This window comes from Pan paniscus, chromosome 13, assembly GCF_029289425.2.
Source record: "Pan paniscus chromosome 13, NHGRI_mPanPan1-v2.0_pri, whole genome shotgun sequence".
NCBI classification, from domain to species: Eukaryota; Metazoa; Chordata; class Mammalia; order Primates; family Hominidae; genus Pan; species Pan paniscus.
This window is the reverse complement of record NC_073262.2, coordinates 43143729-43215817: the sequence shown is the minus strand read 5'-3', so window position 1 is coordinate 43215817 and position 72089 is coordinate 43143729. Positions and strand designations below refer to the sequence as shown.

At 37.9% G+C, this 72089-nt stretch overlaps 1 protein-coding gene and 1 non-coding gene across 2 annotated transcripts; both read right to left on the bottom strand.

Moving 5' to 3' along the window:
* Positions 1-27847: 27847 nt before the first annotated feature.
* Positions 27848-41820, bottom strand: ANKRD30BL (ankyrin repeat domain 30B like). The gene is given in 8 exon segments (XM_055108556.1): positions 27848-28333; positions 31037-31101; positions 34789-34895; positions 37111-37192; positions 37194-37276; positions 37439-37553; positions 41607-41730; positions 41733-41820. Coding segments are annotated over 8 exon segments (762 nt in total). The 3' UTR covers positions 27848-28235.
* On the bottom strand, positions 32368-32474 carry LOC117978374 (U6 spliceosomal RNA). Its single transcript, XR_008624659.1, has one exon. It is a non-coding gene; the product is annotated as a U6 spliceosomal RNA (small nuclear RNA).
* Positions 41821-72089: the final 30269 nt, after the last annotated feature.

Genomic DNA, 72089 nt, shown 5'->3' with positions numbered 1-72089 from the left:
CGGGGCAGGTTCCCCCATATTTATTGTCATAATAGACTAAGGGTTTCTGTATTGTGACTTTGGTAATTTTTACAAATGGTTTTTGCCTGGTACTGTTGAAGTTAGGCTGAATTTTGAACCAGTAGATTTGTTGTTTACCTTATGTGGTTTTGGGTTCATTTGTTCTATATGTATAATGCATATCCTTTTGGGGGTAATTTGGCTTTATTTCTGCTTTTTTATTTTTACATCTGGGACTGGAGAAATTGCTAGAATTTCAATAAGGTTGATTTGAAATCAGGCAATAGAAAATCCCAGAAAAGACTGAAGGTTGTATGTACTGGATAATGCCTTTAGGTGAGACTTATACATAAAACACAATTCAGTAAAATTTATATAATCATTACAAGTTTGTTAAATTTGAGAACAAAATGCCTATGACATATTAGGCACTTGTCTTAGTTTGTCTTTGACATCCCTATCTTGGAGAAGCTGATATTACATGAAAGGATATTACTAATATAATATAATAAGAAGTGGAACAAATACTTATGTGCTAGAAACATTCTCCTTAATAACCCTTAAATATGTTTTATTCTGGCTCAATTCTGTTTTTTTTTTTTTTAATTGACAGAGTTTTGCTCTTGTTGCCCAGGCTTGAGTGCAATGGCATGACCTCGGCTCACTGCAACCTTCACCTCTTGGGTTGAAACTATTCTCCTGCCTCAGCTTCCCAAGTAGCTGGGATTACAGCATCTACCACCACACCCGGCTAATTTTTTGTATTTTTAGTAGAGGTGGGGTTTCACTATATTGGCCAGGCTGTTCTCAAACTCCTGATCTCAGGTGATCTGCCCACCTCGGCCTCCCAAACTCCTGGGATTACAGGCGTGAGCCACCACACCCAGCTGGCTCAATTCTTTTGGCACAAATATTTTTTGTCCCACAGGCTTCTTCCCACCAAATTTAAGCCATGATGTTTTCAAGTTTGTATTTTTAGTTTTATTTGCTTGTTTTGTTTTTTAGTTTTTTGAAAAGGGGAGTGTGGGCTTACCTCTGTGAAATGAGATCAGTCTATTTGTAGTTTTACCTAGTAAGCTTCATAGTTGACATCATTATATTGAGTTTCCCTAGGCCACCCTGAGCTTCAGAGCTGACCATCCTATCTCATTCCTCTTGGTTTTTCAGGCTCTGATATTAAGTCCCTCCCACTTCAAATTTGAGCTTTCATAATGCCTCAGTTCGAAAGAAGCAGAAGAAAGTGTTGCCATATTTATCTGGGTGAGGATCAAGACTTTACATCCATCATTCATAGTACAAAGCAACACTTTTAATAATGTGGACATGTTTCACTCAATTTAAATATAAGCAGTTTTAGCAACATGCCAATATAGTCAAAATAAATAACTATCAAGTTAACCAAAATGTTGTGCTTTAGATTTTCCCAGCACAAAGATCAATATGTATGCATTGGTGGATGTTAGGGTTTTTTTGGTGTAGGTTTTTGTTTGTTTCTTTGTTTTTATTTTTTACAGATTTTCATCCTACTTTACACTGATGTAAATCTAACTACCCAAGGCTTACCAGAAGCTTTATTTTACATTATTTCTACCAAAAATTCATATCCTCAAATATTAAAAGTGGCATTCTGTATTACCATTTTTCAAGTAATGTAGTCTGCGTTTATTAGTACATTTCAATATATGTTTTTTACATGGGGTAAGGTTATAAAAATGCAGTTGATTTTCTAGGTAACAACGGAATCTGTTTTCTCAAACAGTAGCATGAGAATTCTTGACATAACACCTTCAGAGGTACTGAAAACAACTATATAATTTTGCTGAAATTTGGATTTTTTCATAATTTCTTCAGAGGCTGAGTCATGGCAACATATGACAGCTGAATTTATTCTTCTTGTCTAAATGTTGTGGAGCCACATCCACCTGTGTAAATAACACTAACTGGGTAAAATATTTTTTATACTAAGCCAGAAATCATTATACCTGGTGGTTTTATTTTAAATATATGAACAGTATTCTATAACATTCAAATAAGTAATAGAAATTTAATTCTATATATATGGAAAGAAAATTTATACAGGCACACTGAGAATAAATTGGAATCTGGAACTGAACGCTGATTAGCATGGCCTATAAAATCATAAGCAAGTTAATTACTTCTAAGATAAAATGAGGGTACAGGCATTGGATGAGGATGCTCCTATTCCAAATAGGAGAATTGGACAAAACAAAGGGGCTAAAGTCCCCATGCAAGTCTGGAATCCAGCAGGGTAGTCATTGAATTTTAAAGCTCCAAAATAATCTCCTTTGACTCTGTGTCTCACATTCAGGTCACACTGGTGCAAGAAGTAGGCTCCCATGGTCTTGGGCAGTTCTGCCCCTGTGCCTTTGCAGGGTACAGCCCCATTCCAAGCTGCTTTCATGGGCTGGCATTGAATATCTGCAGCTTTTCCAGATGTGCAGTGCAAGCTGTTGGTTAATCTGCCATTCTGGGATCTGGAGAACAGTGGCTCTCTTCTCACAGTTCCACTAGGCAGTGCCCCATTGGGGACTGTGTGTGAAGGCTCTGACCTCACATTTCTTTTCTGCACTGCCCTAACAGAGGTGCTCCATGAGGGCTCCACCCCTGCAGCAAACTTCTGCCTGTATATCCAGGCTTTTCCTTACATCTTCTGAAATCTAGGTGGAGGTTCCCAAACCCCAATTCTTGACTTCTGTGCACTCACAGGCTCAATGCCACATGGAAGCCAACAAAGCTTGGGGCTTGTACCTACAGAAGCAATGGTCTGAACTGTACCTTGGCCCCATTTAGCCACAGATATAGTGGCTGGGACACAGGGCACCAAGTATCAAGGCTGCACAAAGCAGCAAGGCCTGGACCCCACACACAAAGCCATTTTTTCCTCTTAGGCCTCCTGGTCTGTGATGGGAAAGGCTTCTGTGAAGGTCTCTGACATGCCCTGGAGAGATTTTCCCCATTGTCTTGGTGATTAACATTAGGCTCCCTGTCGCTTATGCAAATTTTTGCAGCTGGCTTGAATTTTTCCCCAAATAATGGGTTTTTCTTTTCTATAGCATTATCATGCTGCAAATTTTTCCAAACTTTTATGCTCTGCTTCCCTTTTAAATGTAAGTTTCAATTTCAGATCATCTAAATTCAAAGATCTACAGCTCTTTAGGGCAGGGGGAAAATGCTGCCAGTCTCTGCTTAAGCATAGCAAGAGTGACTTTTGCTCTAGTTCCTAACAGGTTTCTCATCTCCATCTCCAGACCCAAAGTCGCTTTTACATTGCTGGGTATCTTTATAGCAGTACCCAACTCTACCAGTACGAATTTACTGTATTAGTCCATTCTCACACTGCAATAAAAATCTTCCCAAGACTGGGTAACTTATAAAGCAAAAAGGTTAAATTGACTCACAGTTACTCATAGCTGGGGAGGCCTCAGGAAACTTACAATCATGGCAAAAGGCAAAGGAGAAGCAAACTGGACCTTCTTACATGACAGCAGGAGAAAGAACATGTGTGTGTGTGCAGAAAAAACTACCATTTATAAAACCATCAGAATTCATGAGAATTTACTCAGTATCACAAGAACAGCATGGGGGAAAACACCCCCCATGACCCAATCACTTCCCACCAGGTGTCTCCCTTAACACCTGGGGATTACAATTCAAGATGAGATGGGGGTACACAAAGCCTAACCATATCTATCATAAAGACATAGTCCCAATTCCCTGATGTCCCTGCTTCCTGACCCCTGTGTGAGACAGGCTATGTGTGTCCCAGAATGGCCTGTTTCTCTTGATTTGAGGGCAGTGTATTAAGCACCTTTCAGCAGAATTCACCTTCTCTTTATGAATTAAGTCCTAGGCACAATTCACAATGCCAGCTCTCAATAAATTTGTTACTGTAATTTTTTTTCAGAAATGATATCGGAGCAGAAACACAAAGCAAAAGAAACCAAAAGATAGGTAATGCTGAATGTTTGGAGAGTATATTTATGAAGGAGCTATGCTTCACAAAAGCATCTTTGCTATGATTCAAGGGAGAAATCGTTAAACACCAACCCCATCATATCCACATAAATCCAGCAATCTAGAGACTGTTGGTCTTTTTTCTTTTCTGCATTATGTTTCTGCTCTCAGTAAAGCAAGGTTTTAATTGTAATATTGAAGCATTGGAAATTTAACACTAAGATACTTTCAAAACTAAGTGCTTTTTTTGTTTGTTTTTTTGTTTTTGTTTTTTTTGACAGAGTCTCACTCTGTCACCCAGGCTAGAGTGCAGTGGTGTGATCTCAGCTTGCTGCAATCTCTGCCTCCCAGGTTCATACCATTCTCCTGCCTCAGCCTCCTGAGTAGCTGGGACTACAGGTGAACGCCACCACACCTGGCTAATTTTTTTTTTTTTTGTACTTTTAGTAGAGATGGGGTTTCAACATGTTAGCCAGGATGGTCTCGATCTCCTGGCCCCGTGATCTGCCTGCATTGGCCTCCCACAGTGCTGGGATTACAGACTTGAGCCACCGCGCCCGGACAAAACTAAGTTTTAATTATAATAGGGAAACTAATGCAAGGCCAGAAATTATTTGTTCACAGAATGCTAATTTTCCCCACACAAAATATGCAGAGCTATGTTTCATTAATATGCAGAGCTATGTTTTATTACCAAAACACACTATTCCAAATGCGCAAAAGGAAAAAAGATATTTGTACTCTGTGCTAAAACAGATTCATTTGTGGTATTTAAATGACAAAACTGGAATTGTTTCAACCCGGAAATCATTGGTTAACATTTCCATGGTTAAAGGTTTGCTCAAGCAAATCTTAAAACACAGGTATGTATTTCAGAAGATCAACCAAATTCAAGAGTTTGGATCCCATTTTGGGTACCTTATAAGTAGAAATTTCAAAATCTTCCTCAAAAACATCTGCATTTGTTTTCCAGATTCTTGCAACCCAAAACAAAACTTCACAGAAACTCTCCACAAGAGTTGGTAGACAGCTAAACCTTCTCCAAATTGAGTTATGGACAATAAGGTCTTGATTATAGCAGAACTGGAAGGTCTATTTACAAGCCTGCACACAGTGCTATGTAAGTTGGCTGCTGGGGCACATTGATTGGCAGGGAAAGGCCAGGGAGGCAGTTGAATTCCTGGCATTTTTCAAAGCTTTGTTTCCTAGTTTCATTATTCCTAGAATTTTGAAGCTTATTAAGACATTCCCTATCCTATGTCATACTCTAGAGCGCTCTAGTCAGAATCCTGATAGAATAAACTCTTTTTTTGTTTTTTAAAGTGTACATTTCAATGATTTTTAATAATTTTTTTATACTTTAAGTTCTAGGGTACATGTGCACGACGGGCATGTTTGTTACATATGTATACATAGGCCATGTTGGTGTGCTGCACCTGTTAAGTCGTCATTTATATTAGGTATATCTCCTATTGGTATCCCTACCCCCTTCCCCCACCCCACAACAGGGCCTGGTGTGTGATGTTCCCCTTCCTGTGTCCAAGTGTTCTCATTGTTCAATTCCCACCTATGAGTGAGAACATACAGTGTTTGCTTTTTTGTTCTTGCAATAGTTTGCTGAGAACGATGGTTTCCAGCTTCATCTGTGTCCCTACAAAGGACATGAACTCATCCTTTTTCATGGCTGCATAGCATTCCATGGTGTATATGTGCCACATTTTCTTAATCCAGTCTATCATAGATGGACATTTTTGTTGGTTCCAAGTCTTTGCTATTGTGTAATAGTGCCCCAGTAAACATACGTGTGCATGTGCCTTTATAGCAGCATGATTTATAGTCCTTTGGGTATATACCCAGTAATGGGATGGCTGGGTCAAATGGTATTTCTAGTTCTAGATCCTTGAGGAATCACCACACTCTCTTCCACAATGGTTGAACTAGTTTACAGTCCCACTAACAGTGTAAGAGTTCCTATTTATCCACATCCTCTCCAGCACCTGTTGTTTCCTGATTTTTAATGACCGCCATTCTAACTGGTGTGAGATGGTATCTCATTTTGGTTTTGATTCACATTTCTCTGATGGCCAGTGATGATGAGCATTTTTTCATGTGTCTGTTGGCTGCATAAATGTCTTCTTTTGAAAAGTGTCTGTTCATATCGTTTGCCCACTTTGTGATGGGGTTGTTTGTTTTTTTCTTGTAAATTTGTTTGAGTCATTTGTAGATTCTGCATATTAGCCCTTTGTCAGATGAGTAGATTGCAAAAATCTTCTCCCATTCTGTAGGTTGCCTGTTCACTCTGATGGTAGTTTCTTTTGCTGTGCAGAAGCTCCTTAGTTTAATTAGATCCCATTTGTCAATTTTGGCTTTTGTTGCCATTGCTTTTGGTATTTTAGACATGAAGTCCTCGCCCATGCCTATATCCTGAATGGTACTGCCTAGGTTTTCTTCTAGGGTTTTTATGGTTTTAGGTCTAATATTTACATCTTTAATCCATCTTGAATTAATTTTTGTATAAGGTGTAAGAAAGTGATTCAGTTTCAGCTTTCTACATATGGCTAGCCAGTTTTCCCAGCACCATTTATTAAATAGGGAATCCTTTCCCCATTTCTTGTTGTTGTCAGGTTTTTCAAAGATCAGATGGTTGTAGATGTGTGGTATTATTTCTGAGGGCTCTTTTCTGTTCCATTGGTCTATATCTCTGTTTTGGTACCAGTACCATGCTCTTTCGGTTACTGTAGACTTGTAGTATAGTTTGAACTCAGGTAGCGTGATGCCTCCAGCTTTGTTCTTTTGGCTTAGGATTGTCTTGGAAATGTGGGCTCTTTTTTGGTTCCATATGAACTTTAAAGTAGTTTTTTCCCAATTCTGTGAAGAATGTCATTGGTAGCTTGATGGGGATGGCATTGAATCTACAAATTACCTTGGGCAATATGGCCATTTTCACAATATTGATTCTTCCTATCCATGAGCATGGAATGTTCTTCCATTTGTTTTATCCTCTTTTATTTCATTGCGCAGTGGTTTGTAGTTCTCCTTTAAGAGGTCCTTCACATCCCTTGTAGGTTGGATTCCTAGGTATTTTATTCTCTTTGAAGCAATTGTGAATGGGAGTTCACTCATGATTTGGCTCTCTGTTTGTCTGTTGTTGGTGTACAAGAATGCTTGTGATTTTTGCACATTGATTTTGTCTCCTGCGACTTTGCTGAAGTTGCTTATCAGCTTAAGAAGATTTTGGGCTGAGACGATGGGGTTTTTTAAATATACAATCATGTCATCTTCAAACAGGGACAATTCGACTTCCTCTTTTCCTAATTGAATAATTTTTATTTCTTTCTCCTGCCTGATTGCCCTGGCCAGAACTTCCAACACTATGTTGAATAGGAATGGTGAGAGAGGGCATCCCTGTCTTGTGCCAGATTTCAAAGGGAATGCTTCCAGTTTTTGCTCATTCAGTATGATATTGGCTGTGTGTTTGTCATAAATAGCTCTTATTATTGTGAGATACGTCCCATCAATACCTAATTTATTGAGAGTTTTTAGCATGAAGGGTTGTTGAATTTTGTCAAAGGCCTTCTCTGCATCTATTGAGATAATCATGTGGTTTTTGTCATTGTTTCTGTTTATATCCTGGATTACATTTATTGATTTGCATATGTTGAACCAGCCTTGGATCCCAGGGATGAAGCCCACTTGATCATTTTGGATAAGCTTTTTGAGGTGATGCTGGATTCGGTTTGCCAGTATTTTATTGAGGATTTTTTCATCGATGTTCATCAGGGATATTGGTTTAAAATTCTCTTTTTTTTGTTGTGTCTCTGCCAGGCTTTGGTATCAGGATGATGCTGGCCTCATAAAATGAGTTAGGAAGGATTCCCTCTTTTTCTATTGATTGGAATAGTTTCAGAAGGAATGGTATCAGCTCTTCTTTGTACTTCTGGTAGAATTCAGCTGTGAATCCATCTGGTCCTGGAGTTTTTTTGGTTTATGTCCAATCAAAAATTTTTATCCAGAATATATGGAGATTTGTAGGAGATTTTTATATATTCTGGATATAAATTTTTGATTGGACATAAACATTGCAGATATCTTCTCCCACTTTAACTTGTCTTTTCTTTCTCTTAATGGTGAATTCATTAATACCAATTTCTTAATTTTAATGTAGTTCAAGTTATCAGACTTTTTCTGTGTAGTTAATGCTTGTTTAGTCTTGCTTAAGAAATTTTTGTCTACCCCATTGTCATAAAGGTATTCTTCTATGTTACAGAAGCTTTTCTTTTTGAATTTTTAACCTTTCAGATTGAGCTTTATAACCCACCTACGATTGACTTTTGTTTGTGAAGTAAGATAAGGGCTAAATTCTTTTATTCCCCCATTTTGATATCCAAATTATCTACCAGCATTTATTGAGAAGATTATTATTTCCTCACTGCACTGCATTTTCACCTTTGTCATAAATCAGGTGATGGTATAAGTATGAGTTTGTTTTTGGTTTCTCTATTTGTATGTCCTGCTAATACCATATTATTTTAATTGTAATAAAGTTGGAAACATCTGATGGTATACATTCTTGAGCTCTATTCTTCTTCAGAACTTTCTTGGTTCTTCTTGTCCTTTTAAATTTTCAAAAAAAAATTTTAATTAGCTTGTCAATTTTCAAATTACCTGATAGGATTTTGAGTAGGATTGCATTCAACCATAATTTAATGAGTAGAAATGACTTATTCACAATATAAAATCTTTCTATTCACAAACATTGTGTGTCTTTTTTATGTATACAACATTTATATCTGTTTTAAAAATTTTACTTTAAGTTCTGGGATACATGTGCAGAATGTACAGGTTTGTTACATAGGTATACATGTGCTGTGGTGGTTCACTCCATCTATCAACCTGTAATCTAAGTTTTAAGCCCCACATGCATGAGGTATTTGTCCTAATGCTCTCCCTCCTCTTCCCCTCCAACCCCAACAGGTCTCTGTGTGTGAGGTTCCCCTTCATGTGTCCATGTGTTCTCATTATTCAACTCCCATTTATGAGTGAGAACATGCACTGTTTGGTTTTCTGTTCCTGTGTTAGTTTGCTGAGAATGATGGCTTCTAGTTTCATCCATGTCCCTGCAAAGAACATGAACTCATGCTTTTTTATGGCTGCATAATATTCCATGGTGTACTCTAATTTGTACATGTACAAATTAGAACTCAGGATTAAGAAACACTGAAAACCACACAATTACATGGAAATTGAACAACCTGCCCCTGGGTAAGTAACGAAATTAAGGCAGAAATAACAAAGTTATTTGAAACCAGTGAGAACAAAGAGACAACATACCAGAATCTCTGAGACACAGCTGAAGTAGTGTTAAGAGGGAAATTTATAGCACTAAATGCCCACAACAGAAAGCTGGAAAGATCTAAAATCGACTCCCTAATATCACAATTAAAAAACCTAGAGAAGAGTAAACAAATTCAGAAGCTACCAGAAGACAAGCAATAACTAAGATCAGAGTCAAACTGAAAGAGATAGAGACATGAAAAACCCTTCGAAATATCAGTGAATCCAGGAGATTAATAAAATAAATGGACCACTAGCTAGACTAACAGAGGAAAAAGAGAAGAATCAAGTAGACATAATAAAAAATAATAAAGGGGGCTGGGTGCAGTGGCTCATGCCTGTTATCCCAGCACTTTGGGAGGCCGAGGCAGGTGGATCATGAGGTCAGGAGTTTGAGACCAGCCTGGCCAATATGGTGAAACCCCATCTCTACTAAAAGTACAAAAATTTGCTGGGTGTGGTGGTGTGTGCCTGTAGTCCTAGCTACTGGGGAGACTGAGGCAGAAGAATTGCTTGAACTCCGGAGGTGGAGGTTGCAGTGAGCCAAGATTACACCACTGCACTCCAGCTTGGGTGACAGAGTGAGACTCCATCTCAAAAAAAAAAAAGAATGATAAAGAAGGTATCACTATTGATCCCACAGAAATACAAATTACCCTCAGAGAATACTATAAATGCCTCTCTGCAAATAAACTTGAAAATCTAGAAAATATGGATACATTCCTGGCACATACCCCCTCCCGCAACAAAATCAGGAAGAAGTAGAATCCCTGAATAGACCCATAACAAGTTCTGAAATTGAAGCAGTAATTAATAGCCTACCAACCAAAAAAAGCCCAGGACCAGATGGATTCATAGCTGAATTATACTAGAGATATAAAGAAGAGCTGGTACCATTCCTTCTGAAACTATTCCAAACAATGGTAAAAGAGGGACTCCTCCCTAACTCAATCTCTACCAAAACCTGGCAGAGACTCAACAAATACAGAAAATTTCAGGCCAATATCCCTTACGAACATTGATGTGAAAATCCTCAATAAAAGACTGGCAAAGTGAATCCAGCAGCACATACAAAAGCTTATCCACCATGTGCAACACTTTTTTTAAAGGCATGCTTCAATAAGGAAACACTTCCATTTAGTCAGGAGACTATCTCTTTGAGTCTAACATAGATTACAGCCTTGACATGAATAAGATTCTTCTTTCATGTACTCAATAAATGTTTACTTACAGCCTATTTTATGCTGGGTAGTATTATGGGAACTGGAGAGAGAAGGTCTGTCTTTATTGAGCTTGCAGTACAGTGACAGAGATAGAACATAAATGCGTAAACAGTTGCACACTAAAGTGATGGATGTAATAAGCCCTATGAAGAAATATATTAGCCAAGTGTGGTGGTGCTCACCTGTGGTCCCAGCTACTTGGGAGGCTGAGACAGGAGGTCTGTTTGAGCCCCAGAGTTTGAGGCTGCAGTGATCCATGATTGTGCCACTGCACCCCAGCCTTGGTGACAGATTGCAGCCCTGTCTAAATAAAAAGCATAATAACACAAAGAAAATAAGGTGGGGTAATCACATTCAGGGTGTCAGCGACTGCAACTTTAGATAGGGAGCTCTGGAACAATCTTTTTGAGGAGATGACACTTGAGCAGGTCAGAATGGTATGACAGAGTAAGTTAAGCGAATGTCTAGAGGGCAGAGAGAAGAGACACTGTGCAGAGTCTGAATACAGACAGCACTTGATGAGCTCAAAGATCACTACAAAGTCTAGTCAGGATGCAGGCACTGGGAGGGGGAAAGGAGAATGCACAGTCTGAGGAGCAGATAAACACAGACCATAGTAAAGAGCTTGGATTTCTTTGTTAATTGTGATAGGTAACCACTGGAGGATTCGGAGCTGGGAATGAAATGGTATACGATATGTTCTTACAGGAATAGTCCAGCTTTGTGGGAGAATAGATTACAGATTACCATAAATAGAATGATAATAAATGTAAAGGCAGCTTAGGAATGATTATATCTGTCCAGGGGTTGATACTGGTGGTGGTAGAACTGTGAGGTCCAGTATGATAGCCACCAGCTGCATTTAGATTTTTACATTTAAATTAATTAAAATACCATAAAATTTATTCCTACCAGGGACTTGGGAGGAAAGGGAGAATGAGGAGTTGTTGCTTAATGAGTACAGAGTTTCAGTTTGGGGTGAAAAAAAATTTTGGAAATACATAGTTTTGATGATCGCACAACATTCTGAATGTAATTAATGCCTCTGACTTTTATGTTTAAAATGGCAAAGCTTATTATATGTGCTTTACCACAATAAAACATTATAAAATTAATCACAGAACCAAAACTCTGAAACCATTTCTTAAAATTGTATAAATTTAAGGAGTGCAAGTGCAATTTTGTTACATGGGTATATTGGGTAGGAGTGAAGTCTGAGCTTTTAGTGTGTTTGCCACTGGAACAATGTACATTGTATCCACTAAGTAATTTCTCATCACCCTTCCCCCTCCCACCCCTCACCCTTCTGAGTCTACAGTGTCTTATCATTTTACACTCTTTGTTCATGTGTACACATTATTTATTTCCCATTTTTAAGTAAGAACATGCAGTATTTGATTTTATGTTTCTGAATTGCAAAACTATAAAACTCTTAGAATAAAAAATAACAATAAATCTTTATGGCCTTTGATTTGGCAGTAGTTTCTTAGATATGGCACTAAAAGCGCAGTGATAAAAGAAAATGTACTGGGCTTCATCAAAATTAGAAACATTTGTGTTTCAAAGGACGTAACAAAGAAAATAAAACAACAACCAGAAAAGTGGAGAAAATGTTTGCAACTTATATATTTGATTAGAAATCTGTATCCAAAATGCACAAATAACTTTTACAACTCAACAACAAAAAGAAAAAATACATAAAAATAGGCAAAATATTTAAATAGACATTTTTGTGAAGAAGATATAAGAGCGTCCAATAAGTGCTTGAAGAAAAGCCTAACATCACAAGCCATCAAGAAAATGCAAAATCAAAACCACAAGCAGATATGACTTAACACGCACTAGTGTACCCACAATAAAAAATGACAAATGGTTGGGCACGGTGGCTCACGCCTGTAATCCCAGTACTTTGGGAGGCTGAGGTGGGTGGATCACGAGGTCAGGAGATCAAGACCATCCTGGCTAACATGGTGAAACCCCATCTCTACTAAAAAATACAAAAAATTAGCCGGGCGTGGTGGCAGGCGTCCGTAGTCCCAGCTTCTCGGGAGGCTGAGGCAGGAGGATGGCGTGAACCCGTTAGGTGGAGCTTGCAGTGAGCTGAGAGTGCACCACTGCACTCCAGCCTGGTGAGGCCATAGAGAAATTAGATCTTTCATACATCGCTGGTGGGAAAGTAAAATAGTGCACACATTGGAAAACTGTGAGGTGATTGCTGAAAAGGTTATGCATAGGTACCTTATGACCCAGCAATTCCATTCCTAGGTACATACCTGAAAGAAAAGAAAACTTATGAATGAAATATACAAAAGTTTGTACCTAAATATTATAGAGGCATTATCATAATTCTGAATAATACATACTAAATCGAAGGGATATTAAAAGTAATATTGATGAAATAAAGTTGTTAGAAATATAAAATTTTTACCAGCGATTGATTGAGCTGATTCAAATTACTTCTTACAGTCTTCAATTCCATATTTTGTATATTCGGAGAGTGAGTTCAAGTTGCTTCACTTCTAACTTTTTCTTTCGTTGCTCTTCGATTTTTCCTAATTCTTCCCTAATTTTTTCATTTAATATATTGGCATTTCTTCTCTTCTCTTCTTCTTGGTTTAAAGTCAATCTACCATTAAATATACTTATCTTAAAATTCATTTTGTTAGAAAATAGAATTCACTTGGAGATCTACTTCTTCCCATATTGGTTTATTATTCCAATAAAATTCCTATATTCTTGAATATGTTTTTTCTTTCTAGTTCTGAGGTATTTAATTTATTACTGAACTCTCTTCCAAATGATACACATACTTGAAAAATAATGAGAAAGAACATCTTCTAGTTAGAAAGATTCTGTTACTAGTAACTTCAACAACAGTTATGGAAAAGAATACTGGAAGTTATCCAGTAAAATTATAAGTTGAAAATTACTATTTTAAAAATATAACAGTCAAAATTACTCTTCAATAAGGACAGATCATTTAGAGTTAACTAATTAAAATGACGTTACTTTTTATAAACAAGTTTACATATTCATTAGACATAAATATTCATCTTTATAAAATAAGGCAAGTATCCTTTAAAATAATTATAATATTAAAATCTGAGACTAGGCTGAAAAATCTAATATCTGTTATCCCATATATGTTTTGTTTCTTTTTTTAGTAATACTTTAAATGTATCTTGTTGATTATTATATATTTTATCAACAAATTTTAAATCTCTTTTAGAATAACACAGACTATATTTAATTAAAATATAAAAATAATAAGTATTTTTAACATAGAACTCTGAATTAATTTTATTTATGTAGGAGAGAGAGAGATGTTGAATATACTAGTCATAAATTACTCTATATTTTTCTTTATACTCCATGCATATTAAGATTACAAGTGTATAATTAAAGGAAAATGATTATTGGGGTAGAGGAATGGCCGTTTCACTCTCTCTTTGTTGAACTATAAATAAATATAAATTTTCTTGAGAACAATTTAGAAATAATGAACAAAGAACTTCTTAAAAACTTCCTATAATTTAACCAAATATTTTTATAGTGAAGAATTTATTCCAAGTCAATAATTAGAATGATAGAAAAAGATTTACATGCAGTTATGCCTTGCAGCACTTATTATAACACAAAAAAATAAAATATAAAAAATTAATTTGTTAAGTAAATAATTGGGTTTCCAAATAATGGCCTTCTATGCAGCCATTAAAATTGTGATTTAAATAAATATGCATTTAATTATCAGATGTATGCATTTAATTAAGAACTTGTATTATTTAAATGAATTTGACACTCTACAAGACAGAGATTTCTTTCTCCAGTTAAACCTCAGAAGGTATGTCAGCTAGTACAAAAAGTATCCTATATACTAGTATGTCATACCTCACAGTGCAGAGCTCTTGTTCTCTTTTAACTTTTTGATTCTCTATGATTTTATTTCTTTTGCTTCTGTTAGTTCCTTTTGTAGTACACGAAGCTTATTTTTCATTTGTTTCATTTTTGCTGTAAGTTGTTCACAGGGATATTTTTTCTTTTTTTTTTCTTTTTTTTGACGGAGTCTCGCTCTGTTGCGTAGGCTGGAGTGCAGTGGCGCGATCTCCACTCACTGCAAGCTCCGCCTCCCGAGTTCATGCCATTCTCCTGACTCAGCTTCCCGAGTAGCTGGGACTACTGTCACCTGCCACTACGCCCAGCTAATTTTTTTTTTTGTATTTTTAGTAAAGACGGGGATTCACTGTGTTAGCCAGGATGGTCTTGATCTCCTGACCTCATGATCTGCCCGCCTTGGCCTCCCAAAGTGATGAGATTACAGGTGTGAGCCATGGCGCCTGGCCCACAGGGATATTTTTTAAGTTCCCTTGCTCTTTCATAAGAAAGGACTGCATCCAAGATTTTTGATAGGCTAGTTGAATCTGTCTCAAGGAGGAGATAGAAATAAAATATATTAGTACTTTTGGGATATAAAGAACTGCATATTTTAAAAATCACTAATTCATACACTGATCAAATATATATTGATTGCCTGCCACGTGGAAGGCATTATACTAAGCTCTGCAGATTAAACAGAAAAAAACAAAAACCTCTGCCTTTGTTTAACTTAAAATGTGCTAAAAGACAAAGCCCCAGAAAAGTGACAGTTATAAATTCAGATAGATACTGTAAGAAAACAGATTGCTAAGATTTAGATCTATACTAGGCTCATGGAAAATTCCCCCGAGGAATGTATAGCTACACTGAGGAATGAAGAATGAAAAGGAAGCAGTTGAGCGAACAGGGAAGGAAAGCATTTTAGCCAGTCTGTGGCATGTGCTGAAACTCTAGTGTAGTCTTCCTCTAGCCAAGGGAGAGCAACAGGTATGATTTTTCTTCTTAGCTAAAATAACTAAAATCAAAACACACAAAATACATTAAACAATTTTTCAGACACTGGACATTAGGCAAAGAAGATAATAATCCCTGAAAAACAGAAAATAAAAAAAGGAAAGAAAGCAAACCTTATGAATGTTTCAGCTTCCTGTCTTGGCAGAGACTCCGAGACATGACACAGGAAGAAAAAACTGAGGTGGGATCTACCAGACTCTCTTGGTTACATTGATGAAGCTTAGAGTCTGGTAAAACCAAAGCAGGCAGATATTACAGAACAAACACTGAGGAGGAGAGAGAGATACAGAAGCAACGGCAAGAAACCCCCTGTCAGTATTTAGCAAAATTTTGAAAATTGCATGTGAGCTAGAAAACTACCTAAGAACAAATAGGGTGGGGGTGGGGGGTGGCTTATAAAATTAGAGGAAATCACACCTGGTGTTCACACAGTGCCAATAAGAGTGTCTGTTTTTATAGATTTGCCTGGGAAAACTCAGACTTCACAGGAAAATGAATACTCAGAAAGGCCTTGCCCCAGGTATGGGGAGTTAGCTCATACCATAAAAAGAAAAATGAAAAGGATCAAGCTGTTTATAAGTAACTCAACTCTATTCTACTATAAAAATCAAGAAGATAAATAAAGCAATAGAAGATACTTTTAAAAACCAAATTGCACTTGTAGAGATACAAATTACAATGCTGGAAATGAAAGCTGCACTGAGTAGATATGAGCATAGATTAATTCGCCATCATGAAAGAAAAGATTCACAAATTTGAGACACTAGTGAACTATGAGCAAACTTCCAGCAGGTAGTATAGAAGTCCCCAAAGAGGTAAGAGGAGAGGCAGAATCAAAAATTTGAGGAAAAATTGGCTAAATATGTTCTAAATTTAACAAAAGCCATAATCCCTCAGATCTAAGCTGGGATCTGGTTGATAGAAAAGAAATGAAAATATGATTGTAATTTCTTATACCATCTATGATATGACATAATATTACTTGAAGGTGGATTGTGATGAGGTAAATTCATACATTATAAATCCTAAAGCAACTGCTAAGACAGCAAAGAGTTATACCTAATACCAAATAAACTTATACCAAAAAAGATATGACTAAATCATAAAGAAATGTAAAACTAGATTAATAACTAAAAATGTTATGCATATACAGATATGTAACTAAATCATAAAAATTACTAAACTAGTCTGAAGGAAGCAGAAAAAGGAAAAAAGCAAAGCAAAGAAGATCTGAGACTAATAGAAATCAAACAGTGTGATGACAGACAACTCTAATCATATCAATAATTACATTATAAATTAAACTGGTCTAAAAACCTCTGCTCAAAGGCAGATTATCAGAATGGATAAAAGAGCAAGTCTTATCTGTATAATGAGTATAAGAAATAAACTTTAAATATAAAGACAAAAATTGGTTAAAAGATTAAACAAGATATACCACACTAACACTTTACAAAAGAAGGCTGAGGAAGAGTGGTTGTATTAATACCAAAGTACATTTCATAGCAAAAAATATTACCAGCAATAAACAAGGTCACTTTATAGTGACAAATGGTTCAATTAATCAAGAAAACATAACAGTCCTAAATATTTATGAACATAATAACGTAAATGCTTCAAAATACATGATACAAAAATTGATAGAACTGCAAAAGAAATAGACAAATTCCCAAGTATAGCCTAAAATTTCTAAACCCCTTACTCAAGTGGTATAATAAGGAGGCAGAAAATTCTGGAAAAATGTTGGCATGTGTACTCACCAGTCTAGACATTTTCCCACTACCTCTGTATGTATGCTGCTTTAGTTACAAAAAGTTAGGTAGGATCTTGGGAGATTTCTTCTTGGATACCAGAATTATCAACCACATCAACAGTATACCTAACAACTAAAATAATTCTTTTGAGCAGATTACCACTGAAGAACTTGTAAGTTAAATCCAGTAGCCTTTTGAGTAATTTTACTGCTTGAAATTCTCACATTTAAAAGAAATTTGCAACATCACTTTCTCAGACTCCTCTCCTACGTTTCTTTAACCACTGCTCAGTCTCCTTTACCAAGTCCTTTGACTCTTGTGAAATGTTGATATTCCCAGGGTTTTGTCAATGGCTTTCTTTTTATTCTACATCTTCTGCCTCATGGATAAGCTCATTGAGATCTATGGCTTTTCCTAATAATTATAATAAAAGTATTCTAAGCCTGCATCTTCAACCAGAGTTCTATCTCCAGCTAGAAATGCATATAATCCAATTACCTACTGAAAGTATCCCTCATGAATGTTTCATTGAACTCAATATGTAAAGAAACTGTTGGTCTGTCCCATGACTGTTTGCACTTCTCTGTTAACCTGACAAATACCTACTCCTTCCCCATGAGCATTGTAAATGCTTGTGCACAATCTGAAAACTTATGAATGACCTGAGATTTTATCTGTCCCCTAGCTTTTTAAACTCAATTATCACTAAGCCATATTAACTGCACCTCTTTTCTGCCTTTGCTTTATCTTTCCAGTGCCACTGGAAATACAAACTTATTTATTTTATATTTATATTTCCTCGTTAAATGTGGCCCCTTAACTGATGGCTTTCACAGGGAAAAAGAAACCCTACAAATTACTGTTCCTATTTTTTAAGTTAAAAAAATTAATCAAAATACAATAATGCCAAAGAAGGACCTACATGTTTAAATGTGTAAATTGAGCTTCTGAACTTGATTCATTTTACCCTTGATGGATCAAACTTTCATAATAGATTGATACTAGGCCACAGATTGGTTACAAAAAAAAAAAGACTATCACATGAACTAGTACAAAAGCTTAATCTTTCAATCTTTTTACGTGATTATCCTCCATCTATCTTCTATATGAAGGGCCAGACACTATAGGCCACAGGCCAAATTCAGCTTTCTAAATGGTTTTATATACAAAATTTTATTGGAGTACAATCATGCCTCTTTGTCAATACATTATCTATGACTCCTTTCACTCTACAATGGCAGAGTTGAATAGCTGTAATAGAGACCACATGGCCCAACATATTCACTATCTGGCACTTTACAGGAAAAGTTTGCCAATCTCTGCTTTATACCATGACCAGAATGCCCTGATACTCAAATCTAATCTTGTGACTCCCCTGCTCAAACTTTTCCACTGAATTCCTGCAGAAAACATTGCTGGCTTCCTATGCATAGTCATTATTTATTCTTTATTGCTGCAGAAACACATGTTCACTTAGATATTTATTATTCCATTACCCCCATCCAATATTAAAAGAAAAATCAGTATTGTAAGCTAATCACAGTAATTACATTTGCTTTCCTAGTGATTGGTATAGAAATTAGCATGTGGTATAATCCAGCCAATAAAATGTTACAGGAAGATTACTGAAAGCTTCCAAGTTTTCTTCTTATTTAAAAAAAAAATGTGAACAAAAGCAACCCTCCCAGCCTTCAGATATTGTCTTGAGATAGCATGATGATTGGAGCTGTTGCTAATTAGCCAACCAAGAAAGGAGACATGAACAAAACACTGCCAATAGCACAACTAATAATGGGGGGTGGGGAGTGAGATCCTATAACATCCCTGTACCACCAAAACATTAGTTCATCTAATATTTACAGCCAGAACTATTTTGGGAATTTTTCCAGGGCTTACAGAATAAGATCTACTCATTTCTACACTATGAAAATGTGTTGCCTAAGCTTGCCTTATCTAGACATTCAAGCCATTCCCGACTACTCCCATACCACACTATTTCCATTAGGGAACCCAAAGTGCCAATAAACTCTACAAAGTTCACTCAAGCATCTTACCATTTGTACTTGCTTTTGTAGCTGTTTTTTTATAGGACATGTGATCATCTTAGATGTTCCTTCTTCCAAAACTTCAATTTTATTAGATGTTACTCCTGCCACTCATTCAGTCTTTACAGATGTTTCTTTTTCCTCCCATGTGGTCTTTGTAGGTCTTTCTCGTGGCCATGCAAATTTCTCAGATGTTTCGTTCACAGGCCTTGTAATTTTCCTAGGTGTTTCTCCTGCTGACTGTTCAATCTTTCCACATATTGCTTTCCCCAAACATTGAACTTCGTCAGATGTTCCCTCCACCAAGGGTGCAGCTTCATGTTGGAAATAACTTTTTGGTGACACAAAGAAGAGTTAGCACTCCAGCCACAGGTTAACACTCCAGCAAGGCAAATTTACTTCTATAGAAGGCTGAGTCTTGCGGATGGAGCAATGGCAAGAGCACACTGGATAAGGGAGGGGAAAGGGTCCTTCTTCCTAACGCAGCTAGTCCCTACTTTTGTATCTTTCCCCTATTGGCTAGGGTTGGACCACACACTCTAAGCTAATTTTGACTGGCTACTTCAAAGAGAACAGGGGTGCAAGCCAGAGTGGCGGGGTGGGTAGTTTCTGCAGGAAGGATGGTTACAGAGCAGGCGACTAAGGATGACTAAGGACAGAGCAGGTGACTAAGAATGACTAAGGACAGAGTAGGTGATAGGGACTAGGAGGGGGTCGTTTACTGAAACTAGGGGCAAGGAGGCATAAATAATGAGGAAGTTAAACTTTAAAATGGAGAACAAAGAACAGAGAAGCTGAACATATTGACATATTGGTTCTTTGAAGAGGAACTCAGAACTCACTGTACTTAACAATCTTGCCTCTCTTGAATTTTAAAGGACGTTAACAGGCTAAAACCTTTGAAGAGGAATTCACTGTATTCTACAATTCCCTCTTTCAATTTTTATAGCCCTTCCTCTTCAAACCTTTTTAACATGTCTTGGCTTTTTTTTTTTTTCCAACTTGATCCTCTAAAAAGAAAAGCCTATCTGAATAAGGTGGAGGACAGCTAAGGGAGGTTTTAGAAAGTGTTGTTTCTATAAGCCTTTGCACTAGCCCATGGATGCATGGTATGACACAACACCCAACAAGAATGGGTACAGCCGTTACTGCTGTAAGAGAAGTAAGAATTGAGGCTATGATTTCTTTCCATTTACTGAAACACCTTTCTAGCCATCTGAAGAAAGGGTTATTGACCCCAGAATTTTTAGCTAATTCATTGGATAAAGTGGTAAATCCTTGTAGGGCCCTTGTTATGCTCCCATTGGGGGCAGTGTTGTTTGCCCCCAATGGATAAAGATATGTCACTGAGTTTTAATCATAACACAAACACCACCTTTTTCAGCTAATATCATACCCAGGGCCATTCTGTTTTCCCAGGCCATCTGGCTAGTTGGCCTCAATTGTTCTGCTATTCCTTTGACAACATCCCTGGTGGAATTAATAAACCACTGTTGATTATTGTAGATGTAATTCATCAAATCTACATTTTTATTGTCATCCACCAAAATATCGATTCAAATCCTGTAGCTATTTGATCTTAGGCTGAAATGTATCTGGTACTCCTCATGGGATTCCAATAGCATCTAAATAAATGGGGGAGTCAAAAGACCTGTAAGGGACTTCCCTTGCTTTACGATGTTGTGTTTTCCCTTTTTCTGGTTGATGAAATGCCAGAGTGAAAAGTATAGCCAACTGGACTAGAGCATGAGGGCTGCTCCAGTTACTTGGCAGAGTGTCCAGTAAAGGTCCACCACAATACCACCATACATCTGCTCAGGGGTGTATAAGGGATGACTGATTGGTAAGCTCTTGGAAAGTCTTAAGCTTACTGCATCCTTTTAGGTCTCCAAACAATGCTAAGTTTCCTCCTTTTTGTGAGAGACATGAAGTGAACTTAGTGTCAGGAGACGGAAGCTGGATGGCCCTTGGAGGCTGACCTGCAGGGTGTTGAACTTTGGGATATAGCAGAGAGGGAGATTGACATGACTTGTCACCCCAGACTGTGGAACCCTGGAAAAGAGCTACCATACAGCCCATGCCTGGTTGACTGAAGGACCATCCTAGTGGAAAGGGGACAATCTGGGCCTCTGGTGTGCTGTGTGCACAAGCGTAACAATTGCTTTTGTTTAAAGTGCGAACGCAGTATTTGACGCATTCCAACCAGGCATTCACATCTTGATATCCTGTCTCAGTTGCCAAAGTTTGTTTTAGGTCTTTAACTTCTACAATAACTACCTTGGTCTTCTCATTAGATGGAGGAGGAACAACAGTTTCATTGTGAGAGTTTTTGGAAGAAGACTTAGGGGAAGCTGTAGGCAGTAGGGGAGCAATGAAGCATATTCCAAAAGATCCAATAGGGTCTGTTTCTGAAAACTCAGCCCCCATATCATAAAACCAGCTTAAAGAAGGGAATTGGCTTGGAGAAGGGGAAGAATTTTGAGGGTTTGAAATAATAACCTGTATTGGATTGCAGTAGTTTACCTGAAAGTTAGGGGGAGCTATATCTTTAGTAAAATGAATGTATGGTTTTAGGAATTACAACTACTGGTTGGGGCAGTCCATCCTTGCTCTCACTTGCAAGCAGTTGGACCACCTATGTCATAAATGCTGTGTGTCAAGGGGGCAAGACTCCCAGTTGACACTGGGGTCTTCATTGAAACTTTCGCAGACTAAATGATCCAAATTCACTAATGTCCAGTCTGAGGAGAACCAGGAAGTACAGAGGTACCTTTCTGAAGTGGAGAGCTGTCTTCAACTTGACAAGTCTCCACAAGGTATAACAAGGCATGCATCAAATGTAATAGTTTGAGGCAAAATGGGTTCCATTGTCTGAGTCAATGTTTTCTATTAGCCTAAACCTGGGCACTATATTTTCAATTAAGGCCTTAACTACATTATTGGCCATCACATTTGAAAAGGGAATAGCTTTGACCCAGTGAGTAAGGTGATCTACTGTCACTAGTAAATATTTTAGATGACCTATTGGAGGCATCTCTGTGTAATCAATCAGGATACTTTAAGTCTGGACTCCTTCTCCCAAGGGGTAATCTTTTTATAGTTTGTTTATTAGTTTTCTTACATACTAAGCAACTGTCTGTAACCTGTTTGGCCAGAGTATAAATTCCTATACACCCCAAAACTTTCAGAACTGTGTCACACATGGCTTGGGACCCCCAGTGGTTCCCTTGATGCAGCTGGGACAAGTTTTCCCTCATAAAGGGTTTGAACAACATTTCCCTCTCGTCTGACAATATTCATTTTTATTCTGAATTCTCTTTAGCACCTATTTTTATTAGTTTCTCTTTTCAGTGGAAGAGAAAATGGAGATTATGGTAGGAGGAGGAAGGTAAAGAGTTCAGTGAAAAATAGATGTTTTAAAAGAAATGGCAGCCTGTTTGCCTATGTAATCTGCTAGGCTATTTCCCGGACTATCAAAAGAAAGACTTTTCTGGTGTCTGGGGACATGGACAATCACTATTTCTTCTGGCAACTGAAGGTTATTCAATACTTAGGTGATTAGATCCTTATGAACAAGATCTTGACGTTTACTATTAATGAGACCTCGTTCAGTCCAAATTTTTCCAAATGTACGAGCCACTCCAAAGGCATACTTAGAATTGGTATAGATGGCTACTTCCTGGTTCTGCAAGTACTTTAAGGCTCAGCTGAGTGCAAACAGCTCACAAGTTTGGGCAGACCAATTCTTAGGCAATTTTCCTGCCTCAATTTCTTCAAGAGTTTCCCTATCAATTACTGAATACCCATTGCATCTTTTTGCCTCAATCACCTGGGAGGAACCATCTATAAATAAGTGTCGTCCCATCCTGAAGGGAGTTTCTCTTAAGTCTGGTCAGACCTTTGTATGGTAATCAGTTAAATCTAAACATGTGTGCTATCTCTTTAGACTTGGATCCCCTATTAGGAAAACTGCTGGGTTAAGGGAATTATCAGTGGTTAATGTTAAATCATCTTTTTCTAACAGAATAGTCTCATACTTTAAGATTCTTGAGTCAGTAAGCCACCTCCCTGCTTTCTGGTTTAAGATAGTTCTAACTTGATGGGGCGTTATTACTGTCAATTTTCCTCCAAAGGTTAACTTCCTGCTTTCTTTGACCATTAGTGCTGTAGCCACAATGGATTGGATGTATTGAGGCCACTCACAAGTAACTGGATCTAAGACTTTTGACAGGAAGGCCACCATGGGCTGCCGATGGCTTCCGTGTTCTTAAGTGAGCACTCCTAAAGCTACCCCATTATCCACGTTGACAAAAAGGTGGAATGGCTTTTCTAGGGAAGGTAAGGCTAAGACAGGGCTGTTATAAGCCTTTTTTTCAGCTCTTCAACCTGATCGACTTCCTCAGAAGTCCACAGGAAATGGTCAGTATTCCCCTGGGCAAGTTTTGGATATAGAATTTTACTGTTTAGTGCATGTGAGTTAATCCATAAGCAGCAGTATCCAACTAATCCTAAAAATTTCCTGAGTTCTTGTTTAAGTTTGAGGCAAGGGTAGGGACACGATTCCCTCAACTTGTTCAGGCCCTATTCTTCACTTCTCTGCACTTATCAAGTGGTCTAAATATTTAATTTCAGGTTCTACATACTGAAGCTTTCCCTTTGAGACTCATAACCCCTCGAACTGCAGATGGTTGAGAATATGTGTAGAGAAACCAGCTACCTTCTCTATATCTTCACCAGATATAAGAATATCATCAACGTATTGGAGCAGGCATATTTGTTTGGGATGATAACTTTTTCTAATACTTGTTCTAAAATTTGACTTAAAAGGTTAGGGGAGTTTGTGAACCCTTGGTGTAAGACTATCCATTGATATTGTTGTTTCTACCCTGAATGGGTATCCACCCACTCAAAAGCAAATATATCTGGCCTATCTTCAGCCAGGAGACATACCCAAAAAGCATCCTTCAAATCTATTACAGTAAACCATTGATTATTATATGGAATCTTGCTGAGAATGGTGTAAGGATCGAGGACAATGGGGTGGGTAGTTTGGACTATTTGGTTAATAGCCCTAAGGTCCCGTACCAGCCGATATGACCCATCTAATTTCTTGGCTGGCAATATTGGGCTGTTATAAGGGGACATAGAGGGCCCAAGAAGCCCATCTTTAATAAGACCTTCAATTATAGGTTTCAACCCTATCCTGCCCTCTAGGGGAATGGGGTATTGTTTCCTCCTTACTACTTCCCTGGGGTTTTTTAGCTTGATGTGCTTAGAGGGACTCAGAGTTTCCCTCAGTTTCCTTCTTTGGATCAGACATTAGGATTAATATATTTTTCATCTGCAGTGGTAAGTAGCTTTAATGAGGTGAGGAATCCTCTTGGGCTGAGTCGCAGGCATATGCCTAACTTCAACATTAAATCCCTGCCTAGTAAATTAGTCCCTGCTTTAGGGATTAACAAAAACTGAATATGAGCTGATTGAGCCTGGTATCTGACTTCTGTGTTTTCTAAAATTTTTGCTTTAAATCCTTCTCCCTTTACCCCACAAACCAAAAGTTCCTCTGAAGAGCAGGCAATATTAGATGGGGGGGGAAACAAACAGAGCACCGAGCCACTCCTGAATTGACTAAAAAGGTTATAAACTCATGCTTAGGTCCCACTTCTAGACTTATGAAGGGCTCCTGGTGGGACTCAAGATAAAAGAGACAGAACCCCTGACACCATTATTCTTCCTCAAAAGCCATGAGTGGAAGGCCTTCTTTTTCCTTTTCTAATTTGGGACATTCTCTCTTGAAGTGGCCTGTTCTTCCACATTTGTAGTGCCTACCTTGCCCTTCCCCACTCTCAGTTCTGGGATTCTTTGATTTTACTCCCCCATACTATTTAGATGGCCTGGTAGACGAGAGCCTTGATCCTCCCAATGGAGGCTTGGGTCCTTTAAAGGAGGGTTTGGAACCTTTATAGTTTCTGGCCCACTGGAAGCTTTGTTTAGGGGTGCATGGGTTTGGAGCCATCTGTTGGAAGGTGAATAACATAAGTTTTGTCTTTTGTTTTTGCTTTTCTTCGTCTGTCTTCATAGATACTTTTTGAGTCTCTCTGAGGTTCACTTGAGGTCATTTCACTTGAGGTTCACTTCTCACTGAAGTTCACTTGAGGTCAGTTTTCCCAATCTTCTAATTTTTGTAACTTTTTTGAAATATCTGGACAATGTTGGCCAGGCGCAGTGGCTCATTCCTGTAATCCCAGCACTTTGAGAGGCCGAGGTGGGTGGATCACGAGGTCAGGAGATTGAGACCATCCTGGTTAACACGGAGAAACCCCATCTCTACTAAAAATACAAAAAAATTGCTGGGTGTGGTGGTGGGCGCCTGTAGTTCCAGCTACTCGGGAGGCTAAGGCAGGAGAATGGAGTTAACCTGGGAGGCGGAGCTTGCAGTGAATCAAGATCGCACCATTGCACTCCAGCCTGTGTGACAGAGAGAGACTCCATCTCAAAAAAATAAAAAGAAATATCTGGACAACTTTTAGTGACAAAATGGAGTCTTAACATTCCCTGTCCCAGGGGATTTTCCAAATTTAGGCCTGCATATTTTCTCATTTGCTCCTTTAGTCTGTCTAAATATTTCATAGTCCACTCATCTCTCTCCTGTTGTTGTATATCAAATGCTTTAGAGAGATTTTGAGTTTGGGGGTACTGATTCCCTAGTTTCTTTCATTATCATTTCCCTTATGTCTTGCATGTTTTCTTGGTGAGCTGCGTTATTATTATCCCACCGGGGATCTTGGGCAGGGAATTTTTGGTCCGTGGTAGGAACGTTTTGACAAGGAGGGTGTTCATATTCCCAAATTGCCATAGCAGCCCTACGGATCAGATCATGCTTCTTTCCTCCTCCGAAAAAAGGATGCCTAGGATGGACATAAACTCGACAAAAGTGTATAACTGAGGTCCCAAGAATTGATCAACCTGATCTGTCACCTCATAAGTGTCGTCTAACGATGGCTTAATTTCCTTTTTCAAACTTCAGACTTCTGAACTGGTCAAGGGAGCATTCACAAATACAATGGCTCCTCCTCCTTGTGGCATGTCTTTTAAGGGGAAGAGAGTTGGGGCTGACTCCTTAGGTGTGGAGGGAAAAGGGAAGTTCTGAACGTCCTTTTTACATTGCTGTACCTCATGCTGGAGTCCCTTTAGGGAGAGGTATTTAGGCTGACAGGTTCATGGGAGGATAACACCCAAGAATTAGAGTTGTAAGGAGGAGTAACAGCGTGAGCAGGAGAAGGATCTGGGGTGGGAAATGGGGTGGCAGCAGCTGCCCGAGGGGAAGGGTCAGAGGCACTGAGCAGGGCAAAATGGTATAGGGGATCCTATGTGCTGGCTTTAGGTGTGGGAGTCAGCTCGTCTGACTTTTCAATTTGAGATACTGGATCGGGTTCTTCCCTAGTTGTCTTTATGGGAATAAAGACAGGTCCCTGTCTCCAACAAAGAGCATAGTCTAGTTCTTCTTGAGAAACCAGATTTTTATCATTAACATATTGAATTAGAAGTTGACATATTACATCCTCAATCGACCCAAACTTTGGCCAGAAGATTTAGGGTTTGAAAATGGGACCTTGGGTCCAAATGAAACAGCAATATTTTATCCTCTAATGCTTTTTCGTATGTTTAGTCCTCTCATTATTCTTCCAATATTTTAACGTGAGACCCAGGGGACTATCAGGGGACATGTCTTTGTTACTATCCTCTTCTTTTTTGCTCCCTATCTTACTTGGGGCTTTTCCCATGTTAGGTCCTGGTTAGGCTCAATCCCGCATGCTAGAGATTTCTTTCCTATCCTTTATCGCCACCTCCTGGAGGCTCCTTGCACCCTTCTTTCACTTCATCCACTCTGGCTGCTTCCCTCCCAGGAATTTTAGGTCCCTCTTAGCATTGGCATCATGGTATAAACTCCACAGCAAGATCTGCCCTGAGCCCTATGAGGATACAGTGAATTCCTCTTCAAAGGTTTTTTATTCAAATAAAAAACCGCAGATAGGACCCACTCACTCCTCACAGCAATAATGCTTAGTATCATCCACACAAACAGCACCACAAGCAGTAGTGCTTGTGATCATTCACACACACTTTCAACCTCCAGAATATCCCGGCCACCAAGGAAATACTTTGTCACCCCTGCGACATTTCTTACCTCGGTCTGTGCACAGTTAGCTTGTCGCCACGGTATGTGAAGATCCTTTCCCCAAAGTTGCTGGCCTGTTTCTTTCCACGTTGCTGAGAGCCCGGGTTTATTAATCGCACCAGTTGAGTCTTGATTCCTTACCTTTATGGCCACTGCAACGAGGCAGCAGGGTGCGCCTCCTCAAGGGAGAGGACTGGACCCTCCCCTAGAAGAGAATGGGAATGCTGGGTGGGCCCTCAAATTTGTGGAAAATAAATTTTCAGCGCTGCAAAGAACCGTCAGCACTCCAGCAACAAGTTTTTACAGCAAGGCAAATTTACTTCTATGGAAGAGTGGTCTTGCAGATGGAGCAATGGCAAGATCACACCGGACAAGGGAGGGGAAAGTGTTCTTATTTATAACGCAGCTAGTCCCTACTGTTGTGTCTTTTCCCTATTGGATAGGGTTGGACTGCACACTCTAAGCCAATTCAGATTGGCTATTTCAAAGAGGGCAGGGGTATGAGCTGGAGTGGCAGGGTGAGTAGTTTCAGCGGGAAAGACAGTTACAGAGCAGGTGTCTAAGGATGACTAAGGACAGAGCAGGTTACTAAGAATGACTAAAGACAAAGCAGGTGTTAGAGGCTAGAAGGGGGTTGTTTAATGAAACTAGGGGCAAGGAGGCATAACGAACGAGGAAGTTAAACTTTAAAACGGAGAACAAAGAACAGAGAAGCTGAACATACTCACATATTTGTTCTTTGATGAGGAACTCAGCACTCATTGTACTTAAACTTCCCCCTCTTGAATTTTAAAGGATGTTTACAGGCTAAAATCTTTGAAGAGGAATTCACTGTATCCTATTCATCAGGTGTTCTTTCCACCAAGCTTTCAGCCGTGTCAGGTGTTCTTTCCGCCAAGGGTACATCCTCATCAGGTGTTCCTTCAGATGTTCCTTCTGCCAAACACAGAGTCTGGTTAAGTTTTCCTTCTGCTAAATATCATCCTTCTGACTCTTTACCTGGAAAACTTCTACTCATTCAGCTTGCTTTCCTTAAATACTACCAAACTTTTGTTTTCTCCTTTTTTTTTTTTTTTTTTTTTTTTTTTTTTTTTTTTTTTGAGACAAGAGCCTCGCTCTGTTGCCCAGGCTGGAGTGCAGTGGCACGATCTCAGCAGATCACTGCAACCTCCGCCTCCTAGGTTCATGAAATTCTCCTACCTCAGCCTCCCATGTAGCTGGTATTACATATGCATGCCACCCAGGCCCAGCTAATTTTTTGTATTTAGTAGAGATGGGATTTCACCATGTTAGTCAGAGTGGTCCCAAACTCCTGTGCTCAAGCAATCCGCCCGCTTTGGCCTTCCAAAGTGCTAGGATTACAGGAGTGAGCCACCGCTCCTGGACACTACCAAACTTTTTAAAACTTTAATTCTTCACGTTGGATATAAAATGTCTGACACATACTGAATATGGTAATGACATAATAAGTGATAATTATAAGCTCCCAAAGGGGTTCTGGCACAGAGTAAGCACTAAATAAAGTAGTAAATAATAAAAAAGATGATAATAACAAGAAAAATGCTAAGTACCTTAATAAACTAGTAAATAATAAAAAATGACAATGATAATAGCAAGAAAGATGCTTAGTACGTTAATGATACCTGACAGTTATTTGTTAAGTGGACAAGTGGATAAACAAATAGAAAACATAGTTAGGAAATTCTGTTGGAAAAATGAAGAAATTCAATAGAGACAGCTCTATTGTATTATGAGCACCTTAAAGACCCAGACTATGTGTATTCCATGTTGGTCTCCTGCAACTTGCAAAATCTAACTTATAGAAGTCCTTTGATAAATATGTAATAAATTAAAGATGTGCTCATACAGTTCATATTGTACAATGTATTGTGTCACATTTAGGTATCACAGTAGCACTTCTGTTATTGTGAAAATTTTTTCCACTTTTATTATAATTCGTTTAGCCTAGAGTTGAGCTAGTTTTATATTTATAATGATAATATTTTGGCTAGTAGGAACAGAGTAACTTGTTGTAACAAAATTACTATCAACACACTAATTATTCAGCAGATAGAACAACACATCTTGTTCTAATGAAGTAAATATATCTTATTTGGTTTTAACTTAGAGGGAATGAAGTTGATAATAGTGAGACCTTGTTGGTACAAGACTATGTAACATAACCTGTACTTCTCAACAAAGAATTGCTTTTCTGACTTCTGCACTCAGTAGGTATCTTTGAAAAATAATCTCCTACTGGTACTGATGCACCCTTACTAAGTTATGTTAATTCTTATTGACATTCATTTAGGGTGCAAGAAAAGTATTATTGAGATCCAAATTCTAAAGATAGTTACTTTTTTAGTGACAAAAGTCACTATGCCACACAGTTGATCTTTGAATAAGGGCTTTCACTCTAGGAGCCCACTAATAGACAGATTTTTCTTTTCCTTTGCCACTGCAAGATACTAAGACAAATCTCGCCTCTGCCTCCTCCTTATCAGCCTACTCAACATAAAGGCAATGAGAATGAAGTCCTTTATGTATAATAATTCACTTCCATCTAATAAATAGTGAATATATTTCTTCCTCTTTATAAGTTTCTTTTCTCCAGCTCACTTTATTCTAAGAATACAGTATATAGTACATATAAAATAGAAACTATGGGTTAATTGACTGCTTATGCTTTCAACTTTTTTCAGGCTCCAGGTCAACAGTAGAATGTTAGTACAGTTTTGGAGGAGTCAAAAGAAAGAGATTTTCCTATAAAGCAGATTTTCAGCTGCATGGGGGGATCAGCACCCTAACTCTCATGTTGCTCAATACTCAACTGTAATTAATTCTAATTTTCTAAATGCAAATCATTTATTGTAAAAATTAAATAAAGCCCAGAAGTTCAAGACCAGCCTGGGCAACATAAGGAAACCATGTCTCTACAATAAAGAAACAAACAAATAAATAATTTATTTGTTAAATAAATATTTAACACATAAACATTTTATATGTTTGTTTATGTTTAATAAACAAACAAATATTTGTTTATTTAACAGTTTATTTAACTGTGTTTATAGGCTATAATATTCAAATGTTGCAGTTTTCTGTTATTAATTCCTACTTTTCATTATTAGATGTTCTATTATTTGTGGCTTGTAATTCAAGGCACCTAAGCTATTTTATAATTTGTAATAAAATTTATTTATAAATATATTAATTCATTAAATTGGATAAGCTGATAATCCCCTATTACTGAGCTCATCAGTCACACCAAGGATTATACATTTTATAACAAGCATAAATTTTTATGACAGTTGAGGAAACATAAAATAGATAAACTTAAAAATTGTTTTACTTATTTATACAAAAGTATTATATAGGATATTAGGGACCACAATTAAACAAACATTTTTTCAGATAATATTTTTGAGATTATAAACTACCTACAACTAAATTCTTAATGAATTCTGAATTATAAACTAAAAAATTAAATCAAAGCTTTGTATATAAAAAAACACTTACATATAGGTCTATATGTAAACACATGCTACTTACACATTGCTTTTCTAATAGCTCTTTTGTGATTAACACTCCTATAATCTTATGGTAGCACCACCAAGAGTAGTTTACTATCAGAGGTCTTACCTGGATTACTATTTTGAGAATTTTTAGATATCTTTTGTTTATATTCCAAAAGTTGTTGATGAACACTATGTATAAAAATGAAATAAATAAAATCACTATTTTAACATTGATATAAAAATATTTACCAAATTTATTACATTCTTAGGGTATTTCAGACAATATTAGAGCTAACATCAGAACATTACTTTTTCCATAAACTTTAAGTTTGTAAGCTCTATGAACTTATGAAGCTTCTAATTAAAGAAGAAAGAAAGATAAAACACTCATGAAGTGAGGGCAGTATAACTCAGTAAATTAACTAGAGGTAGCTTGACATGTGGAAAATGTCCTTAACTCGGAATAAGTCCTAGCATGGCTACCAACAGGTATTTTTTCTTGAACAAGTTGCTTCTCTTAGACTCAATGTCTTCTAAAAATGAGGATTTTAGGGCCTTATTTCACTAGGTTATTATAGAGATTTAACAAGATAACATTTTAAAAATGCTTAAAATAAATAATGAAGCAAAAAAATAATTTGTTCTTGAACCTTATTGCTGAAACAATTTAAAATTTCCAATAAAACCCAATATATTGGCCTGGTGCAGTGGCTCATGCTTGTGAGGCAAGCACTTTTGGATGCTGAGACAGGAGGATTGCTTGAATCCAGAAGTTCAAGACCAGCCTGGGCAACATAGGGAGACCATGTCTCAACAAAAATTAAATTACAAAAAAAAACAAAAAAAAAGTTTTTCTTCATAGGTTATAATATTCAAATATTGCAATTTTCTGTTATTAATTCCTACTTTTGGACATTAGATGTTCTATTCTTTGTGGCTTGTAATTCAGAGCATCTAAGCTATTTTATATTTTGTAATGAAATTTATTTATAAATATATTAAATCATTAAATCAGATAACCAAATTATACTCTATTACTGAGCTCATCAGTCACACCAAGGGCAGAAAACTAATAGATGTCAGCATCTGGCTTGGACTACTACTAGTCTTTATCTACCTCCTTAAACACTGAACCAACAAATCTTTGTTAGAATGATGCTTAGTCACTATGTTCATTTCCAGCTGCTGTGGAAGACAAAACCCTACCTTTATTTTTTGTAAGTTCCACAAAGAAGATGCAAGTTGGTATTTTCTCATTTCTGAGATCCCTACTAACAAAATATTGCACACAAGATCCTATGTGTTACCACATCTCATTTCATAGATGACCTTACGTAAATAATTTTTTGTATGAAAATCACAATTGCAATACTGGGTGTCACCCATTTTGCTTTGACTCACACCATTTCCTTGGAGCTAGTTAGAAAGTAGTAAAATGTCCTTTTGGGGACTGCAAGAAATATGCAACACCTTACAGATTTCTATGTCATCTTTGTGCGGGGACCATGCTGATCTTCTCAACGTTGTTTTAATTTTACTATATGTACCACTGAAGCCAGCACAAATCCTTACTTTTATATGTGAAGACTGATCAGTGATGGATGAGGCTTAGCTCTGTTAAATCTAACCAACTTACTTGAGATTTAGTGAAGTCTATTGAATGGCTTCATGGTGATGCAGCATTTGAAAATATTTTAGAAACTTGAGGTAGAGATGTAAGTAGCATGGGAGATTTTTACTTTTAGGAAAAAAGAATCACCTGAGGGGACAACCACAAGTTGGAACCCACTACAACTTGGGAAAGACGACATGGGATTTTACAGAATAAGATGAGACCTTCCACTACCTACTAAATGGTGCTACACAGGATATAAAGGGCCAGGGATATAGATCTGGTAACAAAGACAAAATGGATCTCTAATTTCTTCCTGTAACATTATTTCAACCTGACTTACAGTTTCAAACTACCACAACTAATATTGGCTAGAGAAAATAGAAAAAAGCCACTCAAAGGATAACTTACCATGAAGGTCTAGGCCATGTCCAGGCTAAGATGTGGGTTTCACATCAGGTTTTGAGTGTGAGGAGAAGAGTCAATTTGCTCACTATGTGTGTGGCTAAAGCTAAAAGTTCTAGCTGCCAGAGTGGGGTGCTGGTACTTTGGAAACAATGGCTGAGAATATGTATGTGAACTTTAAAAACGTAGTAACTTCGAAGTCTACACCATGAAGACTGAAGAATCTGTGTTAGTAAGGGCTTCCTGGTCACAAAGGCCAATCATTACCAGACTGCAGGAGCAGTTTCAATGGCTACGATGCAGCAACAGAATCAATGGAAACAACAAAATGAAGAGAATGGCCATTTCCGCCCCCCCGCCAATCCTTCTGACTTGTACAAAAGGAATGTCTTCCTTGGACTTAGGTTCAGATTCTTTTAAAAAATTCAAGAATGAAGGTATGGAAGACAGCCCCCTGGGGACATTATCAGGTTTTCTGCTTAAAGTGGACTTTTTGAGACCCAAATAACTAATTAGAAAAACCAAAATTGTGACATTATATTTATCCCATGCATAGGGGTTATACTTCAAATCAAGTAGACAACATTAGTGTCCCTAAAGCCCTAAAATAAAGAATCCTGGAGCCATTAATCCTTCTAACTAGTCAGCTTTTTGCCTAGTTTCTGGCTGATGAAGTGAACTAACTCACTGTCATTCAAAAACTACCTGAAACAAACTATAAAATCTCACCTAGCCTTTAAATGTAAACACTTAGAGATTAAATCCACAAGCAACAGCATAACGTTCTGCAATCATTCCACATGTAGCTTCAGCACAGATGTCAACATTTTGCTGAAGAAGCATGCCAACTATCTCTGATGATCCATGACATACGGCAAGCATGAGGGCTGTGCTAAAATAACAAAGAGATAACTTCATTATTAGGAACGAACGAATTTAATATGTGCCTGTCCGTATAGAATTAACCATTTACATGTATTAACAAACGTTAAGTATCTTGAGTGCTCAAGTGTTTATCCTTGTAAATCATGACCAAGGCTAAAAGGAAGGGGTGAAAAGACTCATGTCTCACTGGGATATGGCATAGTAGAATTGGCTAACATAAAGTCCACTGAGGGGCAAGGAAATACGTTCTGTTCACTAATCTAAAAGAGGCAAAGTTTTAAGTGAAGAATTATGTATTTCCTCCTTAGTCTGATATAATATTTTGTACTTCAAAGTTAGCTAGAAGTCGGACAAGTGAGAGCAATCTGAAGACTTAAAACAATATTAGGAATAATATTGTCCTGAGTACCTGGGACTACAGGCTTGTGCCACCATGGTTGGCTAATTTTTATATTTTTCATTGAGATGGGATTTTACCATGTTGGCTAGGCTGGTCTCAAACTCCTGGCCTCAGGTGATCTACCCACTTGGCCTCTCAAAGTGCTGAGATAACAGACAACAGCTACCATGCCCAGCAAATATTGCATTTTTTAAAAGTGTATGAAAAACAGAAGTTAGAAAAATACTATAAAGGTGTTAATCATTCAATACTGAATTATAAAGTAAACTAAAAATTCATACTTCTTAAAACTAATACAGAACCACTTTAGCTAATAGAAGATAATGCAACCAAAAACATCAGATTAAAAATAAGAATCAGTCAATATAATAAAAGAAGAAAATCCTACTGTATACTGTTCTTTGTGTTGACCAGTCCAAATAATTGCTTTTCTTCCTAACTGATAATTCATGTTGGTATTTTTCTGTATAATCTAATAATTTTAAGTAAATGTTACTAATTTAATATTTCTGACTTGAGGTTTATTACTCTAGCACACTACTCAAGTGTTTTTTAACAAAAAAAACTACTATACCATTTAAACTTATCAACTGCATTTGCATTTGCATTTTTTGTCAGTAAAAATTCCACAATTTCCTCACTTCTTTTCCTTATGGCCAGTAAAAGTGGTGTGTGGCCAGCCTGTAAAACAGCAAAAACAAGTTATAATTCATGAAATTACATATTTCTCAGCTGAATTGAATACCTTATATAATATCCTATGAACTTAAACAATGGAAAGTAAATCAATAGCAATCCCTTCTTTCTCACTTTTCTGTGCTTTCCCATGCACTGCACCTTCTCTTGTAAACATTCAGCCTCTGCATCACCACATTAACTCTAGTTATCTCCAAAAATCATTATATTGTAATGATTTTATTGTTTCCCATGTAAACCAAGAGCTTCTTGAGGGCAGGGGCTGTATCTTTTACCTCTATGTCCTTAAACCCTAAGACATAGTAGTAAATACTTTATTTTTTACTAAATTAGTAATCTAAATTATTACCTCTAGAACAGTGTTTCTTCAACTATATTCCAAAGAATAATTACCTTACCAGAAGCACTGTACCCCAACAGATTCCACCATTATCTATGTTCAAGAAATGTTATAAAACTGTGAATTAAATATTCATTATTCAAGAAATGAATTGAACTTTACCTAATCCTTATTTGACAGTATATCTTTGTGGCAAACATTAACATTTGACAAATTAGAATTTCAGGGATACAGTTTTGAAAGCTTCCCCCCAAAAATGGAGGTTTCCTCTGGCTGATACAAACTCAATTGATTCTCTTCTATCAATGATTCCAAGATTCCAAATGCCAATGTCAGGCACTCCTGCTCTAAATGGGTCACTAAGGAAGTGGCTCTAAATTAAAAGAGATTGGCTTCAAATAAACTTTGATTGCTTATTATTAAATGGTCCATGGGGTTTATCCTATTACCAGACAATAGGATTTTATCTCGGCTATTAGAAATTCGGTATACAAGGCCAGGCAAGGTGGTTCATGCCTGTAATCCCAGCACTTTGAGAGGCCAAGACGGGCAGATCACAAGGTCAGGAGATCGAGACCATCGTGGTCAACATGGTGAAACCCCATCTCTGCTAAAAATACAAAAAATTTAGCTGGGCGTGGTGGCACATGCCTGTGTCCCAGCTACTCAGGAGGCTGAGGCAGGAGAATCGCTTGAACCAGGGAGGCAAAGATTGCAGTGAGCCGAGATCACACCACTGCACTCCAGCCTGGTGACAGAGCGAGGCTCCGTCTCAAAAAAAAAAAAAAAGAAAAGAAAAAGAAAGAAAAAAAGAAAAGAAATTCAGTATAAAAGTTTATTCTCTATTATAATGATACTCCTAGGATCCTAATGCATATCTACTTCTTAAAATGCAATAATCCATTTTTATTCTGGTTTCTATTGTAATTGATACTATTTTTTGGCAAAATATCAGAAGTATGAATAAAATGGCTTATTAACGAAAGTTCTAACTCATGTATGTGGCTTAGCAAAATAGAAGCCATAAATCACTTGAATTTTAAGGGACAATTCTGTGGAGAAAGATATAATATTTTTTCTGCAATATGCATAACCTATTCAAATACAACCATGATTAATCTAAAAAGGCTTAAAGGCTTTCTAATAGAAGATGATTATTTATGGTTTATATGAAGAAAAATCGTCATTTAAAAAATATTCTAAATTTTAGAAGACAACCCCATTATTAATGAATTAATGTAAAATATAAACTATATATTATAAACACCTGTAAACTGTCTTCAATAACTTGAAATCTTTACCAAAATGTACTATGAGAGAGGAATTGATAACTGAAATATTTACAAAGGCAAAAGAGGTAAGTTGAATAAGTGATGTAACTAGGTGGGCACAGTAGCAAACTGGAAACATATGCTTTATGTAAAATTAGAATGTCTTCATAGCATACCAAACAGTCATACGGGCTCAAAAGACACAAGATTCAATCCTTTAAGAGGAAATCCAGATTTCTGCATGTCTCCTAAATTTTACATGTTGACTCAATTTATGCAGGCAAATTTTACTTTCCTGTAGTTTTACGCTAACTGGAAAGAAAAAAAAACTTGGGTGGGAAAGAATATTTGAAAATGTTTTACCTTTAACAAATTTAAATATTTATCATAATGCACAGAAAAGCCATACTAATAGTTCTTGTAAAAATATTAATATTTAAAGCAAAATCCTAGACAATTAAGTTTTCTCAAACTATTTTCATAGAAAAATAGGAATGTTTGAGCTTCCAAATATAAAACAATTTACATATGTTAATGTTAAAACAAATGGATGTCAAATATTTTGAAAATAACATTGGCTAATGTCTACCTTGTTCTTCACTTCGATGTCTGCACCACAGGACAGCAATTTTGCCACCACTGACAAATTCTCACTGTTAACAGCATAATGTGTTGCCATACACACCTACAATATTTGGATCAGCACCAGAATCTATGAGAATATTTGCACAAGCCTCCCTCTGGCATTGCAGAGCCTGTCACTATTAAAGCAAAAAGTGAATTATAAATTATAGGAAATATAAATAAATATTCCACAGGTTTCACAAACCAGTTATATTTCAATGAGATAGATTCATTTTTATTCTATGTATTTAAACCAAATCCATCTCCTGCTGAAAGAACTGGCTACCATTTACCTTCATCAGAATGGTCCTGTTTTCACCATCAAGGACGTCAAGCTGACACTTTCTATCTACCAGAAGTGTTACTACTTCTGCATGGCCATTGGCACAGGCCCAGTGTAGAGCAGTCCTACAAGAGTGAGAGGCCTTTTAAGGAAAGTTTAGTCCACTGTCCCAAAACATAGAATGATTTATGTAATTGTCAACATTAAATACCATGCTCTTTCTCTGCCTTCAAAACAAATATTTAATATTCTCCTGAAGAAACTACAATATTCATTCACTGTTATTACTCACTACATTAATGAAAGAGTGCCTGTTTGAATAGAAAGAGCTTGGCCTTTGGATTCAGTTCAACTTGGGCTTGAATATTACTTTAAAGTCTTTCACCTTCTACTATCACTTAACCTTTCTCTGCCGCAATTTTCTCATCAATAAAGTGAAGATGAATACAGTAGTTATCTCACAGGACATCACTGTGATGCCTCATGAGAATATGTGCAATGTATTTGGAAGAATTCCTAGCACATGTAACAGCTCAGTAATTGATAGATAATGTAATTATTTCTACTACTTAACAAAGAAAACATTTTAAGTAAAATGGTACAATTATGCCTAATTTGTGGTATGTTTTAAAGGTTAGAGATAAAGCTATTTTAATAATTCTGAAATACTCTATTTCTCGTATTTTAACATCTCTGACATTGAAATGCCGCTTATAAGTCATTATTTGTTACAAGTATATTTTGCAGAAATTTAAACAATCTTGTATTGGTACATAAATAAGGAGGCATCACACAATTCACCGTGCCTTCCATGAAGTGGAATATGGTATATACAACAGGATGATGGCAATCTTAGTCATAGGATTAACACTTAAAGAAATTTTAGCTTTTAACAGTGCTATACAAAAGGAGAGTTGAAATAAAAACAAACTGTTAAAACAAAGTACTTCTTTAATATTTTTAAAACTTCAAGCCAAAGAAAACTTGGGATTCAAGAAGGTATGGCTCATTTTATTCCATGTTTAGATTTACAGAATGTATGTAAATTCATATTTAAATTTATAGAATGCATGTAAATTAGGTATTTCCAATGATTAATATTACTATTTAAAGCTGTTATAAATTTCCAAAATCGTGGTTGGTAGTTATCTTTTACTAGTTTCTTACTTCAGAAGTGTTTTTGTTTTAAAGATGAGAGGAAAAGCTTCAATTGAGATTCATTCCTGGTACTCCAACTTTAAATCTCTCACTTTGCTAAGGCTGAGCAGGTAAATGTGAAATTTTTAAGGATGAAAGGATCTTGAGAGTTAATGTATCTTCTACATAATAGGCATTCAGATTACATGTGATAAATTGATTAAAAGGATAAATACAGTTGAGAAGTTCAATACCTTAAAAAAACTGCTATAAATAAAGCACTTATATTTTCTATTTTATTTTCTTAATAATAAAACTACACTAATTAATCTATAATTATTGACATATATGTAATAAATCTATATATAATAAAAATATGTGTCTAATAAGATGTATATGTATATCAACAAGCACAGGTAAAAAGATTGTCTTTTGAAGATGCTAAAAGTTCACAGAATATACTAATCCACAAAAAGTAATAATTAAATTACGGAAAGTGAGAAATTATTTTTATTGGTGCAAAATTATATTTCTGCTCTTCCCAAAAATTTTTCATTAATAATAAACTTTTTCTAATAGCATTGTACATGCTCAATGTGGAAATCAAAGATAATAAAAAGGAAAAACATTTTATATTAAATGCCCTCAAATAACAAATTTTATCATATTTCATACACAACTTCAGATAACACAAGACTGTAGTCTGTGTGTATGTATAATCAAACTGAACTTTACCCTCACTTGATACACCAAAATACATTTTCAAATGTCACCTACTTCTCTACATATTTCTACCCTCAGTGGTCACATATTATCCCATGCTGCAAATTCACTGAAATGTATTTATAAAAGTCGTTATATGGATTCTTCTTAATAATATGGTACTTACCACCAAATTGTCTATTTGAAAAGTTATCTGCAACTTAAACTTTAAACAGCAGTATAAATATCACTGCTCTTTATCCTCACAAACTTTGTAGATAGAAAGCAGTATTTGATTTCTTTTTTAACTTAAATGCCTTCTGTAACCAGGAACACTAAATATTGTTTTCTGTGTGCATAGGTCACTTACAGATCTTAAGAAAATACTTCCCCAATTTTAAATTAGAAGCAAAGTACTATTTTTAGATCTGCAATTTAGATCTCTAACTTAAATTGCTCAATTATAATTAGAGGGTTTTTTGTTGATTTAAGTGAATTATCTATAAAATGACGATTTAAAAATCTAATATGTATACACACATGCACATACATGTGTAGTAAATATTTTACAAGTATGCTGCCTTTTATTTTTTCTCATTACACTTTAATTTAATTTTGTTTTGCTTAATTATTCTTCAGACTGCTTGCTTCTGAGCTTCTTAGAAAGGTGTTGTCAACATAAAAATGTACCTGTGTAAATAGGTATTTATGTTTTCTTCTGGTGCTTTTATCATTTTGTATATTAAAAAAAATTAATCTATATTCCATCAGAAATTTACTTTGTGGCATAAAAATCTAGTTTTCTCCAAAAAGCAGGCATTTCACTTATGAAACTAATTCTTTCCCTACTAGTATAACCTGTGAGCATTATCAAGTTCTAAATTCTTAGATATTTGGGTGTTTCTGGATTTTCTACTCTGTTGTATTCATTTACCTGTCTTTTCAGCTGTTATCAAATAATTTGTGATTTATTTATTTATTTTTGAGACAGAGTCTCACTGTCTCCCAGGCTGGAGTGCAGTGATGGGATCTCAGCTCACTGCAACCTCCGCCTCCCAGTTTCAAGCGATTCTCCCTCCTCAGCCTCCCGAGTAGATGGGCTTACAGGCTCCCGACATCCTGCCTGGCTAATTTTTGTATTTTTGTAGATTTGGGGTTTCACTATATTGGCCAGGCTAGTCTTGAACTCCTGACCTCAGGTGATCCACCCGCCTTGGCCGCCCGAAGTGCTGGGACTACAGGCATGAGCCACGACGCCTGGCCGTTTTTTTTTTTCAAATTTTATTTATTTATTTATTATTATTATTTTGAGACGGAGTCCTGCTCTGTCACCCAGGCTGGAGTGCAGTGGTGCGATCTCGGCTCACTCCAAGCTCTGCCTTCCAGGTTCACACCATTCTCCTGACTCAGCCTCCCAAGTATGTGGGACTATAGGCGCCCACCACCACGCCCGGCTAATTTTTTGTATTTTTAGTAGATACCGTGTTAGCCAGGATGGTCTCGATCTCCTGACCTCATGATCCACCCACCTCGGCCTCCCAAAGTGCTGGGATTACAGGCATGATCCACCGCGCCTGGCCATGGCCCATTTTGTGCAAATTAATAGCACATTTTTAAATCTAGAAGGGCAAGACTTTTCTACTCCATTACAAAATGTTTTAAATGTCATCACAATAGTAAAAGACAGCGTGTGTAATTTTTAAAATGTTAAAACGTTGATAACTTTATTTGGTTTATGTAAAACTGATAAAGAACTTGCATCTTCAGAAAAATGAGTCTTCTTAAATTCGAAAACATAAACCATCTTCCCACCTCAAAGTTACCTTCTAAGGTCCTCAGCAAAGAATATATTTACATAGACGTTCATTGATATTGAAATGGATACTGGACTTTATCCAAAAAATTTTTAGCCAAGAAGTTAATATATTATGGGGATTATTTCATTATGCACCATTTCATAATGTATCTAACATTATCTTTTAAAACCTGTACATTAAAAGTAAAACCCTGTATGTACTTAATTTTATAAGTTAAATCACTTTAAAATTCTCTACACAGTGCTCTGTGAGAGGAAGTGGGAGTGAAGGAGAAAGCAGCTAAAGTTTGGGGTTGATTTTAAGGTGGCCTGTGCCCTCCGCCCTGCAGGGCGCCCTTATCCAAGGCCTGGGGGGCCTGCCCGGGAAGAAGGCCAAGACCTCGGGGCCCAGGACGGCCGCCCCGCTGCCCGCCACTCCTCCACCTGCTCCCCTCGTCCCCAGGACCCCCAGGCCCCGCTCTGAAGGGGCGATCCTCCCACAGCCTCCTCCTCCTGCAGCCCCGGCTCAGGCAGGGCCTGGTACCTCTTCTTCGCATCTCTTATGTTCAGGTCCATTGTCGTCTTCTTCATCATCCTCTCCGGCTTCCAGGCTTGGCCCCGGGAGGCAGCTTTGTGGATCTTCCTGAGATCCCCATGGTGAATCACTAAGAGTCGTTGTTGGTGTAGACCAGCTGACTGAAGGGGCTTGGGCGCTCTGGGCCCGTCTGGCCCTTGAGGGCGGCAGAGAGCCTCTCCATGGCTGCAGCCACCTGCTAGAGAGAGCCCGTGCCTCCCGCTGCTCGCCCTTCCCCAGTCCCCGCCGCTCGCCCTCGCCCTTCTTCAGTCCCTGCATCCGCCCTGACACGACTAGAAATCTCAGTCGGGCCAAGCTTTTGGACACTCCATCCTCTCCCGGGAGAAAATGGCTGCGCAAAACCGTTAGGCTGCTGAGCAGAACCTTTAGGCAGCTGAGCAGAACCGTTAGGCAACAGCGCATGCGCAACTCGGCAGACCTGGGAGACACGCGAGGCAGGAAACCTCCCTGGCTGCGCTTCGCCCAGCACGGCGTGCAGGTGGCACCTGCTACTGAGGCGCTATCGGGCTGGCGGGGCTCCTTGGAGCGGAACGTGGGGGGCTCCCTGCCACATGGCCTGCTTCACAGAGCCGCCCCTGGCCCCTCCTCAACCTGAGATCCAGGAGCTGGGCCCTGGCGCTGGGCATCATGCAGCCTCCAGGGTGGCGCTGAGCGTCGGTTCCCGGCCTCCTGCAGCCAGGGACCCAACCCCTGACTTAGGCGCCCCGGAGGCTTCTGGCCCAAGTATCCGCGCGGCTGGTGGCGCTGGCAGGGTCAGGGTTGCAGCCTTTCCTGCCACGTGCCATGTTCAGGTGGCAGCTGCAGCTGAGCCCATGGTAGAGGCCACAGGGTTGGGCCTAGACCGCTGAGCATCGCCGAGTACATCGCCCTTCCACCCGGGGCTCTGCTCTTCCTCGGTTCGCGCTGGCAGCGCAGGCTTGCCACCACTGGGCCCTGTACAGCTGCGGCGATGAGGCTTTGCAGCAGGTTCCCACGATCCTGCAACTGAGGTCCCACTGCCTGACTTAGGCGCAGTGGCGGTGTCCGACCCTGGGGTTCGCCTGCTGGTGGCGCAGACAGGTTCTGGGGTTGCCACCACTGCTGCCACCTTCAAATGCCAGCTGCAGCTGAGCCCACGGTAGAAGCTGCAGGGCTGGGCCCGACGGCCTGAGGGTAGCCGTGTGGCACACGCCCTCCCACTCTAGGCCCTGCTCTTCCTTGGCTCGCGCCCTGAGGGCTGGTTTGCAGGCTCTGGGCACTGTGCAGTCGCCAGGATGCGGCTGAGCAGCAGGTTCAGCGCCGCCTGGGCCCATAGGGGAAGAGAGGAGTTTGGGGTTGCTTGGCCGTATTTGCCTGTGCGCCAAGTGCAGGTAGCGGCTACAGTTCTGACAGGCACGGATGGCGGGTCCCGTTTAGAGGGCTTCAAGGTTCCTGAGAGTGCCTGCTGCCAGGCCTCAGGATCCCTTCCTCGTTGACCAGCATCTGGAGTATGGCAGTGGCGCTGGGTCATCTGCAGCCCTCCTGGATGGGGCTAAGCTGCAGTTCTCACCCTTGGACTGAGAGGGAAACTCGGCTGAGTGGAGCAGATGGAGAAACAGTTAAATTGAACTTATCTATAAAGACTTCCAGGCTGGGTGCAGGACCTCATGCCTGTACTTACAGCACTTTGGGAGACGGAGATAGGAGGATCACTTGATCCCAGGAGTTTGAGACCAGCTTAGACAACACAGGGAAACTTTATCTCTATAAAAATAAAACCAATCAGCCAGGCATGGTGGTGCATGCCTGTGGCCCCAGCTACTTGGGAGATTGATTGTGGCAGGATCACTTGGGCCTGGGAGTTCGTGGGTACAGTAAACTGACTGTGCCACAAACAAGGAATGAGAGGTCCTGTTGCTCCCCATCCTTGACAGCATTTGACCTTTTCAGTCTTCTGGATTTTGGTTATTGTTTGATTATTTGTGCCGCTGCACTCCAAGCCTGGGCAACAGAGACTCTCTCTCAAAATAAATAAATGAAAGACTTCTAGTCACTATATCTTATCTACGTCGAATTGTTTACACATCTAGCTTGAAGAGTTAAAACCCACAGCGCCCTCTGATTATGTGATAGGGACCATGTGATTAAAGTGGGTGACCGTGTCCTTGCCTCCAGGGGGCCCAAGTCAAGGGATGTGTCCCCAGCTGCAGGAGGGTGGGAATGGATGCTCAGCACCACCCCGGAGGCTACACAATGCCCAGCCCCAGGGCCCAACTCCTGGATCCTGGATCATGAACAAAAACCCAAGAATTGAAGACTTGAGTGTTAGATATGCTCATTTCTGCTGGGATATCATTGCTTCTAGACCGTCTTAGTTTACAGAGCAAAGAAATAAATGTGTGTATACAAAGCTGTGTATACACATAACTATAAATATTTCTAAGTGTAATGTGCGTAAGTGTTAGTTCATACTGATGTCTACGACTCAATTCTTTTATCACATGATCATTCTGGCCTTCTCCCCTTGCTTACATGTAACCTCCCACTTTAATAATGAGAAACCAGGCTCCTGTCATTTGTCATCCGTTTGCTTAACTGTCTAGTTCCAATATACATTCATTCTCTATCAATATCAGAATCGCTATCCCATTTCCTGTAGGAAACAGCTATACCAACCAGATCACATGAGTTGTTTGCAGTTTCTCTTCCTTTCAGTCTTCATGCATTTTCTTTGTTTCTTTTTCTTTTTCTTTTTTTTTTTTTTTTTAAGATGGAGTTCTGCTCTTCTTGCCCAGGCTGAGGCTGGAGTGCAGTGGCGTGATCTCGGCTCACTGCAACCTCTACTTCCCAGGTTCAAGCGATTCTCCTGCCTCAGCCTCCTGAGTAGCTGGGATTACAGGCACCCGCCATCATGCCCAGCTAATTTTTGTCTTTTTAGTAGAGATAGGGTTTCACCATTTTGGCCAGGCTGGTCTCAAACTCCCAGCCTCAGGTGATCCGCCCACCTTGGCCTCCCAAAGTGCTGGGATTACAGATGTGAGCCACCACAGAAGGCCCATCCATTTTCTAAGATGCTTATGTCAGCACGTTTTTCCCACTCCCTAGAGTGAAGTGGCTTTATACATTTGTAGTACTTCAGATTTTCTATCACATTCTGCATTCCATCTCAGGATCCCCAGAACACCTACTTTGTTGTTGTTGTTGTTTTAAAATTTGCATATATTAAGTGACATTCTTTGTTTTTTAACAAATGCAGGCCGGGTGCAGTGGCTCACGCCTGTAATCCCAGCACTTTGGGAGGCCAAGGCGGGCAGATCACGAGGTCAGGAGATGGAGACCATCCTGGCTACCCGGTGAAACCCCGTCTCTACTAAAAATACAAAAACAAAATTAGCCGGGCGTGGTGGCAGGCACCTGTATTCCCAGCTACTTGGGAGGCTGAGGCGTGAGAATGGCGTGAATCCGGGTTGCGGAGCTTGCAGTGAGCCGAGATCGTGACACTGCACTCCAGCCTGGGCGACAGAGCAGACTCCGTCTCAAAACAAAAAACAAAACAAAACAAAAAAAACGCAAATGCATACTATCGTGATTCCACAGTTGTGGTATCATACAGAATACTTTGACTGGTCCAAATAATGCCCACGTGCTTCACCTATTAAACCTCCTCACTGAATCTTTTGCCAAATCATTTATTTTTTTAGGAAGTAATATTCCCTTATATGACGTATCAGTTTTTTTTTTTCCATTCATCAATTATGAGACCTCTTGGTTTCTTCCAGTTTTGGGAATTATAAACAAAGCTGCTATATATATATTCATGTGTCAGTTTTGGTGTGGACATAGTTTTCAAATAAGGTGGATAAACACCTAAAAACACATTTGCAGCCAGGCGCGGTGGCTCACACCTGTAATCCTAGCACTTGGGGAGGCCGAGGCGGTCGCATTGCCTGAGCTCAGGAGTTGGACAACAGCCTGGGCCACATGGTAAAATTTCCCAAATCAACAGGTTATATTGTCTCTAGTAAAATACAAAAAAAAAAAAAAAAAAAAAAAAAGAAATTAGCCGGACATGGTGGTAGGAGCCTGTAGTCCCAGCTACTCTGGAGGCGAGGCAGGAGAATTATTTGAACCCAGGAAGTGGAGGTTGCTGTATCCTTCTATTGCACCACTGCACTCCAGCCTGGGTGACAGAGCAAGACTCTATCTCAAAACAAACAAAAAAAACCACAATTGCTATATTATATGTAAGACTTTTTTTTTTTTTTACATTTAGTATAGCAACTATGGGCATAAGAAATTGCCCATCTGTCTTCCAAAGTGGTGGTTTCATTTTGCAAGTGGTGAAAGAAAAAAAACAAAAAACAAAATTCTTCTTGCTCCTGGTTTTTGGGAAAAAGCATCCCATTTCTCATCATTAAGTATGATAGTTTTAGGGGTTTTGTAGATGTTCTTTGTCAAGTTATGAAAATTCACCTCAATTCCTAGTTTTCTGAGAGTTTCTCAAATTATACATGGGTGATAGATTTTGCCATAAGCTTTTTCTACATCAGTTGATACAGTCACATGATTTTTCTTCCTTAACCTGTTGATTTAGGAAATTCCGCAGATAATTTTCTAATATTGAATCAGTCTTGCATACTGTCTTACCTAAAATAAATACATAGTTAGATTCAATTGTCTAGTATTTTGTGAAGGATTATTGAATCTTTGTTCATGAGAGATATTGATATACTGATTTTATTTCATGTTATGTCTATTGGATTTGGTAAGAGGGTAATATTTACCTCACAGAATGAATTAGGATGTGTTCTCTCTAATTCCATTTTCTTGAAAAGTCTGTGGAAAATTGGTATAATTTCTCCATTAAATGCTTGATAGAATTCACCACTGAAGCCATTTGGGCCTGGAAACATTGGGGGGGTGAGGGGGGTTTATTAACTATTTATTCAATTCCTTTTATAGATATAAGCGTACTCATGTTATCTATTTTTTCTTTTGTGAGTATTGGCATATTGTGTCTTTCAAGGTATTTGTCCATTTTATATAGGTTATTGAACTTGTGAGTATAGAGGTTTTAATATAGTAAATATATTATCCTTTTAATGTCCACAAAATCAGTAGTCATAACCCATACCCCTGTTTCACTTCCAATATTTGTAAGTTGTGCATTCTCTCTTTTTTTCTTTATTAGTTTGTCTAAATGTTAGCAAGTTTATGGATCTTTTCAAAGAAACAGCTTTCTGTTTCATTGATTTTCTCTATTGTTTTCCTGTTTTCTATTTTACTGATATCTGCTAAACTTTATATATTTTTCCCTTGTTATTTACTTTGGATTTTCTTTTTCTAGTTTCTTAAGGCAGAAGCTTAGGTTATTGATTTTATCTCTTTTTTCATAATAATATGCATTTAATACTATAAATTTAGGTACCAGTTCTACTGTATCTCATATATTTTAATAAGTTGTGATTTCATTTTCATTTAATTCCAAATATTTTAATTACTGTTTAGTCTTCTTTTGAGATGCATTTAGATGTTTTGTTAAGTCTTCAAATATTTGAAAAATTTTTCAATTCTTCCTGCTATTTATTTCTACTTTAATTTTTATTGTGGTCTGAGTGTGTACTTTGTATGAACTTTATTCTTTGAAAAATTTTAAGATGTTTATGGCCCATAATGCAGTGTGTCTTGTACAAACTAGAGAAGAATGTGTATTCTACTTTTGTTGAAGTAGAATATAAACATTAATTATATTCATTTATTTTTATTTTATTTTATTTTATTTTATTTTATTTTATTTTATTTTATTTTATTTTGAGATAGAGCCTCACTCTGTCACACAGGCTGGAGTGCAGTGGTAGTCTTGGCACAATGCAACCTCCACATCTCAGGTTAAAGTGATCCTCCCACCTCAGCCCAGAGTAGCTGGGATTACAGATGTGTGCCACAACACCCAGCTAACTTTTGTATTTTTAATAGAGACGGTGTTTCATCATGTTGGTCGGGCTAGCCTCAGGTGTTCCACCCACCTTGGCATCCCAAAGTGCTGGAATTACTGGCAGGAGCCACTGTGCCTGGCCTGCCTCCTCTTATTTTAATTGAGCATCTTCTATGATTATATTTTTGTCTCAGATCTTGGTGTATCTCATCACCTCATGAGATGTGATCTCATCACTTCTTTTAAAAATTTGCGGTGGTTTTCTTAGGATTGATTATATGCATTTTAAGTCTATCTTTAATTAGAATTGATTATATATATTTTATGTCTATCTTCAAATAAAATTGTTACTTCACACGTAGTGTAGGTAGCTCATAAAAATACTACCAGATTGTACCTCCTGTACCTTATGACATTGCTATTGTTCATTTCATCTGTCCACATTCTATAATTACCCATTTTTTTAACTAAACAGTTATCTTATGGGTCAATAAGAATAAAAAACCTTTTTAACTTTAATTTATTCTTTTTCATTTATTGCTTCTTTATTGTGTATCTGAATTTCTCACTTGCATCATTTTCTCTCCACTTGAAGAACTTCCTTTAGTATTTCTTGCAAGACAGGTCAGCTGATGATGTATCACTTAAATTTTGTTTTTCTGAGAAAGTTTTCTATTTGCTTTCTTTGTTAAAGGAAATTTCAATATATAGAATTGCTTTATCCCCCTAAAGTCATATGTTGTTGAATATATTTTCAAATACTTATTTGCCATTTTTATATTTCGTTTGGTGACTTATCCATTTATATTGTTTCCCCATTTTTAATTGAATTGTTTGCTTTCTAGTGAAATTTGAAGGGTTTCTTGTGTATTTTGAATAATGGCCTTTATTACAGATTAGTGGATAAAGAAAATGTGGCATATACATACAATGGAATATTATTCATCCTTACAAAAGAAAGAAATCCTAAAATTTGTGATAGCATTGATGGACTGAGAGAACATAATGCTAAGTAAAATAAGCCAGACACAGAAAGACAAATATACTGCATAATCTTTTTTTTTTTTTTTTTTTTTTTTTTTTGAGACGGAGTCTCGCTCTGTCGCCCAGGCTGGAGTGCAGTGGCGCGATCTCGGCTCACTGCAAGCTCCGCCTCCCGGGTTCACGCCATTCTCCTGCCTCAGCCTCCCGAGTAGCTGGGACTACAGGCGCCCGCTACCACGCCCGGCTAATTTTTTGTATTTTTAGTAGAGACGGGGTTTCACCGTGTTAGCCAGGATGGTCTCGATCTCCTGACCTCGTGATCCACCCGCCTCGGCCTCCCAAAGTGCTGGGATTACAGGCGTGAGCCACCGCGCCCGGCCTATACTGCATAATCTTATTTATCTGTGAAATCTAAAAAATTTAAACTCATTAGATGCTAGGGATTAGAAGGTAGGAAAAATGGGGAGACGCTTTTAGTTAAAAGATGAATAAATTCTGGATACCTAACATATATAGCATAGTAGCTACAGCTGATAAGAATGTATTGTATACTTGAATTTTGCTAACAGGGTAGGTCTTACGTATTTCCATACAAGCACACATAGACACACACAGAGAAAGTGTAACTTTGTAAGTTGATGAAAATGTTAATTGACTGTGGCTATTACTTCACAATGTATACATACATCCCATCATATTATATAACTTAAATATGTACAATTTTTATTTATCAATCATACTTCAATGAAGCTAGAAAGAAAAATAAGAAAAAAACATTTGTACAGCATAATTAATTATGAAAGGGATACATTTTCTAACAATTATATCTTTTTCTATGCTTATTTTAGAATATTGTATTGTCATTGGGATTATTGCCACCATTTTCTTCTCTGCACCTGTATTCCTATCTTTATCACAGTGACCAAATCTCCTTTGATAACACTTAATTTTTGCCCAACTGAAATTATATCTTAAATTCCAAAAAGTAAATATTTTCTGATTTTTAGGGAAAAATAAGAATTTTTTAGATTTCCTAGGTGACCTCTAGAAAAACTGTGACAAATTTTGCCTTATAAAATGGATGAGGCTAAAATAAATTGGGTTTCTTTGGTGTGCCCCATATTTCTTCATTAGTTCCACACATTTATGTGAGTTGCATGAGGTCAATTCTAAAAGACTCAGCCTTCTCAGTTCATTTTACACAATCTTACATATTAAGGTGAATGGTGGCGGGGTGCGGTGGCCCACGCCTGTAATCCCAGCACTTTGGGAGGCTGAGGTGGGCACATAAGGAGGTCAAGAGATCGAGACCATCATGGCCACCATGGTGAAACCCAATCTCTACTAAAAATACAAAAACTAGCTGGGCGTCGTGGTGCATGCCTGTAGTCTCATCTATTCAGGAGGCTGAGGCAGGAGAATCACTTGAACCCAGGAGGCAGAGGTTGCAGTGAGCCAAGGTCGCACCACTGCACTCCAGCCTGGTGACACAGGGATACTCTGTCTAAAAAAAAAAAAAAAAAAGAGGTGAATGGTTTAGGAACTGTAGACATTTAACTCACAGATTAGAGACTGTAATAGGAAATTGCAGAGGTATATGCCCCCAGGTGAAACATTGGTCAAGTCTTTATGAGATAGTATTGAACCTAATGCAGAATTTTATTCTTCTCCATTTTTATATTATTGTTTACTATATAAATTAAACAGCCATTTAGTTGCATCTCTAGGTGGGTTTTGTTTTCCTCTGACACTTACTTGAATGTTCTCCTATAAAGTACTGAGCATAACAACTTACTTTTAAATCTCATTGTTTTAAGGATTTATTTTTTGCCTCATTGGTAGATAATTTTATCAAAGCAAAAAACTGACTCAACATCCAGTAGAAGGAACTGTGTATTAATTACACAGTTTCTTTTTCTAGCTCTGATCCTCAATTTTATATACTACAGCTTGTAAGTGAAATACATCCTTCAAACCCTGTCTAATTTCTATTTTTCTCTGAGAATTCAGAAAAATATATTTGTACTGACTCTCCATGCTTGTAGGACAACATATTATTATTGTAGGACTTTCTCCTTAGTTCAGCTAAAAGCTATGTTCTTGTCACACAGCCATGAAATATTAGGCTCACTGATGCTTTGAAGGGTGAGAAAAATGGAATTTATTGGGCAAAAGGGAAAAAAGGGGAAACAGAGACTGTCAGTAAAGTGAGTCCTGCTACCCAGCTTCCTGCCTCATAGATTGAATCCCAGCCTCCATCCTGGAACAGAAGAGGCCAGGCTCCTCCCCGCTGCAAATTTCCCGAGGCTCCACCTCAGTGTGCACTCCTGCCAGTGTGCAAGCTGGTCGGAGGTTCTGCTGGGGAGCCCTTTTTACTTGCTGTCTCATTATTTGCATAGTTTCATCAAGAATCTGTCCTTTTTTCTTGGGATTTAATTGGACATCCAAGGTCATACATGTGTTTATAAGGTATGAAAATACCTATTAAGGAATAAGATTGTACTTTAAATGCTGAGCCAATACCTACTAAGTCCTCCACTTGTTCTATGGTTCCAGCCTCACATTGGTAAGGGAGTGTTTTCAGAAGGCCATGAATCTTACATTTTAGAACCTGGTGGAGGGAAGACTTCACTTATGTGTTTAACTCCTCTTTCTGAAGCTACATAAATAATCAGGGTCGAATATAGTCAGATAAACTTTTTCTTTTTTTTTGATTAAGAATAACACTTGGAGGCCGAGCCGGTGGCTCACGCCTGTAATCCCAGCACTTTGGGAGGCTGAGGCGGGCGGATCACGTGGTGAGGAGATCGAGACCATCCTGGCTAACACGGTGAAACCCCGTCTCTACTAAAAATACAAAAAATTAGCCGGGCGTGGTGGCGGGCGCCTGTAGTCCCAGCTACTCCGGAGGCTGAGGCAGGAGAATGGCGTGAACCCGGAGGCGGAGCCTGCATGAGCCGAGATCGCACCACTGTACTCCAGCCTGGGAGACAGAGCCAGACTCTGTCTCAAAAAAAAAAAAAAAAAAAAAAAAAAAGAATAACACTTGGAGATTATTGACATGAAAATAAGGAACTGAGTTAGTTATGGATTAGCACTAATAGAGGACATATTTGTGATAGGGGACTGCTAAGGAAAAGTATCTAAAACTCTGACATAAAACATGTATTTTTAGTGTAATATTACATTATTAAAAGCTATCATCTCAAAGGCGAACCCAAAGATTACTTCATTTTCTTTTGACTTGGCCATGTATTAGTTGATTTGATCCTAGATGCTATGCGATTATGTGATAACTTCTAGGTTTCTCTCTAGTAGAAAAAGACAATGCCAGACCTTATGGATCTGTTTCCATGAAGGATATTAATCAGTTTTAATTCACAACTGATAGAAGTTCATCAAACATCAGAAAAACTGCTCTGGAGTGCATTTACTGTAAACATTTTTGTGAATTACTGCATTATATCACATTTCCAATTCCCTTTTTCTAATAAGTTTAATAAAGTTTAAATTTTATGCTTAATAACAAAAAATACAGTGCAATTGAGAATACGTATTTTTTCTTTTAATTTTCTTCTTTAAATTGTGCTAAAATACACATACTGTACAATTTATCACTTTAATGAATTTTAAATGAACAGTTCAGAGGACATTACATTCACCAAATTGCACAACCTTTACCACCATTCATTTCCGGAACTCTTTAATCATCCCATATAGAAACTCTGTACCCATTAAACAATAACTTGTCACCCACACTAGTCCCTGGTAATGATTATTCTTTCTGTCTCTATGATTTGCTTATTCTAAGTACTTCAAGCAATATTTATCCTTTTGCATCTGGATTATTTCACTAAGCATAGTGTTTTCAAAGTTTATGTATGTTGTAGTCATTGAAATTCTGTAGTGTATATTAGAATTTCATTCCTTAATAAGGCTGAATAAGTTTCCATTATATGAATATGGTGTATTTTGTTTATTCATTCATTTATTGATGAACATTTGAGTTGCTTCCTGCTTTTGGTTACTGTAAATCATGGTACTGTGAACATTGGTGGTCAATATCTGTTGGAGTCTCTATTTGCAATTACTTTGGGCATGTATATAGGCATAGAATTGCTGGATCACATAGTAGTTCTATGTCTAACTTTTGAGGAGCCACCTAACTGTTGTCCACAGAAGCTACACCATTTTACATTCCCACCAGCAATGCATAAGTGTTCCCATTGACTCTAAATCCTCACTAACACTTGTTATTTTCTGGGGTTTCTTTTCTGTAATCATCCTAATGGGTGTGAAATGATATCTCATCATTATTTTCATTTGTGTTTTTCTAATGCTAGTGATATTAAGCCTCTTTTCATGTGCTTGTTGGCCATTCATATATCTTCTTTAGATAATTATCTATTCAAGTCCTTTGCCTATTTAAAAAATTGAACCATTTATTATTGTTGTTGAGTTGCTGGAGTTCTTTATTCTATTATACATATTATATCCACATATACTGATGTCATATCACATATGTGATTTGCAGACATCTTCTCCCATTCTTTGAGTTGTTGTTCCACTGTCTTGAGGGTGACTTTTTTTTTTGAGATGGAGTCTTACTCTGTCACCCAGGCTGGCACAATCTCAGCTCACTGCAACCTCCGCCTCCCAGGTTCAAGTGATTCTTTTGCCTCAGCCTCCCAAGTAGCTGGGATTACAGGTGCACACCACCATGCCCAGCTAATTTTTGTATTTTTAGTAGAAATGGGGTTTCACCATATTGGCCAGGCTGGTCTCAAATTCCTGATCTTGTGATCCACCCACCTCAGCCTCCCAAAGTGCTGGGATTACAGGCGTGAGCCACCACACCTGGTCAACGGTGACTTTTAATGCACAGAACTTTTACTTTTGATGAAACTAATTTTTTTGTTATTTTTTCATTCCCTGTACCTTTGATGTCATATCTAAGAAATCATCACTAAATCTAACATAAAGAATATTTTCTCCTATGTTTTTTTTTCTAGGAGTTTAAGGGTTGTAGTTGTTACTTTTAAGTCTTTGATCTATTATAGTTTATTTTTGTATATTATGTAAGTTAAGGGCCCAAACTTTATATTTTGCCTGTGGATATCCAGTTTTCCCAGTACTATTTGTTGTTATTAATCAATTTTGCCTCTTTTTTTTTTTTTTTTTTTTGAGATGGAGTTTCACTCTGTCACCCAGGCTGGAGTGCAGTGGCTCAATCTTGGATCACTGCAAGCTCTGCCTCCTGGGTTCATGCCATTCTCCTACCTCATCATCCTAAGTAGCTGGGACTACAGGCCACCACGCCCGGCTAATTTTGGTTTTGTATTTTTAGTAAAGACTGTGTTTCACCGTGTTAGTCAGGATGGTCTCGATTTCCTCACCTCGTGATCCACCCGCCTCGGCCTCCCAAAGTGCTGGGATTACAGGTGTGAGCCATCACTCCTGGCCCAGTTTTGCTTCTAACATAGTTGTCTTATTCTAACATTTCTTGTTTTGGGGGAAAAAATCTGTAATTTTTTTTTTTACTTGTTCTTGGAACCAGCTTTCCGACCTACTGATTTCCTCAGGAATAAGTGAAATAAATTTTGACAGAGGTTTTGTATTTGTATGTGAGTTTTGTTATTAAGCTCATTATTAAGTTTTATTATTAAGCAGAGAAAATTATACTCTGGTCATGTAAATATCCACAGTGTATTACTTTCAGAATGTCCTAATTTTTTCTCTTGCTATAAAGAAGACTCAGGGAATTTACAATAACACACCTGAGTGTTAGAGTCAGGCAGCCACTGTGAGTTGGTGGGTCAGAACTGTACATAGATTTTGAAACAAACAACAGCTACAATGACAATTTCTTATAGACAGAGAATGTAAACCCATGCTTTATTTACTTCTCTCCCAACGAACATAACTAGGCCTATTTTTTATTCTGAGACTTCTCTAAAGGGGCCTTTCATTTGTTCTATGACAGATAACTTGATGGATCAAGTGGGTTAAAACTAAAATAATAGTGTGAAACACCCAGTTATGTCCTTGTAAGCATTGTATGTTGACATTTGCAGTAGGCTTTCATGAAATGATTTAAGGCTTTGAGACCCTGGAACAAACTTAGAACCACTATATTAATAGTGGCTACAAACTAGTATTAGCCAGAAGGGTTTTGAAAGATTATGTTGATTTCTTAGATATATTTGTGTCAGAGAGGCAACTGCAAGTTCATCTCTACTCTCAGTGAAAGGCTTAATGTGGACATCTATAAAATCCCCAGTGGTCATAACTTGCAGGAGTCTCTCCAGAGGGACAGCATCATACCCAGTAGGGTGACATTAATTTCCTCAGGACAGATCAGCAATTAAAAAAAATTACAGAACTAGGCATGCGTCAACTTCTCCCTTAAAATTGTATTTCTCCTCTAAATGAAAGCACATTTTTAAGAAAGAAAGATGTGTAAGATATAGAAATATTAAAATAAGGGCTACAAGAGGCAGCTAAATATCAAAGTGGGTGGTGAGTTATACTCAGCTACTTAATTTGACAGTTTAAGAAGTCAGATCTAAGTCAAAAGAAGTAACTTCTATCTCTTTGGAAAAGTGAATTGATTATATGCCATTGTCAATAAGTGAAGATGGTATCAGTGTTCTCTAGATGTTTAAAATATTGTAAGACATCTGTTCATATAAAAATTGTTAATCATCTTGCTTGCTATGGGCTTTTTAAAGAGAATTAAGGGCTACTCCTTTTAGTAAACATGTAACTCTCTACATTGAAAAAATCCAATTGTAAATTGACTTGCTATCCTTTCCTTCAATACAAACATTAGCCCCAAATGCAAAAGTGGCATGGATTCAGAGTAAATTAAGTGAAAATATGAAGGGGTGGCCAGCCCCTCCACATCTGTGGGTATTTCTGGTCAGGTGGGATGAGAGACTGAGAAAAGAAATAAGACACAGAGTCAAAGTATAGAGAAAGAAAAGTGGGCCCAGGGGACTGGTGCTCAGCATACCAAGGACGTGCACCAGCACCGGACTCTGAGTTCCCTCAGTTTTTATTGATTATTATTTTCATTATCTCAGCAAGAGGAATGCGGTAGGAGAGCAGGGTGATAATAGGGAGAAGGTCAGCAAAAAAACATGTGAGCAGAAGAATCTGTGTCATAATTAATTTCAAGGGGAGGTACGATGCCTGGATGTGCACGTAGGCCAGATTTATGTTTCTCTCCACCCAAACATCTCAGTGGAGTAAAGAACAATAAAGCAGCATTGCTGCCAACATGTCTTGCCTCCTGCCATAAGGTGGTTTTTCTCCTATCTCAAAATTGAACAAATGTAAAATCGGGTATTATACTGAGACATTCAGTTCCCTGGGGCAGGCAGGAGACAGTGGCCTTCCTCTATCTCAACTGCAAGAGGCTTTCCTGTTTTACTAATCCACCTCAGCACAGACCCTTTATGGGTGTTGGGCTGGGGGATGGTCAGGTCTTTCTCATCCCATGAGGCCATATTTCAGACTATCACATGGGGAGAATCCTTGGACAATACCCGGCTTTCCAGGGCAGAGGTCCCTGCGGCTTTCCGCAGTGCATTGTGCCCCTGGTTTATCGAGACTAGAGAATGGCGATGACTTTTACCAAGCATACTGCTTGTAAACATTTTGTTAACAAGGCACATCCTGCACAGCCCTAGATCCCTTAAACCTTGATTCCATACAACACATGTTTTTGTGATCTCAAGATGGGGGCAAAGAGGTTGGGGCAAAGTGATTGGGGCAAAGTTACAGATTAACAGCATCTCAGGGCAAAGCAATTGTTCAAGGTATAGGTCAAAATGGAATTTCTTATGTCTTCCCTTTCAAAATAGACACAGTAACAGTCTGATCTCTCTTCCTTTTCCCTACAAAATAGAAATGATCGTTAGCAACAGAAGAAAACTAAAACAAATAACTTATTTTTTTAAAGTAACATATTGGCTAGGCATAGTGGCTCATGTCTGTAATCCCAGCATTATGGCAGGTGGAGGTGGGCACATCACTTGAGGTCAGGAGTTCAAGATCAGCCTGGCCAACATGGTGAAACCTCACCTCTATTAAAAATACAAAAAACAGGCTGAGCACGGTGGTTCACGCCTATAATTCCAGCACTTTGGGAGGCTGAGGCGAGTAGATCAGGAGGTCAGGAGTTCAAGACCAGCCTGATCAACATGGTGAAACCCTGTCTCTACTAAAAATACAAAAATTAGCCAGGCATGGTGGCACATGCCTGTAATCTCAGCTACTCAAGAGGCTGAGGCAGAAGAATCGCTTGAACCTGGGAGGTGGATAGCCGGGCATGGTGGCACGTGCCTGCAATCCCAACTACTCAGGAGGCTGAGGCAGGAGAATCACTTGGACCTGGGAAGCAGAGGTTGCAGTGAGCCGAGGTTGTGCCATTGTACTCCAGCCTGGGCAATAGAGCAAGACTCTGTCTTCAAAAAAAGAAAAAAGACAAAAACAAAAAAAAAGCCTTGTGTGGCTGGTGCCTGCCTGTGATCCCAGATACTCGGGAGGCTGAGGCAGGAGAATAGCTTGAATCTAGGAGACTGGGGTTGCAGTGAGTCAAGATGGCACCACTGCATTTCAGTCTGGGGGACAGAGTTAGGCTCTGTAAAAAAAAAGAAATGCAGCAGCGTATTATGCTTATGCTTAGGATTTAGGTTGAACTACCATTTAAAATGGTATCCTTTCACTCTTCCTTTCCTAAGATTCCACATATTGTAGAGAAGTCCAAACTCAAAACATTTGTTTACATTACTAAGGTCTTTAAAATTTTAAATAGATTTAAGTATTTACCTTAACCAAAACTAAATGCCTAGAGACTTGTCTCTACAGAAAATGAGCTTAATTCATATTTTTCTCAAACACTTGCCAAAACCTTAAACTTAAACCCATTTTCAATGCAAGTAGTGGCTAACTTTTTTGGTGCGTATCTTTTTGCCTTTTTGCCATTTCCTTAGCCAGATGTGCCTTTTTTTTTTTTTTTTTTTTAAGATGGAATTTCCCTTGGTCACCCAGGTGGAGTGCAATGGCACTTCCTCGTCTCACTGCAACCTCAGCCTCCTGGGTTCAAGTGATTCTCCTGCCTCAGCCTCCTGAGTAGCTTGGACTACAAGTGTGCACCACCATGCCCAGCTAATTTTTGTATTTTTAGTAGAGACAGAGTTTCACCATGTTGGACAGGATGGCTTCGATATCTAGATCTCATTATCTGCCCACCTCGGCCTCCCAAACTGCTGAGATTACAGGCCTGAGCCACTGTGCCCAGTTGTGCCTATATTTTTAAAAGATTAAAGGTTTATCTGAAATAAAGAGAAACTACAGGATTTTGTTCTGAGATTCAGTCAAGACCTGGTAAGACAGATAATTCAGAGCAAGCTTTGATCTTATCAATGTTTATATCAGCTGAAAGAAACACTCGCACACTCAGAGAGTCTTTCCTAGTGATTAAAGAATTTAATTTTCATTCACAATTCACAGTAAGGAATTGTTGAAAGAAAATACTGGATTTCAATATAGCATTTTCTCCTTTTTTGTTGTTTTAATGGCATAATATGCTATGTGTGAGGTCAACATGAGGAGAGACAAAAAGAACAAGTTTATAAATGTGGTTATATTGACCCCTAACCTAGGAAAAAATGACAATATTGACATTAAAATTTGCATTGTTTGCCTCTGGCTTTCATGGGAATTGTTTTGTTTGTTTGTTTTGGTTTGTTTTTTTGTTTTTGGTTTTTACAGTTGGTATGCCATTTTTAATGTTACCTATAACTAGCATTAGAATTGTATGGGAGCTTTTGTTTCTTTTGTTTTGGAGGATGTGATTCTTAAAATGAAATTAATTTTTTTAGAACTTAAAATATATCAAGGCAAGGACATTTCTAAGAGTAATACTGGAAAAGAACAGTTAATCGGTGAATTCACCAGTAAGTTTAAGTCAATTAAAAATTAACTTAGCACATTATATGTTCATAGCACTCTGTGGACCAGTAGGGAATACAAAAATGAAAAAATCCTGACACTGTTTTATCAGTGAAAAGAGACAAGTCATTAACTTACTAAAATGTACAGCAGAGTAATGTATGTGCTAAATTATGACATATACAATAAAGTCTGTGGGAACCAAAGGATATGTCAATGAGTTTCAATAAAGGTTCAGGGACATCTTCAGAGAGGACAGAACAGTGGAATTTTTTAATTTAAATTTTATGGGGCATGGTAGGAAATTCCAGGTGGCCAGATGGTTTGGCTAAATGCATGGTAGTTAGAATGTGTTGGCTCTATTCATGAAACAATGAATTCCATATGTCTGGGACATTAGGTACTGATGTGAACATGGAAGAAAATTGTGGGGCAAAGGAGAAAAAGGAGAAATGGGAATTTCTGTCTACATCATGCCAAGCATTATAATTTTACTTTCTAGACCAAGAAGATATTTTTATGTTTTTTTTTTGAGCAGACAAGTGACAAAGTGAGATATTTATGCTTTAGAAAGGTTGGTTGTGTCAAAATGTAGAAAATATTTTAAGAAATAAGAAATAAAGACTGTATGGCAAACTTTGAGGTATTTTAAAAATAGGCTAAATTAAGAGCCTAAACTAGAAAAATATTTTTCTAAGAGAAATAATGTGTTGGTACTATTAAACATGATAGGGGAAAATTGATGGGAATCAGTGACTAATTAAACACGAGATGTAAGGAAATGAAATAATTTGATAGAATTCTGAGGTTTTAAGCCTGGGTAACTGGGAGAATGGTGATGCATTTTGCAGAGGTAGGAAATGTTGAAGATACAACTGATTTTTGAAGACTAGTAATTTTACAGTCATGCACCATGTAAATACATTTCAGTAAATGGTGGACCACATATTGGTCCTGTAGGATTGTAATGGAGGTGAAAAATTCCTGTTTCCTAGTGATGTCATTGTCAATGTAATATCATTGCACAATTCATTACTCACATGTCTGTGCTGATGCTGGTGAAAACAGACCTATTGTGCTGCCAGGCCTCTAGCACATATAATTACTTACAGAACATAATACCTGATAATGATAATAAGTGACAATATTACTGGTTTATATATTTACTACTCTATTCTTTTTATCTTTTTTTTTTTTTGAGATGGAGTCTCCCTCTGTTGCCCAGGCTGGAGTTGCCATGGTGTGATATCGGCTCACTGCAACCTCCACCTCCCAGTTTCAAGTGATTTTTCTGCCTCAGCCTCCCAAGTACCTGGGACTACAGGTGCCCACCACTGCACCTGCCTAATTTTTGTATTTTTAGTAGAAACAGGGTTTCACCATGTTGGCCAGGCTGCTCTTGAACTGCTGCCCTTAAGTGATCCTCCCGCCTCAGCCTCCCAAATTGGTTGCATTACAGGTATGAGCCACCATGCCTGGCCTTTTTTATCATGTTTTGAGAGGGTACTACTTATTAAAAAAGAAAAAGAAAACTGAACAGTAGAGCAATTTCAGGCAGGTCCTTCAGGAGGTATCCAGAAGGAGGGATTGTTATCATAGGAGATGACAGCTTCATGTGTGTTATTGCCCCAAGGAACTTCCATTGAGACAGAATATGAAGGTGGAAGACAATGATGTTGATGATCCTGACCCTGTATAGGCCTAAACTAATGTGCATGTTTGTGTTTGTTTTTATAAAAGAGTTAAAAAGTAACACAAAAATTAAAAATTGGAAAAAGCTTATAGACTTAGATATAAAGAAAATAATATTTTTTAAAGTTGTACAATATGTTTATCTTTTAAGCTAAGAGTTGTGACAAAGGAGCCAAAAGGTCAAAAAAAGGATATTAAATTAAAAAATTACAGTAAGCTAAAGCTAATTTATTATTGATAAAAGAAAACAATTTAAAAATAAATTTGGCATAGCTTAAGTGTACATCCAGTACTGCTAAAGTCTACAACAGTGCCCGTAATGTCCTAGGCCTTCATATTCACTCACCACTCACTCACTTACCCAGAGCAACTTCCAGCTGTGCAAGCTCCATTCATGGTAAGTACCCTCTATAAGTGTACCCCTTTTTTTTTTTTTTTACTGCACCTTTTCTATGATAAGATGCAAAATACCTACCACTGTGTTACAGTTGCCTGCAGTATTTAGTACAGTAACATGCTGTACAGATTTGTAGCCTAGGAGCAACAGGCTACATATACTCTACCATATACTCTAAGAGTAGTAGGCTATCCCGTCTATGTTTGTGTAAGTACACTCTAAGGTATTTGCACAATAAAAAAACTGCTTAAAGACATATTTCTCCAAATTTATTCCATCATCAAGTGATTCATGCCTGTATGCACACATATGCAGGGGCATGCAGAGAGGGCAATTCCTGTGTTCCAGGCACTGCTTTATGCTTGATAAATCTGTTATTCACCCTCACTACAATCTTACCCAGAGACAGGCACCATTATTTTCCCCATTTCACAAATAAATAAACTGAACACAGGTAATTTATGTAACTTGCCTAAGATCACATAACTAGAAAAGAGAGAAAAGAAATTTAAGCTGATTATAGAGCTCTTTCTATTAACGATTATGATATACTCTGTAATGTTATTTCTAGCTTTGATCATTTTATGAATGAAAATAAAATAGATTAACAAAATTCAAAAATCTTTAACATAAAATTATAAAAGAACTTGATTAACGTTATAAAGTGAGGGATAGTCCAGGCGAGGCGGCTCGTGCCTGTAATCCCAGCACTTTGGGAGTCTGAGGCAGGTGGATCATGAGGTCAGGAGACTGAGACCATCCTGGTTAACATGGTGAAACTCCATCTCTACTAAACATACAAAAAATTAGCCAGGCGTGGTGGCGGGCTGTAGTCCCAGCTACTTGGGAGGCTGAGGCAGGAGAATTGCTTGAACCTGAGAGGCCGAAGTTGCAGTGAGCCAAGATCCCGCCACTGCACTCCAGCCTGGGTGACAGAGCAAGACTCCGTCTCAAAAAAAGAAAAAAGAATTAAAAAAATATTAAAATGAGGGATAAATGGGGCCGGGCATGGTGGCTGATGCCTGTAATCTCAGCACTTTGGGAGGCTGACGTGGGCAGATTGCCTGAGCTCAGGAGTTTGAGACCAGCCTGGGCAACATGGTGAAATCCCGTCTCCATTAAAAATACAAAAATTAGCTGGGCGTGGTGGTGGGTGCCTGTAATCCCAGCTACCTGAGAGGCTGAGCATGAGAATCACTTGAACCCAGGAGGTCGTAGTGAGTCGAGATCATGCCACTGCACTGACAAAGGAAGACTCTGTTTCAAAAAAAAAAGAAAGAAAGAAAGTGAGGGATAAATGGAGAGAAAGAAAAACAATCATAGAGATTCCCCTTAACTTCTACCACTAAAAGCAGACACACACACACACTCACTATAAGAGACAAAGTCAAAAGGAAAATGTCTTTACATATGAAGCCTTCCATTTACAGCTTAACTATCCCTGGAGGCCACATCTAAGGACAACCCTTTTAAAAAGCCATGGTGTGTAAATGAATATGTATTTTGTGTATATTCAGTATATTCAAGGTAAATAGTTGTTTCTATTAAAATAACAAGGGAAAAATAGTAGACCTTCATCTCTCATGAAGAACATGACAGGATGAACTGTTTAGGTCAAATTTTAAAAGACCAGGCTGGGGGCGGTGGCTCACACCTGTAATTCCAACAATTTGGGAGGCCAAGGCAGGCAGACCACCTGAGGTTGGGAGTTTGAGACCAGCCTGACCAACATGGAGAAACCCCGTCTCTACGAAAAATACAAAATTAGCCGGGCGTGGTGGTGCATGCCTGTAATCCCACTACTCTGGAGGCTGAGGTAGGAGAATGGCTTTAACCCAGGAAGTGGAGGAGGTTGCTGTGAGCTGAGATTGCACCACTGCACTCTAGCCTGGGCAACAGAGCAAGACTCCATCTCAAAAAAAAAAATAAATAAATAAAAAATAAAAAAATAAGAATTAGGAAGACCAATTTAATAATAAGGTAAGTTACAAAGAAAATTTGTAGGCTGGGTGCAGTTGCTCAAGCCTGTATCCCAGGACTTTTGGAGGCTGAGGTGGGCAGATCACGAGGTCAGGAGATCCATACCATCCTGTCTAACATGGTGAAACCCCGTCTCTACTAAAAACACAAAAAATTAGCCAGGTGTGGTGGTGGGTGCCTATAGTCCCAGCTAATCAGGAGGCTGAGGCAGGAGAATGGCATGAACCCTGGAGACAGAGCTTGCAGTGAGCCAAGACTGCACCACTGACTCCAGCCTGGGCGACAGAGCAAGACTCCATCTCAAAAAAAAAAAAAAAGAAAGAAAATTTGTGAATTTGTATGCAGTTCACTTGCCTGACCCATAAATAAACATGAATGAGTAAAATGGAAGCTCAGCTTAATAATGAGTTATTGCACAATAGGAAGAAATAAGTTAGGGATGGATACAAATTGAAAGAAGGATAAATGCATGCTAACTTCTTATCTTGATCTATAAGTCTAAAAACATCTTAAAAGACCAGATGATTAAAAAAATAGTAACTTTAATTGTTAAAAATGATCATTTATTTTTCCTCAGGTGGTGGCTCAGCTTTCACTCTGAAAAATGAAAAATTGCCCATTTTTGTGAAAAAGTTCTACTGATATGTGAAGGTACCACATTTATTCATTGAATTCTCTTCCTGAGTGAATGACATAGAACCCCGACAGATAAATTAATATGTTAAAATTAAAAGATTATCTAATAAACAACTTTTCTGTTTTAATAAAATTGTATTTTGATATATTTGAAAGATTTTTATTGTAGTGAAAAATATATATAAAATAAAAAATAACGATGTTGGATAATATCATAAATGATTTCTAAGGTAGAAGGTTCTATTGTTTAGAAAAACATCTTTGAGAGTCTTTTTTCATGAGGCACTAAATTCCTTGGTACAATAAGTTACCCTAGACAAAGTAGCTTTTTTTTTTTTTTTTTTTGAGAGTCTTGCTCTGTCACCCAGGCTGGAGTGCAGTGGCACAAATCTCGGCTCGTTGTGACCTTTACCTCCCAGGTTCAAGTGATTATCTTGCCTCAGCCTCTTGAGCAGCTGGGATTACAGACATGCGCCATCATGCCCAGCTAATTTTTGTATTTGTAGTAGAGACAGGGTTTCACCATGTTGGTCAGGAGGTTTTGAACTCCTGACCTCATGATCTGCCCGCTTTGGCCTCCCAAAGTGCTGAGATTACAGGCATGAATCACTGCACCCGGCCACTTTTAGAATATTTAATGCTTCATAAATATGACGTAAAAAAGGGTGAGCTTTAACGTTAAGTAGTAACTAAGAGGAGTGCCAAGTTACCACCAGGCAGTTAGCAAGAGGGGGCAAGGCAGCCCCAGGTGTAGAATTAATAATGTGAGAGAGACTAGAAGTTCCAAGAAAATGGTAGGGTGGGGTGGAGAAATTCCTTCTGATGGGAATAAATGAGGAGATTTAGGATAGTGGTGGCAATATATGCATGTATATATGTGTGTGTGTATATATGTGTATACGTGTATATATGTGTGTATGTATATATGCATATATATGTATATGTGTGTATATGTGCATATACATGCATATATGTGTATATATATGCATGTTTATGCATTTTGCTGCTCTTCGTGGGATGTAATTCTCCCTTATCTCCTTCACATAGTGGTATTGAATTAATGGTGCTTGGTGCTAAGGTGGGGGTGAAAGTGGGATGAGTCTCCTCACTAGAGGGAACTGAGTAGAGAAAACATGATCTGCTCTGGAGCACAGAGAAGAGGGCAGGCACCAACAGTAAGTGAGGAGAGGCCAAGCCCAACTAACCAAGAAACTCCCAGAAAATATGGAAGACTCTGAATGCTATGAAGCACAGGGGATAAAGGAATCAAGATTTTTTTTTTTGAGATGAAGTCTCACTCTGTTGCCCAAGATGAGTGCAGTGATATGATCTTGGCTCACTGCAACCTCCGCCTTCTGGGTTCAAGCTATTCTCCTTCCTTAGCCTCCTGAGTAGCTTGGATTACAGGCACCTGCCACCATGCCTGGCTAATTTTTTTGTGTCTGCGATAATATTTTGTCTTCAGCAAAATTCTATTATTGACCTTAATACATAGAACCTTATTTGTCTGCATGTCTGGTTTGTGAGCGGAGATTATTTTGAGTCCTCACAACCTAGAGCTGTGCAGTTGTAAAAGGCTTTGACTGAAGTCTTAACAAATATTTGCTAAACTGAATTTTGTAGAAATGTTCCAGACTTTAGCATGGAATTTACAATTCACACATTCTTGTTATATTCAAATAACAAACTTTACTGAGTCAGCAGCATTTAATACCAACAAGAAAACAGTGAAATAATGTATGGATTAATTCTGAATTGCAAATTTAACTTTAATGTTAAAAGTTTCCATAAGTTATCCCCAAGCCTGGAAATAAATCCAAACTTGGTCTTAGTTATATATGTGTAAAATGCATATTCATATGAAGAATGAAACGCATCATCCTATATCTTTCCTTTTTTTTTCTGATTTTGTGACTTGGATTTGTTTTTACCAAAATTCAGAGATTAATCCCAATGAGAATAATGTCTTAAATAAATAGAATTAAGAAGCTTCAAAATTCTTTTTTTTTTTTTTTTTTTGAGATGGAGTCTAACTCTGTCACCCAGGCTGGAGTGCAGTGGTGCAATCTCAGCTCATGCAATTTCCACCTCCCCAGATCAAGGGATTTTCTTGCCTCAGCCTCCTGAGTAGCTGGGACTACAGGTGCATGCCACCATGCTCGGCTAATTTTTTGTATTTTTAGTAGAGACAGGGTTTCACTGTGTTGGCCAGGATGGACTCGATCTCCTGACCTCGTGATCCAAGTGCCTCAGCCTCCCAAAGTGCTGGGATTACAGGCGTGAGCCACCGCACCTGGCCCAAAACTCTTTAAAGTACTCAACCTATCATAAGGCTAGTAGGTGTTTCTCAACTCTTCCTCTCAAAACATGAGATCATGAGGTCTTAATGCTGAATATTATGGATTATTTTATGTAGAGAACATGGAAGAAAGCTGGACTGTGCTCTGGCTCAATCAGCTCCACTTGCACACCTCTCAGCAATTCTCAATTCTCACCACCAGAGAGAAGAAGGCAGTCCCTACCTGACCATCGCCTGGCCTGGATACCTTATCTGTCTAAACAGTGCATTGCAGGAGCCCCTTTCCTTTCTGTGCTGTTTTATTTTTTCTCCCCCAGCACTATTTTTCTAATTAGAATAATTGAGGAGAAATACAAGATTTTCATGGAAAGAAAGCAAAAGTCTTCCAAGTATGAGAAAAATAGAATAAAGGCTGTTTATATCCATATTGATTATAGTGGGAAGGTATTATTGTAATAAATGTGATGGTTATTAAAGCAAGTCTTGATTTTAAGGAAATGTTTTATCTTGGGACTGTGACAGGAGATTATGTGATGTTCATGAGATGATCATACTGTCTCTGTCCAGGTCTCTGTAACATGTAGAACACAACCAAGGAAGAGGTTCAGTCCCATTTCATTTACAGAAACAGCTTGTTCCTCAGTAGTATTCTATATATAAAAAGTAAACACACACACTATAGTTCATAGAGAATACATTCACATGGATTACTAGGAAAACTAAAGTATCCTTTCAAAATAATTAAAAAAGAGCCAGGTGCAGTAGCTCATGCCTGTAATCCCAGTACTTTAGGAGGCTGAGGAGGATGGATCACTTGAGGTCAGGAGTTCAAGACCAGCCTAGCCAACATGGTAAAACTCCATGTTTACTAAAAATACAAAAATTAGCCAGGCGTGGTGGCATGCTACTCTAATCCCACCTGCTCGGGAGGCTGAAGCAGGAGAACCACCTGAACCTGGGAGGCAGAGGTTGCAGTGAGCCACTGCACTCCAACCTGGGTGACAGAGCAAGATGTCTCAAAAAAAAAAAGAAAGAAAGAAAAATAAAAATAATAAAAAAGGAATTCTTCTCAAAAAACTACCTTTCTATTAGATATTTTTTATCTCAAAACATAAAAGGTAAACTTTGAAATAACTAATAGTTAATAAGAAAAACATATAAATAGTACGTAACTAGAATTGTTAATTTCTTGAAACTTACGGTTTGTTTTTATGTTATGTTGGCAGGATATGTAAATCTAATGACATTCAAAAAGCATAAAGTGAGAAAAAAAGAGGCTGGTATTGAACATGTATATGTTTACTATATTCTAATAATGATCAACTTGTTTAATTTCTGCATGAATGTCTAGGCTTCATTATAAGTCTTCAGCTAAAATTCTGCCCATTTTGGTGAAGGAACTGTGTGTGGCACATAAGGAAAGCTTAATATTAGTATTTACCATAGCCTTACTAATATAATCCTATAATATTGTTCTCCATGTTCCCAAAATTAAAAAGTAGTCTAATTCTACATATGAACTCAAAATAAATGTATACTGTTATGTGTTATGTGGCATAACTCAAAATAATTAGAACTAAACACAGCTTTTATTTTCTCACACATACTGAGTATGGAATTACTATTATTTTTGTTTCCTTTATCAGAGGTAGATGAAACTTGATAAGATAGTCACTGACTGAAGGGCATTGTTTTGCCAAAGTTCGTTAAGTTAAAAAATATTTTGGATCAATAAATGTCTTTCATTAAAATATTCACCTACATAAAATAAGTATTCAGAATTGCATAGGACATATGAATGTCATCTTTCTTTTGCTGTTCATTTACCCAACATTTTTCTTCTTTTTATATGTGCCAGGTTGAAAATTGTCATCCCATACTCTTTTCAGCTAAGAATATTTCTGTGTTGGGAATATCTTGAATTTCCCTCAAGGGTTGATGATATTGCCCACAAAGACTTTAGGCAATTTTGATGGCCAGAATGAAAACAGGCAGCTAAGATATTTATTTTTTAAAAAAAAGGATAGAAAACTTTGTAATCTAATCATGCATCGTAGGAAGTTTTTTTTTTTTTTTTTTTTTTCTTTGAGAGACAGAGTCTTGTTTTGTAGAGCAGGCTGGAGTGGAGTGGCGTGATCTCGGCTTGCTGTAACTTCCGCCTCCCGGGATGAAGCGATTCTCTTGTCTCAACCTCTGGGAGTAGCTAGGATTACAGACATGCGCCGACATGCCCAGCTAATTTTTGTAGTTTTAGTAGAGATGGGGTTTAGCCATGTTGGCCGGGCTTCCTCAAGCGATTCTCTTGCCTCAGCCTCCCAAGTAGCTGGGACCACAGGCGCCCGCCACCATGCCCGGCTAATTTTTTGTATTTTTAGTAGAGGCGGGTTTTCACCATGTTAGCAAGGATGGTCTCGATTTCTTAACCTCGTGATGAGCCCACCTCGGCCTCCCAAAGTGCTGGGATTACAGATGTGAGCCACGCCCCACTCCGGAAGTAATTATTAATAATGTTATTTTTCCTTCCAGTTCTTCAGTTTGTTAAGCGCAACTGTTGAAAACATTTATTTGTCCCAGGAGATTATAGGAAAAAATTAAGTGAATCTACTTAAACATAAAATTCCCAGTTATAGAATAGATTCTTTTTTTTTTTTTTTTTTGAGATGGAGTTTTGCTCTTGTCGCACAGGCTGGAGTGCAATGGCACAATTTCAGCTCATTGCAACCTCCGCCTCCTGGGTTCAAGTGATTCTCCTGCCTCAGCCTCCCAAGTAGCTGGGATTACAGGCACCTGCCACCATGCCCAGCTAATTTCTGTAATTTTTTTAGTAGACCATGTTGGCCTGGCTGGTCTCGAACTAACCTCAGGTGATCCGCCTGCCTTGGCCTCCCAAAGTACTGGGATTACAGTCGTGAGCCACTGTGCCTGGCCAGATTCAGATTTTTATTAGGGATGTCATTTAGCTAATTTAATGTATTTCTATGCCATAGTTCATATTTTCTGTGCTGTAAGTATTTTCTATATGTCTGATTTATGTTGAAGAATAGTATCTCTTTAGACGCAGGGGCATACTGTGAGCATCTACACCATGGCAAATGGCTTTGCATTTTGCACTCTATACCATTGCCAAAAAAAGGTTTGATTATGCTACTAAAAATCCGACATGAATCAATGAACACCAAAAGCCAATAATTTTAGAATCTCAAAATAGTGGAATGTTTAGAATTGTGATATTTTCAGTTTATTTTCTCCATCAATTTTCATTAGAAAGCGAGTAAGGAAAGTGGTAGAATTTAGGAGTTAAAAAATCAAATTAGCGGGCAGGGCGCGGTGGCTCATGCCTATAATCCCAGCACTTTGGGAGGCTGAGGCGGGCGGATCATGAGATCAGGAGATCATCCTGGCTAACAGGGTGAAACCCTGTCTCCACTAAAAATACAAAAAATTAGCCGGGCATGGTGGCAGGTGCCTGTAATCCCAGCTACTCAGGAGGTTGAGGCAGGAGAATGGCGTGAACCCGGGAGGTGGAGCTTGTAGTGAGCCAAGATCACACCACTGCACTCCAGCCTGGGTGATAGAGAGAGCCTCTGTCTCAGAAAACAACAACAACAACAACAACAACAACAACAACAAATTAACACCTTGCTTATTATAATAAAGAACTAAAGTATTCCAATACCTGTAACCTAGAGAATAAGATTCACATCACTTAAAATGGCATTATACATAAAAGAAAAGATTGGTTCTACTACATACATCAGGCTTATTAAGTCACACTAGACAACTGAGGTTGCCTAAGACGTCATTGTCCTGGACTTGCAAGGGCCTCCAACTCCGGTTAAGGTGATAAGAAAAAATGAAAACGAGCAACCTAGCAATTTTCACAGGCCTCAGGAAACTGGGGCCACTTCGAACCCAGTCACAGGTTATACCAATCTGATTTACAACAGTGAAAGAACCATCTGCTTATACTTGAGTTACAGCACATCCCTTTGTAGACATCCATACAATAGAAAGCCCCAGCAGTTGATTCACAGTAGAACAAAGTGTTTGTGTCAAGCAAAGGAAATTCTGCACTTAGATGAAATTTTATCAGCACATTTAATTAAAAGATGGTGTAGGTAGGCATAAGTAAGAAAACCATAAGCAGACATAGTCAACATACTAGGTAAGTAAAACCAAATCCAGAAGGTTGTATTTAGTAATATTCATTTGAGATTTCCTTGGATAATTGTGGTTTGCCTTATATCTTTTGACTATGACACAGAGATTTTATTCACTTTTTAAAATACCTCCTAGAATGTAGCTTGAGTCAGTCAAACAGGAAAACATATTGCAGCATTCTGTCTTTTACCTCCCCCAAAGCACTGTAATATGGCTTTTGGAAATGTTTCCTCATTGTCCTTTAGTTTTTGGAATGAAGTCTGAGATACTGCTGTATGTAAATACAATGATCTTCCATATTTCCTGTAAGTTTGCCTATTCAGAAAGCTGCATTTACATACATGCTGAAACACAATCGCTGGTGATGTATCAACCAGAAATTTTATGTGTGAGCCTAAAAGGAAGTGTTGAGTCTTTCTCTACTTAAGTAAGTAGAAATTAAAAGTACCTCTTCTGCATTCTACAGCTTATGTAATATTAAAAGAAGGAATTTTGGCAAAGTAACTGAGGTTATCAGTTCAGTTCAATTTATAAATTTAGTGACATCAACTTGTCCCAGCAAAATAATCAGTAGATACTCCATAATCACCACTGTTTCTGTTTTCAAGTGGAGAGAAAAAAAAATAAATTAATTGTATTATATGTTACAATCTTGGGTAAATTCTTTTCTAAATTGGTGGGTATAGCACAGCAAATCAAAGGTTGATAACATAAAATAGCGGACTAAACTTCAGCTCTAAAAAGTTAACAAATCTTGAAGTCTGCTTGCTCAGTTGTAAAATGGGGATAATATTCTCACCTTTGAGTATCTCACACAGTTGCTGTAGGATTTATTTGAGAAAAAATATGCGTAAAGATGCTTTGGACATTATAAAACTGCATCCTAATACAGAGTAAAATTATAAAATTTGATTTGAATGATACCAACTAGTTGGGGATAAAATATTTTACATAAGAACTCCTTGAAAAAGGCAATCATGTGTCATGTCATGTTTGTCATCAAGCATGACAAGGTTTCAATTTGCCTAGGTCAGAAATGCTGTGGTTCTATTCCCTCAACAACTAGTTACTTCTGCTTCGAGTACATGTTTTCCAAAAGCTAGAAAACACCCATCAAAAGGCTACTTTCCAAACATAAAAATCAGGTTTACTTCAACACATTATGTCTGTAGGAAGAGTCAAATGAAACAAAACTACTGAATCATTTCCAGGATAGAGTCATAGTATCCAAAATTTGGAACAGAATTGGATGATAGTTGTAGGTCAAGTCCCTTTGCAGGTATAAATCCCCCCTTTAAAGTGGAAAAGTATACAAATTGTGTAATATAGGTATACATTATAGACTATACATGACTGGAATTTCAGAGGCATGTATGCAATATGAGTTTAGCGTGGAGAAATAGCCAACTGGGTAAACATAATTGATCCATGCTGCTATAAAAGATAATCAAAGCTAAAGCTGATTGCCAGTTACACATTTAGATCTTTTATGCAGCGAATTATGATAAGCAGATGCAGATTTTTTTGTTTCAGACATTTCCCCTAAAAACTATCCTACATAAGGAAATTTCCTTTATGAATATGCCAGTTACTGTGTCTATTACAGGTCTTCCAAAACATACTATTGTAAGATTTGTGAATAAATATAATGGATGGAAGCAAATTAATGTTTTAGAATCTAATAAATTTTAAAAGTCAACTTAACTGAGGTTTACTTTCAATACAATAAAATACATCCAAATTAAGTACAAACATATAAAGTTATGTGGCTACCACCAATGAAGATATTGAAGCTGTCTACCACCTCAAAGTTTCTTTTGTACTCCTTACCAAAACCTCTGGCTCCAAGCAGCCATTGATCTGCAACCTACCACTATAAATTCAGTTTCTAGAATTTTGTAATAATAAACTTTTATAATATGCCTACTGTTGTTTCATTCTCTCAATATATTTCAGGATCACCTATGTTGCAAAATCAGTGGTTCTTTCTATTTTATTCTATTGTATGGAAATACTACAATATGTTTATCCTTTAGCCTGTCGGTGAACCATTTACAAATGTTTGTATTCCTTGATTATTACAAGTAAAGCTGCTATGTTCATTTGTATGCACATGTTTTCATTTCTCTTGAGTAAGTAAGAATGGAATATTCTAGGTCAAATTGTAAGTGTATGTTTAACTGCCAAACTGCAATCCAAACTGATTATCCATTTTATACTCCCACCTAAATATGATAATTCAGGGTGTTGTATGTCCTCTCAAACATTCAGAATTGACATTTTTTTGGATCCATTATAGTTTCTGTGCAGCGTTATTGCATTTTGATTTTTAAGTTCCATTCCCAGGTTGTTAATGATGCATTTTTCAGTGTTTATCAATCATTCATATATCTTTGGTTATTGTCATCTACTCAAATCTCTTGCCCATTT